This window comes from Mya arenaria, chromosome 12 (assembly GCF_026914265.1).
Source record: "Mya arenaria isolate MELC-2E11 chromosome 12, ASM2691426v1".
NCBI classification, from domain to species: Eukaryota; Metazoa; Mollusca; class Bivalvia; order Myida; family Myidae; genus Mya; species Mya arenaria.
This window is the reverse complement of record NC_069133.1, coordinates 53,269,714-53,330,661: the sequence shown is the minus strand read 5'-3', so window position 1 is coordinate 53,330,661 and position 60,948 is coordinate 53,269,714. Positions and strand designations below refer to the sequence as shown.

Sequence of the window (60,948 nt, the reverse complement as noted above, 5' to 3'; positions counted from 1 at the left end):
TAAATATTTCAAAGTTCTGAGCTTGTTTGGTTACAATGGGCCAATTTTCAGGAACTGTGTTTATGTTAACAAAAACACTATTGTTAACTTTAAATGTTAAATATTTGAATACGTGCTCATATATTTAAATATTTAAATAAAACAAGAACAGTTGTCACAATTCTTGTTAGAAATACATCAGATCAAAAGTGTATTGATGAAACTTCCAGAGTAGTTTAGATTTGAAAGTTAACAACGATGCTGTTACCAACATTGTTAACTTTAACAAAGATCTGAAGAATTGACCCAATGTAAGTCGTAGTAAAAGTAGTTTAACAACAATACTGATTTGATAACAGTAACACATAAATATACACATTGCACATTTTATTGGGTTAGTAAATATCAGATAATTAAATTCATATAAACACTTTACATACATATACTGCTTAATAATAAAGCAAATTATAGAAGCGAATGATTCTGCCTGAATTATCAAGAGGCACAATATAGGTAAATGCATTATTTTATATTTATTTTAATGAATTATTATTTTTAACTCATTGAACTTCTGGTAATGATAAAAAAAATGTAAGCCTTTAAAAAAAGAAATATATCTCATTAACAGCTACATAAATCCCCAGTGCAGGAAAACAACGCCAAATTATTGCTTATATTTTTTTATCTGTACACAATTAATTATTTATTTTTTTCGTTTTGATCATTAAAGACAAATGAGTTAAACGTAATAAATTTTAAAAATGCATTTTAAAAAAAAGCATAAACCTATACTGTGCGCCTTTTACAGTAAATACAATAACATAGATGGCCCTATCAGTCGGAGTGAAGGAATTGTTTTTCCATATTTAACCATGTAGTTTATTACATAAAAATGCATATAATCTCACAAAAATACATAATATAATACATATTATGATTATATATAAAAACAAACACCTCTGGCTGAGTTATACAGTACTGCCAAACACTTTTATTGAAGTAGTTAGGTTCATGTAAAGTATTCAATACTTTTTAGAAGTTTAGCAGAATAAGTTTTGCATCATTAATGTATTCATTAAAATACACAAATAAAATAAACTAATATATCAGAGTATTCATCAAAACTTTAAACATACTTTCCTGTAATAACAGTAGTGTTAGCATCTTTAAAAGTTTTCATTCTATTATAGGTCATTAACTATTACTTGACAACAAAAAATTGCATATGCTTAAAGTATCACAATCTATGAAAAATCCAACTTCCTCTGTGATAAATACCCCGGTAAAAAACGAATATTCACATTAGGATACACTTCAATTTAACCATGAATGTCCCATTTTACAACAACCAACAAATTTATCAAGTTATCCTAACAGAACTTTCAATATATAGTGAAAAAACCATTTCAATATAGACTGTCATAATTTCTTGGGAGACAGATAGTTTTGTTTGAATTTATGCAAACAAGTTTCATATCTCATTCATTGTTTATTGTTTATATTATAAAGTCACTACTAGTATTGAGTATATACCTTTGTGATATGGCCATATACAAGTAACTGCATTTTAAACCATTTGTAAACGGCCAAAGCCAAGATGCCGATATGCCAATAACATTCGATCAACAGTGAGTGAAGAACCATTTCAATACAGACCAAAGTCATAATTTCTTGAAGATTTACAGTCGAACCCTGAACTCGTTTGGCTCTATTCCTATTTGGCTCAAACTGGATGTTAAGGACCCATTTCTTTATACTGAAGGTAAGCATTCCCACTAGGCTGGAAGTTTCAGAGGCTCGAGGTATTTTCGCCGGTCCCTAGGAGTTCGAGCCAACGGGGTTCCCCTGTATGATAGTTGTGTTTGAATAAATGAAAATCTTTTGAAACAAGTATCGTAGTTTAACCTTTAACTTAATATTTCTGTAATTGTGTGTATGATGAGAGACTATGTAGTCTATGCCAGAATAAATGTATGTTCTGTTCTGTTCTGTGAAACAGTATAAAATCACCACTGATGAAGTAATATCCTAGCTAATAATAACACATGGAATGGACATGAAATGGTATTCCAATACACTTAGCAATGAACAACGTACAGGGGTATAATTACAAGGGAAAAAGAGAGCTGGAAAACTTCAGCATAACAAAGCATTTCCCAATATGGCATATGGCACATCTCAATAAAAGCTTTTGGCAAACGTTCTTACTTAACAACAATTAAACTATGATGTCTTGAATTGATTCTCAACTACCGTATCCAATCCAGAGTTGTTGTCCTGGCAGCGAATGTTTGCATTGTCCCTGGCAACATAAGTACTAAGTTTGTTCTAAATATCTTAAATGTGTTTTTAGGTATGGCCAAGGTTAGTGTTTGCATGACAATCATTAATACTTCAGATGGCAACTAGCCCAACATCACAAAAATACTAAGTCAAATCTCAATCTCAACTCAATTTACCACATAAAGGCATAGTAAGATTCAAAATCTTGCAGGTTTTTATACTTGCTGAAATAGTATTATCGCATAGAATGTGTTATTAAAAGAATTTGTCAATATTTTAAATAAAACTAATTCTAGAGCAAAAAATATACTTGAGTAATTGTTAAAAACAGTGAATTGTACTCAAATACATTTATGGCTGTAGAATATTTTTTCTTCTTGACCAAAGGCATTATTCAACATATTCTATGATAGAATGCGCTTTTAAAAGGTGTAAAGACATATTTGATCTTTGATAACTTTTGATGCTATGTGCTAAATTGAGTTAAGACTAAGATTGATATTTGACTTAAGTATTTTCGTGATCTACGGGCCAAGCCTATCTATCATCACATCATCCATGAGTTTTTCTTTCAAAAAAACTGTAAACCGAGGCCTTAGCAACATCACCAGTTGTCAAATTTAACATTTCACAAGCACCTTATCTTGTGTACAGGTGTTATTTTTTATTACTATTTGGTTTCAGCATATCAGTGTTCTCAATAAGAACCAGCTGCCGGCCAAAATGGATGGTTCAAATAGCAACTGGGTCGGTTCAAAATTTGGAAAATAAGTGAATATTAAGTAGAATAAGTAGGAGCTGGTCGGTAACTACTATTTGCATCAGTTCAACCAAAACTTATTGAGTACCCTGGCATATGCCCTTTATGCTAGTTCAATCAATTAATGTAAAAAAAGATATTTAAGGGCTTCCATTAAGATTTCAGTTCTGCAAGTATGAACTTCCTTGGTATATTTTTTTGGAAGTATTTTCAATGAACTATTAAAGTCATGCCTCCCTTATGCACCAGTCAAATGTAACCATGGCCCCACGAGGTCTTGGGGTATACCTGCAGAAGCCAGGGAAATGGGCCATGTTTTTACTTTCCAGGTGGCCCCCCAGTGCTGAGTGAATGCAGTTGTTTTGTCTTTGCGCCAAAAGTAGTGGTGGCTGTAATTATAATTGAATGATACATTATGCAACTAGTGTTGAAAATATTGTTTAACTATTCTATTAAAGATCAAATAAAATATTTCATCAAAAAGAAAGCTTAAACACTTTTGTACCTGATTAGATTTACTGAAAAAAAAGTTTATGAATGAAAAATTAACACATAGATTTTATAATGTGAACTTAAATAATCATAATTTTGGAAATTTCATCTTTAAACATAAAATATCGAGAGAGTATGGTAACATATTCTATTACTAGAACCCTTCATTTCCATTTTAATAAGCATAATTTTCCTACAAAATAAAAGCATTACAAAGGCTTTTAAAATAAATACCACAATAAATAAACAAGCTTTTATAATTGAATTCTACACAAGATTATACATATAGGTAAATAAAAGCCAAATAATCATGATGTCATAAAATTCAAGAGAGCAGAAACAAATATAACACAGGAATTTTATCACAAACACAATGTACAAAAGTTACAATTGCAATGTAACAGGTACAGAATAAATCATACCACATATTTTTGGTACCATACGGCTGATCTAAAAAAGATAGATCTAATTTTTTCTAAATCTGTCTCCAATTTGAAAGAAGCTTGCATATATAGGCAAAAAATGCATTAGCCATTAAATCAGTGTTAACACAACACTTTTTATATCCAACACTTTTCCGTCTGAATTCTGTTAATCTTGGTCGAAATCATAGTTAGCAACCGCAATACTTTATTTCGTTTATGCTACATACTCCTCATAGGTAGTGGAGCAGGTAGGACATGAAGCAGAGTGTAATAGTGTGTATCGGGATATCTCATGTTAAGCCACAATGTGCCATTATCCAAACACTGGGTCGGTATCTATGAAACATCTTATGCTGTTTCCTAATGTAAGTCATTTTCTTAAGTTACATATTACTGGTGATATGATAAAATACCAAATAATATCAAACTAAAGGTCCTTGTATTTCATTAATTTTAATAATGACTTAAGATGTTTTATGAATATCGGCACTGTTCAGGAATGGAAAGTATCGAAAGTAATATCAACAGGGCATGTGCAAATAGTTCACTCTTCTGTTGCCATCCAAGTGGTAATACAATTAAAAACAGACAATTTGACCACTTGTTTAAATATCCTACATGAGACAAGTTTCAATTATATTCTTAGTTTTCCTTTACCAAAGATTTACAATGCTCCCCCCCCCCCCAAAAAAAAAAAACACACAAAAAAAACAAACAAACTTGCTCTTTGCTATCATATGAGAGTCCTTTCAAGAAAGCGCTTGACAATCTTCAACTGTTCACACAACAATTTAAATAACAGAAATGTGTATTAATGTAATATTTTTCTATATCTATGCACCAAATCACATAATACTACTAAATTCCATCATTGGAATGCACCAGACCTTCAGCTTCAAATTGACGTAGATTGTTAGTTGGTACTATTTTTTCATACATAGATACTGTCTACTGTTAGTTATGACTAGCTAAAACTAAAAAATGTTCAAAAATGTGTATTTATCAGTTATTTTATGCCTTAACAAAAAATGTTTCTCTTATTAAGTAAATAGTTTCACCTTAAAGAGTTGTGGAAGGTACTTGTAATGTAAGAAAGAAAATCCCCATCCTTGTTAAAAAAAATACAACCAGAAATACAAACATTTTTAAGCCCTAATATTAATCATGCCATGAGGCAGTATAAATGTAGGATTCAACTTTGGGCAGGCAAGAACCCACAAATTGCTATATTTACATACAAAAACAAAGCTGCATTCAAAACAGACAAACATCAATTATGGACAGTTATATTTTTGACCAGAAATAAATGGAAAAAAGGGAAATGTCTTGACACTACCTTATAGGAAGCTCACATTCAAAATATGATCCGAAATGGTACACACAATTGACCATATATGCAGCCTAGAGGTGTCTGAATTACTGCCTAAAGAATTACATACTAGTGCACATTAAAGATGTATAAATTTCAGTCTATAACATAAATAAATTTATCAGATGGTGATCCAGCAAACATTATGGTCACTTACATTTACAAGATTCCATGAGAGGATATCTCCATTATTATCCGCAGTGTGTTCTGGCGTCTGGTAAAAATTAAATTTAAAATTCTATTGAAGCCAATAACTCAACTTTCAGATAGTAATTCAAACTCAGACTTTTGTATGAATAAGCATGGATTCTTACACTGGTTACAAGCCAAGCTTAGTTTATTCAAAACTTCGAACAAGTCCAATAGACTTCTTAACAGTGACAGGTTTCTTACACTGGTCTTTCGGTCTTTTGAAAATGTTACAAGCCAAGCTATGTATATTCCAAATTCTTAACCAATAGACATATTAACAGTGACAGGTTTGCGGACTAGTGGAATTGCAATTATTTCAACAACAACAGTTAACAATAGCAGCATGTGTCAAGTCACAAATCTCCCACACACCAATCAACTCTGCATGCCTGTGGCCATCTGCCCATTCATGAGCCCCCGTAGTTTCTTTAGAACATCCTCCTGTAATTTTTTCTTGTCTCGATCGTTCTTGCTAAGCGAACTAAACACCTTTCCCTTCTTCTTTTCGCTGTTGCTTAACCTGCAGGTGGAAATAACACAAAACAATTATTATAGAAGTGCCACGGAGAAAAATGCCAAACATTTGTGTATTTATTTTACAATCAAACTAGAGGAATGATTAAAACACTATTAAAATCAGATTGACAGACCTCGCTACACATGTGCACATTGTTTCTTACATCATAGATTCCAAGGCTTATACCAAAATCTTGAACGTTTTAAAAATTTGCATAACAAAGTCTGTGCCCATCACACAATATATTTACGTATTGTTTTTTTGTTTATAATTGTGATGTTAATACCAATACTGCTAAGGGTTGAACTTACTTTTCCATGATACTTGCTGCGACCTGTGGTTTTACACGGACGTACTTGGCCTGGGCGTTTCCAAAGTCTGCCAGGTATGAGGACCAGTCCTTGGTCAGGAACAGGTGGAGCAGTTGACGGAGATCAGCAAATGCAAGCTTCAAAATACCCTCCTCGATCCCAGGCACCGGGCTGGACTCCGCAAACTCTGTTGTAAAAAAATAATTATTATTTATTAAGCGCAGAATAGGCCTTCACATTTGCCGAAGTCTTACCACCAGAATATCTTCAATTTTAGGTACAGGACTTGCCTATGTAAATCTGTATGTGGGGAAACAGTTTTTTTGTAATTAATGACTTATGAGCATACAAAAAAAGTTTATCAGACTTATCAGACCCTCTTAATCCTAATTATCTAAATTGACTCTTTAAACCCTGTATGGGTGGGGAGATTTCTTTTTATTAACCAGCATACAAAGTTAATATAAACTGCCATAGTCAACCAGACCTATATTTTACTAGGGACTCCTCTCAATATCAATTACCAATCACATTTGCTGAAGTCAACCTTTATCAGCTTCAAGTTAACTTCTTTGATGCCAGTTTAATGCATTTTTATGAAGGAACTGGTTAAAGTGAAGCACACATTTACCTTCACACTGCTTGACATCGAGGCTGAACTGCTCCAGGGCCTGCATTGTCATCGCCGTTACGCTGTTGTCCTGCAGAAACCCCATCAGGCTCCCCGCTATGTGTTTACAAGCAGACATACACGCCGTCTTCGCTACCTTCTCCTGCAGTTTTAGAAGACAAAACAATGTTATAACAATTTCTGATACTTAACAAGAATCATGTAAGCAAAAGCTGACACTCATCTGTTTTTCCTTTCTGGATTGTATAATTTAGGGGCATAACTCAAACAAATCCACACATCAATGCAAGAGTTATGGGCCTTGATCAAGGTTTTAAAAAACAACAGCATGATGCAGACGCCATTGCAGTAACAATACTTTATATTTTTTTATCGAAAACAACAGAAGAGCTAAAAATGAAAGCACTGACATGAAATAACATAAAAATGTTGAAAAGAACTCATTTTAGTTGAGTCAAGTTCTAAATCAAAACACTGTTGAAAAAATTAATTACTTTGACTAAAGGCCTAAAGTTTTGGAGCTACTTAGAATCTTGATTGAAACAAGGCGGCTCATTTCTCAAGTGGGAGTGAAAGTAATGAATTATTGTTCAAAGTGTTATATGTACTAAACTTCTTAAAAAGAAAGGAAACTCTTTAAAAATATTTAAGGAACAAACAAGCATTGAAAAAAACACTAAAATTCATTGAATTGTCATTGCCATGCATACTACAGAACCGTTAAAGAACAAAACATTTCCACAATGGAGCACAGCATTTGCTCAACGATGCTGAGAAATCTACAAAACATTACTTGTTTCAAGAAATACTGGAAATAGTGTTATTGGATAATACTATTTCGTGAGACAATAAAATGATTACTTTAGGAAGCAACAGAACCTGAGAAGCCTTGTTATGGTAAAAATTAGTTTTGAAAGAGCTCACCAGAAGGATGCAACACTCCTTATTTTCCTGGTGACAAAGGGGCGTTTCTTAAGATATATGTAACCCAGAGCATTCGGCCGTGCTACTGATACAATCCTCACTGTCAACATATGAACCAAGTATCATGGAAATATCTTCAACAGATGCAGATTTATGGTCAACAGTAACGTTTTCACACATCAATACATTTACAGTACAATCTATAAATAAATATTTTTCGGTAAAAAAAAGTAAACCTGATAATAAATTACAAAAAGAATTTTGATTTTCACTTTATATATATTAAATAATATGGGACAAGAAAGGTATGCAATAAATGATGGTAGGGTCAGGATTTGGCACGCTTAGTTTTGATGCAAAGGATTGAGGCGAGATGTGTATTTCCTGATCAATATTATGATCAGTATATTCTTTTCCTGAAAACACCCTGAGGCTCAATAAAAGGGAATCAAAATGCACATGTAAGCATTCATGGTCATAGTAAAGGTCATTACGATATCTTGATGCATAACACAGCAATGTTCTACTACTTTTAAGGGGGTATATAAACAGAGTCCGTGCAATGATTATAATGCTGAATGAATTCATTCTATATCGAACTGATCACAAGAATGCATTTCATAATTCTGTATGCTTTATTTCATGTCAAATAAATACCATGCATTGCCTATCTTCCCCTCTGTTATAAACCTCCTCTATTTAAACTTATGTGAATACTGTCTTACTTAAAACTGATTGTAATATTACATTGTGATCTAAATCGACACCTGATCATTTTTCTTTCAATAAACAGACAACCAAATACACCAAATTGAAAAATAATCACAACTATCTTTGTAAACTTGTTGTAGAATCAAGTTAACTTGAGCATCAGGTAAACTGATTTTCTAAATAACAAGTAGTATCATCACACATATCTGATACATGTATATATATATATATATATCTCCAAGTAAATTGCTAAAATGATGCTCTTCAGTTGACTCAGTCAAAATAGGGACATAACAGAAAATTTACATTTCCAGACTTATGGGCCTTGCTATGTATGTAAGTTTTGACTCCAGCAACATGTGTACCAAGTTTCATTGAAATATAATCAATGTTTTTTTAAGTTATTGTCAGAGTCATGTTTTTTGCACCATGATGCAGACGATGACAATGACACCTAAGCTATGACGATAACTCACCATTTTTTTTTGAAAAACACTCGGACAAAAATGGAGCTTGAACATGAGAATCACAACAGGGGGAAAACATGGCAGTTGCTAAAGATTGGCCATATAGGTTTTCTAAGCTAAAAGCACAACTTATGTATCTCACCGGGACCAACGTAGCCATTGCCTGACACAGAGACAATAGTCAATGTACAACATGATTTCACAGGAAATATCATGCAAACAAAAGAAGAATGAATACTTAAGGGTGCCTATGCTTGTTGAAAGTTTCTCGGTTTAATTATACAGTAGGTCAAAATCGCTCAATTGAGCTATGTCTGTACTGTACAAGTTGGAGGGTAAAAATGGGTATAATTACTGTGCAAATATGGAAAATAGTGCAAAAAGCAAATCAAACACAAAAAGGATGTTTTGACACCCCAGTTTAAGACTATGAGTGCAACTGCTTTCTTAGAAATATGATTCTCAATTCAAATTACTATAGATATGTACATGTACTATATGAAATTGATTACAGTTAACATTTTTTCATATATATTATGGATATTTTCAAACAAATCAATAAATTCTATTGTCTTTTTGCTGCTGAGAAAGGCATTTAGACAAATCTTTAAATTTAAGATTAAACATTGAAAGCTTGTGTTTGTCTGATGAAATATAACCTTTCTACACAATCATATTGAAGAACTATCTATTAACAATACATTTCCAAAATAGTTTTCAAAAAATAATCATGGGGTAACTAACATATTGGGAATAAAGTGCAATAATGAACATGGTTGAAAGAATGAAACCTGTTTGTTGGAAGAACTCTGTAAAATAGTTCAACAATATAAACTGGGCGTAACTTCATGCTTCAAATTGGATTCCACATTACCCTTTCTGTGCAAAACAACCTCTGGTAAAAGTATTTATACATATGCACTTTCAATAGTCAACTTTGGGTCCATTGTTCAAAGCTTTGTTAAAGTAAATAATGTGATCAACGACATCTTTGTTAACTCCTAAATGTGACCTTTTTATGATGTGCTTATATATTTATATTTATAAACAAATCATGTACAGCTTAAATAGCTGTCTCAAACTGTGTTAGAAGTACTGCACTTCACAGGTGTCTTCATTAAACTTCGAGAGCAGTAAAGATTTCAAAGTAAACAACGATGACTTTAAAAACGTTGTAAACTTTAACAAATTTCTGAACAATCTGTCCATTGTGTTTTCCAACTAAAGCAGACATTACATGCATAACAATGTGTATGATAAGTTTATACTCAATTCTTTTAGCTCCATTGTGACAAAGGCCGAGACTTTATAGAAATATGCTCGTGTTGAAACCAGCATTGGTGTTCATTTTGAGAGGCCATGGGAAAGTTCCCCTGGTTGTTACCTTTACCACTAGAATACTCCCACCCTGGTTGATATCTAACCCACAACCTGTTGGTTGAGAGGCGGACACCTTTACCACTAGACTACTCCCACCCTGGTTGATATCTAACCCATAACCTGTTGGGTGAGAGGCGGACACCTTTACCACTAGACTACTCCCACCCTGGATGATATCTAACCCACAACCTGTTGGGTGAGAGGCGGACACCTTTACCACTAGACTACTCCCACCCTGGTTGATATCTAACCCACAACCTGTTGGGTGAGAGGCGGACACCTTTACCACTAGACTACTCCCACCCTGGTTGATATCTAACCCACAACCTGTTGGGTGAGAGGCGGACACCTTTACCACTAGACTACTCCCCCCCTGGTTGATATCTAACCCACAACCTGTTGGGTGAGAGGTGGACACCTTTACCACTAGACTACTCCAACCCTGGTTGATATCTAACTCACAACCTGTTGGTTGAGAGATGGACACCTTTACCACTAGACTACTCCCACCCTGGTTGATATCTAACCCACAACCTGTTGGGTGAGAGGTTGACACCTTTACCACTAGACTACTACCACCCTGGTTGATATCTAACTCACAACCTGTTGGTTGAGAGATGGACACCTTTACCACTAGACTACTCCCACCCTGGTTGATATCTAACCCACAACCTGTTGGGTGAGAGGCGGATACCTTTACCACTAGACTACTCCCACCCTGGTTGATATCTAACCCACAACCTGTTGGGTGAGAGGCGGACACCTTTACCACTAGACCACTCCCACCCTGGTTGATATCTAACCCACAACCTGTTGGGTGAGAGGCGGACACCTTTACCACTAGACCACTCCCACCCTGGTTGATATCTAACCCACAACCTGTTGGTTGAGAGGCGGACACCTTTACCACTAGACCACTACCACCCTGGTTGATATCTAACCCACAACCTGTTGGTTGAGAGGCGGACACCTTTACCACTAGACCACTACCACCCTGGTTGATATCTAACCCACAACCTGTTGGGTGAGAGGTGGACACCTTTACCACAAGGCCACTCCCACCCTGGTTGATATCTAACCCACAACCTGTTGGTTGAGAGGTGGACATCTTTACCACTAGACTACTCCCACCCTGGTTGATATCTAATCCACAACCTGTTGGTTGAGAGGCAGACACCTTTACCACTAGACTACTACCACCCTGGTTGATATCTAACCCACAACCTGTTGGTTGAGAAGTGGACACCTTTACCACTAGACTACTCCCACCCTGGTTGATATCTAACCCACAACCTGTTGGTTGAGAAGTGGACACCTTTACCACTAGACTACTCCCACCCTGGTTGATATCTAATCCACAACCTGTTGGTTGAGAGGCGGACACCTTTACCACTAGGCCACTACCACCCTGGTTAATATCGTAGGTAAATGTTGAAATCTTAGCTTTTGTGTTGTATAAAATAAGGTTCCTTGTTTTGTCTTCATATACGTAATGAACCCAAGAACATAAACACATACATTTACATGTATAACTAACTACACAGACAGGTACATAAAGCTACGGTACTGCTTATACTACAAAATAAATAAAAGTAGCCAAAATGAAGAAACATAATAAAAATCACACATAAGAGCAAAGGATAATATAAAATGAGCACAAATTAAAATATGTGATAATTAGTAATGCAAATGTGTGAAATTTATTAAACATACAACATGAGAAAGCTCAAACAAATTAATACATGTATTTCATTTACAAGTCTAAAATCAACTAAAAATATTCTGTCAAGTACAACATATCCTTGAGTTAAAGCATGACAACACTCAGGGTCGTGACATTGACCTACTGACCATAAAGCATTGGGGTCAATTACAGGTCAATGGCAACATACCAGCAAAGTTTCATGGTCCAAAGTCAGACTGAGAAAACTGTTCGATAAAATAAGAAATAGGGTGCCGATAGACGGACAATCTATCTGACAGTACGCCATAAATTTTAAAATAGAAATGAATGTAGAAACATACCGGAAGGTTTGTGAAGGACATGAATATACTCTGTAGAAAGGCGATCAGATCCATCAAGTAGCCGCTCGGGTGGCTGACCTTGTCCATCATAGTCCAGTTATAACTCGCTGAAATTAAAATGGATTAATAGTGCTTTTATGAATAAAATCCTTGTTTTCAAATCGGTTGTAACTGTCTCAGACAATGTCTTTTCATGACATGTTTAATGTTGAACATAGTCTTTATGGAGATTTGTTTTCCAAGAATAACAGACATTTTCTGTATTTGATGAAGGATATGATAAAAAGATATTACCATTTGTAACGTTCCCTAAGCACATTAATATAATCTCTTAAAATTAACAGAAAATATTCCAGAATTTTTCTGACTGTCAAAATCTATATATAGCATTACCTATATCCAAGAACTCATCAATCTTGTTGTTGAGTTTCTTGTAGATGTATTCCTCCGCCTCGCTTCTCGCATCCTGCAAAATAGTATTGTTCACTTTGTTGACATAAGACCAGATAAAAAAAAGTTCTAGATTCCCATCCCAACCCTTCCCTGTTTGAGAGCCAATACTCCAATGTTTTATATTCACCAAACTTTGGCCATCATGGCAAGTTGGAATAAAAAAGGAATATTGTGCTGAATTTTTACCACAAATATGGTGTTATCATTATTTTACCATTTTACAAAGAATAAGCCCACCCGCTCAATTATTACTCTTAACCTATTTTCTCAGGCCTTTCTGCAAGGGCATTCTCATAGAAAAGGTCATCATCACAATACTATAAGGAAGAGCAATGTAAACAAATGCCATCGGGCATCTGTCAATCAATTCAGTGTATATGGGACATAACTCTACAACTATTTAAGCCGGAGTACAAGTAAAGTACATGTGAGTATGTGCCAATTGTTTCTGACAACATGAGAACCAAGTTTTATTTGAATATCTTGCTTGGTTTTTAGCTATGGCCAAGTTTTTCATGCCAACAAGGCCAATACCTACAACAAGACCAATGCCTACAACAAGGCCAAAGCCTACATCAAGGCCAACGCCTACATCAAGGCCAACGCCTACAACAAGGCCAATGCCTACAACAAGGCCAACACCTACAACAAGACCAACGCCTACAACAAGGCCAACACCTATAACAAGACCAACGCCTACAACAAGGCCAATACCTACAACAAGACCAACGCCTACAACAAGGCCAAAGCCTACATCAAGGCCAACGCCTACATCAAGGCCAACGCCTACAACAAGGCCAATGCCTACAACAAGGCCAACACCTACAACAAGACCAACGCCTACAACAAGGCCAACGCCTACAACAAGACCAACGCCTACATCAAGGCCAACGCCTACAACAAGGCCAATGCCTACAACAAGACCAACGCCTACATCAAGGCCAACGCCTACAACAAGACCAACACCTACAACAAGGCCAATGCCAACAACAAGACCAACACCTACAACAAGACCAACGCCTACATCAAGGCCAACGCCTACATCAAGGCCAACGCTTACAACAAGACCAACGCCTACAACAAGGCCAACGCCTACAACAAGACCAACGCCTACATCAAGGCCAACGCCTACAACAAGGCCAATGCCTACAACAAGACCAACGCCTACATCAAGGCCAACGCCTACAACAAGACCAACACCTACAACAAGACCAACACCTACAACAAGACCAACGCCTACAACAAGGCCAAAGCCTACATCAAGGCCAACGCCTACATCAAGGCCAACGCTTACAACAAGACCAACGCCTACAACAAGACCAACGTCTACAACAACACCAACGCCTACAACAACACCAACGCCTACAACAAGGCCATCAAAGTACCTCTTAATATTCCTTTAAAAGAAAGATGCAAAATACAGACATGCAGAAATTGTACTCCCCGTTAAGCAGAAAAGGTTTATGCCATCCATTTGGAAATAACTTTTAAAAGCTTAGGACATTTGGGGGTAAATTGAGCACAATGTTTTCATATGATCGTAATTATAACATACTTTGTTTAACAGCAGCGATTATCATACTTGAAAGAGAAGTAACCACAACAAAGAATTTTCTGCCATTATTTCATGTCCAGTTACCATGTCAAGAGTTTTGCCCCTTCCTTATATTTTATTTTTTCTAACAAAATTTTAACATCTCTATATACTGTGATTATTTTTTTTTTATCCATTCCTGGGTGACCACAAGACTGAGTGCTCAGCATACATTAAAGTCCGAACAGCCAGAGTCTGATGTTCTTATCATTGAGTCAACTTACCAGTAATCTCCATTGATCAAACCCAGGACTCTCTTAATACACTATTAGTAGCCAACCCTAAAATAAAGGGACTTAGCACCTCTATGTATTAATTGATTTGACTCCAGGACCCAATTATCTCATGTCTGGGGTATATGCCATGAGTGTAAGAACTGACGATTCTGGTTTCAGTTTTAAGATTGTAATCCTTAGTCCCATATGCCATCCACTCAGTCATCTCCTCCTGAAGTGAGTCATACCTTAAACATGGAAATCCCTTGAAGTCTGGATGCATGTACGCTATCCTTCTCAGCCCTGTAACATAATGAGCTATTTTTTTAACAAAGCAAAAAACTCCTACGCAGGAATCAGTGAATTATTCAAACCGAGCTAAAAACTGTTCATACAATACAAGAGAATCTAAGGATGACAACATTGTGAAGGCAGTGCTAAATTGCTTTTTATCAATCTATCATTTAACATACTAATTATTAATATGTTTCAAATTATCTTAAACAGACTGTAATGATTCAAGGAAAAATAATTTCAATTGTTTCAACTCAATTCTGACATTAAATGTAGTTTATATCTCTATTACAAACATCACCAAATAAATAATCAAACTGACTCACACATTTACAAAGAAAAAATTGAAGAAAAACATTGCAAAAATTAACAGAATTTACCGGTAAGGTTTAACGATCTGACACTAAAAATCGATTCAATTCAGTGAGCGTTAAGTTTTGAATAGGTTTTGCCTGTGTTACCCTGTGATACTGGAGATGTAATCCTCCAGGTGTGTACAGGACTTCTCTAAGTAGTTCATGTTGATTGATATCTGGATTAACTGAAATTTAAATGATACATCCCACTATTATGTTGTGAGGTAGAGTGGAATACAGCCGTATTGCACTTGGTGGAAAGGGATAAGCATATTCTGCAATGTGTATTGCTGTCTTGTTTGTCTATAGTTGTTTGTAAGGTTGTTTGTCTAAGGTTTGTCTTGGGTTGTTTGTCTTAGTTATTTTTCTAAGGTTGCTTTTCTAGGGTTGTTTGCAATTTTGTTTGCCTAACGTTGTTCATATAAGGTTGTTGGTCTAATGTTATGTGTCTAAGGTAGGTTGTATTAGGTTATTTGTAATGTTGTGTGTTCTTCTAATGTTGTGTGTCTACTGTTGTTCATCTAATGTTGTTCATCTAATGTTGTTCGTAATGTTGTTCGTCTAATGTTGTTCGTCTAATGTTGTTGTATTACGTTATTTGTCAGGTTGTTTGTATAATTTTGTTTGTAATGTTGTTTGCAACTGTATGGATTGGATTATCCAACAATAAAATATGATATAATTTCTTTAAAAAAATGCTATTTTTAAGATTTCACTTTAACCATTAATTTAATCTGCCCACTCAGCTTTAGACATTTGATAAAAGCACTAAATATGTATGCCAATTCCCAACTGTTTTTGTATTTTGTAGGAAATAAAAGAGCATAACTAATGAGTTATCTACTATTGAACTCAGAGTAATGGGCATTAATACAAATGTATGAATGGCCACTGTTGACATTTTTAAAATTTTCATGCAAATACCTTGAACATTTTTTTTTATTATGGCTTCATTTTTGCACAACAACGATGCAAACACGTTTAGACTTTGCCAATATCAGGAAAAATTTCCTTCAAAAACAGACAAGCTTAAAGTGCAAAAATACCTTCTTATGCACATACATGTATAGCAAACTCAGATTTCGGGCAAACCGGGATGATAAATAAAATTTGTAATTCTCGGCTACTGTACCTGTAGCAAACTAAGGTTTGGCCTCTTGATGAGGGAAGTCAGACAGCCGCTTAGGGTCCGTGTAAGTAACAGGTTTGTAGACTTTCGGATCATGTCATCGATCTCTGTGTGACTGAAAAACAAATGCATCACCAGCATTTTAGCTCTATTAAAGTTTCATGTGCTAAATAGCACAAACATGTTTATAGTATAGGAATGCCAATGTCAAGGGATAGGTATGACTTTGTTAAATGGGGGTTCATGGGCTGTTTAGGCATAGAGTATGATTACCTTAGATGTAGATCAGCAGAGAACTTAAGGCAAGCATTGATGTATTCCTTCACCTGGTTGTAGATGTTTGGCACAAACTCGGAGAACGGAAACCTCTTAGGAAATGGGGCCTGTGAAGAATAAAAAGCTATATAAAGACAAATATTTAATTTTCATCCAAAAAAACTCTCTTTTGTTTCTGTCAAGTCGACACACCAGGTTTGTCAGTCAGTACTAAGCCAAACTTAAACATTCATATACAAATCAGCCAATATTTCAATTGATCAGCATATAAAAGAATGCCTAAAGTTAGTTTTTAAGTTTAAGTTCAAGTGTAATGATACTTCAATATTTACACTAGTTACACATGAGGAAAAGTTATGACTACCGGATAGTTAAAGCTTGAGAAGAGCATGCCAAGACAATGCTCTTCCGTTTTCTCAGTCAATTAGGGGGCATAACCAGCTTAATGAGACATGTTGATATTGTAATAATGAAGATACATGTACCGAGGTATGCACCAAGTTTCATGCAAATATCTTTATCATTACTCCAGTTATACCCAACATGACAACGATGACAGTGCCACCAAAGCTTTAACAAAACCTTTACTGTCTTTCTTTTAAAAACAAAAATACATTACACTTAAAACAATGGCCATTATAGAGTTAAAGCTGCACTCTCACAGATTAAACGTTTTGACAACTTTTTATCTTTTGTCTTGAAACGAGCCAATTTTTGCGAAAATCCATAGAAACCAGATATATAAGACTGCTGACAAATAATTAGATCGCAGATTTTTATATTTAAGTTCAAAAATTGATGTTTTATGCATTTTTCTTAAACCGTTAGTAGCAGTTTAACCAATAAAACATTAATTTTTTGAACAGAAATATGAAAATCTGCAATCTGATCTTTTGTCAGCAATCTTATATCATTGGTTTGCAGATATTTACGCAAAAATTTGCTCTTTTCAAGACAAAAAATAATAATGTTGTAAAAATGGTTAATCTGTGAGAGTGCAGCTTTAAAGTCTTAACACACTATTACCAACAATAACACCAAGAGAATGTCAAAACCTGGACTTTTATCACAATACACAGACAACTAAAGAAAATCAAGCTAAATAATAGATTTTGAAACTGCACCTGTTGAAGTTCTTCATCATGGAAGGGAAACTGAGTTGTCACAGCAATGAACTCAGCCTCACACTCGATATAGATTGGTGTGTAGTTGTCTTCCGCAAAGATCCCATTGAAGACTCCGACCCATTGACGCGTCAAGGTGTCACTATACTGGTCCCTGGACATGAAAATGTAAGTCTGGTTCCTATTTCTCAAACAATCTTAAGTTCCTTATGACAGGATAAAGATCAGCACATTAATTATTTCTACACATAATTTGTGTAATGTTCCCCTTTTCAAGAGTTTCAAGATTGTTTAAGGAAAGTAATTAAAAACAATCTCAAACCAATTTTGTTTTCTTATATCAATTTTAGGCAAATAATTTGGCTGCATGAAATAAGGTTAGTTCTTAAACATGCTACGCTTTAGATAATTTGAGAAACTAGGGCCATATAGTTGACAACCTGCTAGATGACAATCTTTGTAAGCTTTAGTCAATTAAACATTCTGGTATTAATAGGGTTTAAAATATATGTACAACTGCTGAACTAATATTGATAAAAAAACAAGATTTTACATTTCAAAGATTGATGTTGCTCTTTGTCACAGTAAAACATTGATTTTTCCCTTCAATAATTGTCAATGGAAATTTTAGAAATAGAAGAAGACTATAAGTATCTTTCATAGCCGAGAGTGTAAGATAGGTTCATCCCAACCTGAGCTTAGGGTGTTTTGCAGAAACAAGGTTTACCGAGTTTCCACAAAAACACCCTGCCCTAGGGTCGGGATTAACCTATCTTACAAGAGCAACTATGGTAGATGCTTTTTCTCCCACCTAAGTTAACCAAAATAAATTAAAAATTTATTTTTTCGCTGGAACTCTTTCGTGTGTAGTGAAAATAAATTTGTATAGATATATGTTAATTCCTGGTTGTCATGGACATGCAAGCAGTGATTCAGATTATGTTAATAGTCAAATAGTTCTGAGAAGAGTGCAGCATTATTTCTTGAACAGAGCGTGAAAACAAAATTATGGTGCCATTTAAAGCGAGAATTAATCAATTAGGATTCTAAATATTGCCACAAGACAAGGTTTCCATGATGATACAGACGACAGTTTTTAACAAGGGAGGTAATTGTGTGATGACAATAAAAAAGAAGTTCCATAAGAGTCCTTGTTTTATCTTTGCCCTTTGCCAAGATAAGAATTTCTAGCATGGTCAGTTTTTTGGATTTACTTATCTAAGGTGGGAGAAGTTGACCTCTTACACTAGGCACACTGGTGCAAGAAGTCACTAACTACAGATAGAAATGGAAGCAGATAGTGAGTTCTTGCACGAAGGTGATGATATGTGCACCCAAAATCAAAACTAAAACCTACCTTAATTCTAATAACAGTTCCAACAAATGACCCACACTAAACCCATAGCCCTGAAATAAATAACACATGTATTGATAAGGAAACATGTTTAAAGGTGCACTCTTACTCCCAAATAAGATGTACCACAATTAATAAAATTGTTTTAGTTTACTGAAAAGGATAAATAAATATCGAAAATAATGGTTCTTATGCAGGATACTATGTTTAATTTGAAAGAAAGGTGCAGAAAACACAGTACTTCTACCTTATGAGACTATAGTTGAACACTGTAAATCTTTTATCACTCACCAATCATTTAATATTTGTGCATTTTTAGCTTTTAAATACATGATCTTGTTATCAGTAATTAATATTTTCAAGAAAAGCATTATTAAGTAAATGATAATGGTTAATCACTCGAAACTTATGTGTGTTAGACATGTGTATGTATTGATTTTAAATAAGAGTGCCACTTTAAGCAACACTTAACAAGCAGTTTACAAAAAATATGTCAAGTGTTGCCGATACAAAACTTTATTTCCTCAGTCTGCTGAGATGCACAGGCCAAAAGGCCAAAGCTGGTAAACATTTTTCCATGCCAATATATAATTTAGTCCTAAAAGTTTCAATCTTAATGGGATAAGAACCGATCTCTTTGGGGCTACAGACATTCCATAAAGTGGCCAAAATTTGAGCCAATTCAGGGCACATTCTCATGGTATGTTAATACTGACACCAGTACTGGTTTCTACAAAGCATTACTGGTGATATATCAGCTTCAAGCTGTCTTCACATTCAAGCTGAATAAATCAGCATTAAACTATTTAATGTACAACAATGTAATTCTCTATGCAGATTACCTTGAGGCTATGGAAAAACAGGTAAAACAATGTAATTCTCTATGCAGATTACCTTGAGGGTATGGCAAAACAGGTACAACAATGTTATACTCTATGCAGATTACCTTGAGGGTATGGCAAAACAGGTACAACAATGTAATTCTCTATGCAGATTACCTTGAGGGTATGGCAAAACAGGTACAACAATGTAATTCTCTATGCAGATTACCTTGAGGGTATGGCAAAACAGGACTAGAAGCTTCTTAATCTCCAACATCATACTACTCTCCTTGCTCTGGGCCTGCAACACAATTACCAGTTCATTATGGTTGTCCAGTTAATGCACGGTTATTGCGAATGCAATCAGGGTTTGATTCCCGGCCTGGGCAATGTGAGTTTTGTTTGTGGTCACCAAGCTGGACAAGTGGGTTTTCTCTTAGTACTCCTGTTTCCCCCACAACACAAGACAACAATCTCGATTAACATCAAGCCAACGAGAGTGATAAATATAATGTTGTTTTAACTTGTTTCACAATTGTTGTAAAATAAACATCTTATATACCAGTGATCTATTAAAGGTATTTTTCTGACTACCAGACTCTTGTTTACTTCAGACACTTAAACAGACTGAAACCTCCATTATGAACAGTTTAAAAAATGCTTCAACCAAAGTAGGGAACAACCCTTGCTGATCAACCATTATAACTGGCATATCTTCAAATATTTCAGACGAAAATATCTTTTAGTAACTGTTATATACTATATTGACATTTTCAAGATCAACGTTTCATTAGAAGTGTTAAAATATTGAAATTTGGCTCCAGTTTAACTTGATGCTTATTATTTCAACGTTGTCTGAGAATTAATGCATAAACAAAAACAAATAAATTACTATTTTATATGGTAAAAGAGTGAAAGAAATACGCTTCTTACAGAGTTGGTTCGGAGAACGGACACAATCTTGCTAACAGACGTTTCCCAGAGCTCATCCATGTAAGCCCTGTTAACCAGACCTTGCGTTGTGCTTAAAATGTGATCCTCCACAACGAAGAACCTGCAAGGGAGAGGCATAGGTGTGAGTATGTATTTCCCAGGAATTTCCCGCCGTCTTCAAAAGTATGGTAACTTCCTTTTATACCAAACTTGGTTTGTACAGCCAGACACATAAAGCATTCCCAGCACATGAGGGAGTTCTATTCGTAGAGTAACCGCCTCTCACCCATGTATTCATTAGTTAGAGCTCAAGCAAAGGCATGTTCTCTTGGCCTCTCTTAAAAAACAAGTGTTAATTTCTTCCCAGAATAAAAAAAATTGAGTGCGATTTATAACAGCATTAAGCTGTCTTTACCAATTAAGCTTAAATACATTTGTTTAAACTAAAGATAAGAAGCCAACATGACAACGAAACATCAGCAATACTAATGAGCCGACAAAATTTATATCTGTTCTTTAAATTGTGAACAAACTTATATGGTTTTATTTCATGCAATATTTACAGAGATTAAACAGAAGAAATTGTTAATCAATTATAAACATTACTTACCCAACAATATCATGGAAGTATTTCTTATAATTCTCTATAGACTCATGCTGAAAACAAACACAAGAGCATTTTTCATGAAGTCATCGAGATGTGTGGAAAAAATTAAATTTATATGTTTCATAAATATTACTAACTTGACTATGAATATTTGATCCTGGAGTTAGACTTTTAATACAATTGACATATTGAATATACCACTGACTTATTTGTGCTAAGTTGAATGTGGTGCTACGATGGGGTACCAATACACAGCAAACCCCGTCTTATCTTCTCAAAAATGTCAAAATACTAATACTAAATATTTATAATGGTCTTAAATAGAATTTGCAGTGCCCATCAATTTACAAGCAAAGTTCAATATCACCGTAACTAACTTAAGTTCAACATCACTATGACCTACTGACTATGACCAACTTGCATACCAATTCTGAGAACTATACGAGAAGGCATTCAAATGGTATTACAAAGGTATGACAATGCCGATGGTTACAAGGTCAGACAAAGTAATCCCTAGGTGTCTGCCATGTGTGCAGACAACACAGTAAGACGTACCATGTTTGGTGGTGGTTGAAGGGAGAGTCGAGCCTGTTTTCTTCTCTGCTTACGGTAGTATGTCTCAAAATGTTCTCGATCACTCTGAAATAAAAGCATTTATACAAAGGTTTTGGTATGTTAAGGGTTACATCATTGAAGGTAACTTGGATAATAAACAATAGCAACATTCCACTGATGTTGTTGTTGTTGTTTTGGAGAGTTTGTGTAAAAAATAGGGGGGAATAACTCAACAATTATTAATGTCATTAATAGTTATTGCCCTAAGGCTTATTATGTGTGTATTGTTACTGTAAAAAGGTCCACCAATTTTACTGTAAAGTTATGGTCTATGTTTTAATTTTTGTGTTAACAATTTAAAGCATACCAACACCTTCAACATTGATCCCATAAATTTCACAAAGAGACCAGGGCTTTTTCTGCCCATTTTGGGAAAAAGACCCTAGACATTTAGGGAAAAATTGCGTTGCAAATATACCTAAATTGGGAATATTTACAGTTAAATAACAAGCTTTTTAGTCTCCTGCGCATGAGTAATTTATTAAATATAAGTTTCTTTTCCCTTTCAAAAGACCTAAAATGGCTGAAATATAAATCCTTGGGGTGTAAATATATCTATGCAATAAATCATGACAAATAATACTTCAAGCTGATCTCTGAATGGGATGAAAATCAATGTTCTCTGAATTCAATTATCCCCAAAATTTAAAAACAAAATTGAATAATATGAATGAACCAGTACAAGTATTACTTTGATTGGGATTTTTTTCTGAAGAAATATCATAAATTTTGCTTTGGGACCCATGGTACCTATAGAAAAAGCCCTGGAGACTTATTTTTGCTTGTTGCCATTTAAATTTGATGGGTAACATTTGTCTCAGGTAAGATATATAAACGAAATAGAATTGAACTGATAATGCCTGTTCATGTAAATAAAACATTGCCTGCTCACCAGCACTGTGTAGATGTGGAGACATCGGTACACAGGAGAAAAGTCTATCAGATCTTGGGCACTCAGCTCCTGTCAAAACAACCACATTTATACTACGCACATTAATTACACATGTAGCTTATACTTGATAAACAGATTGTACAATGATTTCAAATAAGTTCAAATATAATTCCATTACATAGGCATAGGTTCATTACAAGATGTTGTCAAACTAATTTGCCAAATTTTTTATTCAAAACCACACTAAAAAATTAGATTTGTTTCCAGAGTATTTCTTTAAATATGGATTTTGAGAGGGGTTTTATATTTATTTTTTTTCCAGATAAACAAATGTATAAAATTCAGCTCTAAGTTTACCAATTTCTACAACTTTTCACCAATGATCAGGGTTCCCGCTGGCGATCGCCATTGTCGCCATTTGCGACAAAATCGCAAAAGAGGCGATAACTTTTCAAATTTGGCGAATTTATGGCGACAACGATTTTTTTCTGAAATATTTTCTTAAAATGACGTAAGTGGTGACCATGCAGCCTGCATGATAATCGATTCTGTCACTGCCATAAATCAAGCGCATCTGCTGGTGCGACAACAAAAATTAATCCGATAATTAGGGCAAGCAGTCACGGCCCAGTCAACACCTCGCTAATTATTGCAGAATTTTATTGCTTTCACGGATAAACAATGACATCCTTTAACTGTTATGTCTCTTATTAGCAAACAATTTTAATATTTAGCTCAACAGCCTTGTTGTTGCGTAATTATCGTGTTAGTTTTAAATATGCAAATCGTAGAATTTTATGTTGTCGGAAAGTCGTGATATGCAAATTTCGTAATGACGTTTACGCGCTTAAAATAGACTTGCTTTCGGTTTTGTCGCAATTTGTAATTGCTATAAATGCAGCATTCTAAGAGTTCAAAAAGTGTCAAAAAGATTAACAGAAATCAAATAAATAGGATTAAACCCCATTTGATAAGGCTTCTAATATATTGGCTGGAGTAAAGAGTAGGTAGACAAATTTCTATTAGGAAAGTTATGGCCCTAGTTTGACAATGTATATTTCTTAGAGTTTTCATTTATTTTAAATTTATCTCATAATTTCACAAATGTATTCTTTTATTGTATGCAGGCATTAGACTGAAATCAACATATTGATGTTTATGTCACATTTTTTGCAATATTTTTTTTATTTATATACTAGTCCATATACAATGAATTTTGTCAACAGAATAACAATTTGCTATTAATATCTTGTGCTTCATGTACAACAAAATGTTATGATTTGCACGACAATGTGCTAATTAAATGCAATTTAAGGCTCTTAAAATGCTTAAACCCATGAGCTTCAGGGGGCTTCGCCCCCTTGGCCCCCACAAGGGCGCTGCCCTGGACCCGTAAGGGGGCCTATCGCGGCCCCCTTAACCCCCCGCGAAAAAGTGGCGACAACTTTTTAGAACCCAGGGGGAACCCTGATGATGATTCTTTTGTCCAACTAGAAATCTAGAGAATGGGTTTTACAACATTGGTGGGCTTGTTGAGAATCTAAAAACAAAATATTATTGAACTTTACTTACCTCTTCATCTACGCTGTGGTGCTCGGCCAGGGCTGGGGATTTATTCTCATCATCACTGTCATCTTCCCTCTCACCCGTGAAGGGGTTTGGAGGTGCTGGGGCACGCTTCTTTTTCTTTTCTCTTTTACGAGCTATTGATGGGTCCATGTTGTTTTGCTCAGCAGCCTGCAAATGTATAAGCTTGATGGTTTATTTGATAATAGAACTAACTCTATTTTACATTATTTTCATTAAACAAAACAAGAATATAACACAACAACATTCGTAAAGGAAGGCAATCATTGTTCATTTTTATTGAATACAAGATTTAAAAAACAAACATTTGCTGTTAAAAACTATCGTTAATGAATTAATGCTTTAATAATTGATAATTAATATTTCAAGATCAAACAGCAAACTCCCAGCAATATTAAGATATCCATTATAACAGATTATTGACGAAGCCATAGAGCAAAATTGAAGTTATAATTATATAACAATGATTTTTTCAAATATTTATACAAGTGTCTCTTACATGTCCCATAGCCACTTCCCCGATCTTAGCTGAGTGTTTCCGTATGTTCTCAAGAAAATCCTTCAGGTCGGACATGCTCGCTTCCTTGATACGGTTCCGGAGCTGGGGTATGGCTTCTGCCATGGTCTGTGAGAACCAGTGGCTGCTCACACGGGGCAGGTATGTGTGCTCTAGTTGCTCAAGAGTCTTCAGGGCCGGGTAGAACCTCTTCTCTTTCATCTGGTCTTGGAGTTTACCGTACATCTCCAAAACTAGGTGTGCAAAACAATAGAGGTCAGCTACTCATCATGGGAAACTTACCAGTACTGTTTGATTAGTAAAACCGTCCTGAAGTTATTGTGTTTTCATAAGACATTTGATTGTGACCATTACATATGACGTAGTGACCCCCCCCCCCCCCCCCAAAAAAAAGGTTATCTGCTGGTCAAGGGCAACCTACCAAGTGCTGGAATTTGATGGTCCTAGGTTAAACAGAATTTTTTGTTTTCATTTTGAGGCCTCAAAATTCATATTTAAATCATATAAAGCTCAACTTGTTTCATACCTATTTTTTAACAAATCTATAAACATAGGGGATTATTTCCCTGGGCGAAATTCCGAAAAAATATAAAAATAAAGTTTACTTAAGATAACAACTAAGGTATTCACCACAAAATATAAGAAATGAAAGTAGTTACAAGACATAGACAATATGAATTGAACATTGGCCCCTGCAAGCCTTAAGGCTCATTCAATGCATATTAAAAATGCCCTTTCTGACCTTGCACCAAGCCCTTTATAAACCCTGGCTGGAGCATTGAAGATGTTTACCAAGTTTACAAAGAAGCACAGCAGTTACATACCAGGTAGGCAAAGAGAGAGCTGTTCTATGGCCGAGGCAATATTTTTCTGCACATGTCGGCATCTGATAAGGTGGTCTCCGCGATGAAGCAGTGGTTCACATGATACTTGCAGAGCAGTGTTTGTGGCATCTATTTCTCCCTACAACAGATATGAAACTTAGTATTTCAATTGACTTTCATGACAAATCATCTCCCTTGTTTTGATATCATGACAAAAATTTAAAGTGACACCCTTATTCAAAATCAATACATACACATGTATTACAAACATAAATATTGACTGATAAACCTTTATCTACTTACTAAATAATACATTTACGGAAAATATTGATTACTGATAACAAGATTGTAACCGTGTATATATTGGCTGAAAACGCAAAAATATTAATAAATGATTGGTGAATGCAAATTTTTTTACTGTGATCTACTTTCTTCTCATAAGGTAGAAATTACGTGTTTTATGCACATTTCTTTCAAACTAAACTCTGTATCCTTCATAAGAACCATTGTTGTTTACCTTAATTCATCCTTTTTGTTACATTAAAACAATTGAATTAATTGTGGTAAATCTTTTAGAAGTAAGAGTACATCTTTCAATAAAAGAATTTAGAAGAACCTAGTTATTCTAAAAACAACCCTTACCCTAAGATGTGCAGCATCTGTGCTGACTTGTAGCAGTTCTCGCACTGAGTCAATGAAGCCCTGGTAGTGGTAGTTGCACATACGCTCAATCTCTTTATCATGGGACTTGATCTTGCCCACCAGCAGATCCATGAACTTTCCCAGCTCATCATCATCATAAACAGCTCTAAAGGGATTAAAAAGTAACTGAATTGGTACCAAGAGATGTCTGTCAAACAGTAGGAACCCTTTGTGCTGCAGTCATAAATAAGTCATAGATGAACAAGCCCGAACTTTTATATATAGTATTGCTAGACATAAATTTTTTGAATAAGCCCTGAGTTATGAAATTCAGAATTTGAGCAAGCCCAGAATACATTTTACCAGTGCAGGGCATGCAGGCTTTTTTTTTAACTTCAACCACTGGTGCTGTTTTGTCTGAAGCAAGTGGAACATTGAATACATTGCAATAAATCACAGTTTATATTGCATACTGATCTCTGAATGTGATGAAAGAAACAATGATTTCTCTATTCAATAATTGCCAAAACTTCACATCACACAATTCAGTAGGATGTTGCACCAACCATTTTTTTATTTTACTTTTCATTGTTTTGTTCTTCTTCAGAATGGGAAAAATATAAAATATTTTGCTAGTGGAATGGGTCAGATAGGCGAACCCATGGCTACTTAAGAAAAAGCCCTCGTACCAAAACTACTAGTTTCTTGGTCCTAGGTCAGTCTTTTTTGTCCGACTGTTGACCTTATCACCTACTGACCTTAAAAACAAAAGGACCATCTTCTGAAGGGCAACCTACCATTGAAGTTGAACTGCCAAGCGCCTCAAATTCGCAGGAGTATCATGGCTTCACGCACTTTTCCTCCCATGTTTACCAAATAGTGGCAGCGGTAAATGGCATGAGTACCTTTGTCAATCTATTCGGTTCAAGCCCCATGAAGGGTGCACTTTTCCTCCCAGGTTTACCACATTATTTCCATCATATAGTATAGAGTGAAATTAAGCGATTTTGATTATTAATTTGATATATAGTGCTTGCCATTTATTTTACTACTCTGACCTTTTTGTCAAGTTTCTGAATCAGACTTTCTGCAAATTAAGGACCAGGGACTTCTTGACATGCCAATGAGTGACCTAGCAGCTAACCCACATTTCAAAATGTGATACGCCCTCCAGCCGCGTGTGATCACCTTTGCATTATAAGCAAATAAAATGGAAAAGAAAACTCATTTTTTTTTACGAAATCCTGAAATGTCAAGTCCCGAGAGTGACTAACCTTAAAGTTGTGGCAAGCGGCCCATCAGATGTTTCAATTTCTGTGATTAAATGTTCATGCTTAGCATTGATCGATTCCTGACGCAAACTATCAGCATCTTGAACACTATCTAACCGTTTCCAGTGATTACTTCTTTTTCTGGGTGTTGCTTCCGCCATTGCCAATCATCATTATTGCGCAGGCGCTTGCACATTTCGTTTATGTCATAACGGTTCCAATTGAAACGGTTTGATTTTTGTAAAATTCCGACAGAAAAATATATTAGAGACAAGTTTTATAAGGTCATTCTCTTAGAATAATAATGTATAATAGAGTTTTCTTCATATATTTAACATGTTAGTAATCAGCAAGTAGTACCCTTTTAAATGATACCAAAACTTCATGGAATCACCAGGAACCAATATTTAACATTATGTTAAGTAGATTTACCAGAGTTCGCTTATTTCTTGGTTGAATCTCAAAAGATGTTTCAAAATAATACACTATGATTCACTAACGAATCAAGGGAATGGAGGATGGGGAGTTGCACCCAGTATTTTCTGCTTATGGGTGAGATAATAAATTATGTACACCTCTAAAGATGCATCCCCTCTTATGTCGGTTCCACCACTGACATGTAGAAAATTTGCATATGTTCATTCAAGTTAGATTTTATTAATCTTAAATACTCAAAATAAGAACAAATATGTAACCATTTATGATCAAGTTCATTTGACAAACCTTTATATATCATGCAATACTTCTTTCAAGAATTATTCGATAGACATGACACCGATGATGTAAACCCAATGATGCGACACATTGCAAGTTGAAAACTGAGGCAATTCCTGGAATTCTTTACAAAATCTCAACATGATCCTGACTTCAAATTATAATGTAAAATTAGCATTGTACATGCATTGTGACGTGAAATCCTAACCCCAAACCAACTAACTCATGTTTTAAGATTTAATATCACAATTTAATGTATATACACCAATTAACAAACAATACACATTATCACTGAGAGTTGATATTCTTACACTTACATGCAAACAAAAACAAATACCTTCAGTAGCTTTGTCAACAAGCATCAGAAAGATTAAATGAATTGCATGCATATTTTAAACTGAATTCAAAAGGATCTCTTTTGCGAAGAATATCAATTACACATTCAATGTTAGAATTCTGCATTAACGCATGTAGACATCAAGGATCCTGCATCCCCCTCACTATTATTTTAAAACATTTCATGAGGCCAACATCCAGCACATTTGTCTGTGTCTACATAATAACATGGGCACAAAGCCCCGCAATTAGTAACTGCATCCATGGATGGAACTGTACCAGCCCTCTAGAAAAACAGCCCTCTCATTCTTCTACCCATTGAGTGGCGATCATGGATCACATTAAACTTGTTCACAAACTGAAAAAGAATGAGTTCTCTCCAAAAATAAAAGCATGATAAGTCTGAAACTTTAAGAGTTCAAAATATTGAAAACAGGTTTATGCATAAATATATTTTTACTTCAGACAAAAGTCTATTTATTTATATCTTGTTATAAAGAAATACAAATGCCATAATCACCTTTAAGTAGGGGTTTTAGTGGCTATTTTCCTCAAAAAGATTATTCTAGAATGGATTTAGGATTATTTTTAACCTTATTTAAAACTAAACCCAACATTTGTTTGGAAAATACATGTACCGGTAATGTGTAATGACCAGCTTTGTCTGCGTTCAGTGCGAGTACAGTGTAAACATGGACCAACGAGCTCTATAGCATACCTGGTTGATAGTGTTACATCCCTTTGTTATGGTGCCCAGGTAAGCCATCAGACAGACATCGTTACATTGCTGAAACAGTTACATACATGTACATACATTTATGTGCACAGGTAAACTGATAAATCATACCTTACCTTAAAGACCATCCTCAAAGAATCGTTCGCTAGCTCATTTTAAATGCCCAGTCAGTATGTATTGTTTTATATATATAACCAGTGCTAAAATGCTCACAGAAACATCAAAAATGAAAAGCGTTGAAAATGTGTGCCCTAAATAATGACATTTTATGTATCTATATAGAATTTTAGATGAATATTTCATTTGTTGTAAGTAATAAAGAATGTATTTATCTTGTGTACTTATATTGATAAAACCTCATTAAGGCTTGTTTTAAACTATTTAAAAAAAAATGTTTTACAAATTCTGTATTGAATGAGCAATCATGTAATATCCTCGATATATAGGAATAGAAGCTTGGATACCAAAGTTCATCCAAAACCAATTACATTAAAGAAGTCCTCCTTGAACTTGTCTGAGTTGAGCACAGGGAGTCTGTAACACAGACTGTAGGCCTCGCGTAGAATGTCCTGGTTCTTTGGCAACGTACCTGGAATTGACAAGTTTATACATATGATCTGGTTTAGTATTCAAAAAGTCAAAAGTCATTTCCTAACCTAAGTCAGTTTCTTAAATTTTTCATAGTCAAATGAAAAGAAATGTTCAAGAATTTTTAACATCTAAGTATGTTTTTTTCTCAATAAGGTCAATAGAAATAATGTATTTTGGAATTTTTTTATTTTTATTTCATATGAATAAAGAGATAATAACATCAGGAAAGTGAATTAAGTTAGGAAATGACATTTCCTAACTAATAAGTTGATTTCCTAAAATGCCATATTCAAAGAAATGTTTTTTAAACAAAAATGGATATATTTAAATAGTAAATGAAAAGGAGACAGACTCTAGACTCTGGTTAATAAAATGCTAATAGGTACTCATTCACTTAATATTGTATTTCTAAATCTGTGTAATTGACAATGACAATATGTTAATAGTAATATTCAAAACAGTTTTCACCAAGAATGTTATGCCAGAAGGACATTTAGAATGAAATTATTTTTTTTAGTTATGATTGATGATTCTGATGATGATCTCAGAATTCTCGAAAGCATGGACCCAGGAAATGTTATCAAAACATGTATTGATGCTTTATGTAACAAATTTTGTTCATTTTACCTGAATAATTGTACCATAATAACATGTTCTTTGATTTTGGAAGGCTGCAAGCTTGATTTAAAAATCAATATCTACTGTAAGGCAAGTTCTTATTATTGTATTATCCAGTTTTTTATATTGATATCGTTTAGACAGATGTCACTGGTTTTTATTGCAGAATCTCTGAATTGATAATCAATCCCTGCCTGTAGTCTCTTACAGAAATGTACAGTAAAATATTATAGTTGATTACTAGGCTTATAGCTGGCAATTACCTGGATACACATATTGAAAGTTGTTGTTTTCTAAATGATTGTTAAGACACCATAAGGATTCATCTCATATCTATGCATTGCAAATTAAAGCATTTTCATGCAAATATAGTTTGTAATTCTTTCTTAAAACTTCAGTTTAAACATTATTTCAACTTTTTTAAATTTGATTACATAATCAATATTAATCATTGATATTAATCAAATGGGTACTTCTATTTATTTGATGATCAATCTTTATGGTTGACCAATTTTCAATCCCTGTGAATTTTGTGTGGCATTTCAAAGTACATACTCAAATTAAATGAAATACCAAAATCAATCTTTGAATCAGAATAAATGAAAAGTGGTTTTCCATACCAAATACTGGTATGAAAGTTAAAGTTATGTTTACTTCATCAACAATTATGTCATATGTATTTCTAAATAGGCCCACCATAGTAATGGCCAAGTCATAAACTTTAAAACATTATTTTTTTGTGAACCTTCGAAGCACCAATAAATATTTATATATATATATGATGTTATGACTAAACAAATGTTATTTTACAAGCACAATTCTATGGTTTTACAATGTGGTGCCCCCATTGCCAATTATTTGATTATGCTTAATCATCGCGCCATCCCTACTGTAAGTTCAATACTATCTACCCGCCTCAACAGCCTTTATATATTCCAGCAAGACTACCTACCCGCCTCAACAGCCTTTATATATTCCAGCAACACTACCTACCCACCTCAACAGCCTTTATATATTCCAGCAACACTACCTACCCGCCTCAACAGCCTTTATATATTCCAGCAACACTACCTACCCGCCTCAACAGCCTTTATATATTCCAGCAACACTACCTACCCGCCTCAACAGCCTTTATATATTCCAGCAACACTACCTACCCGCCTCAACAGCCTTTATATATTCCAGCAACACTACCTACCCGCCTCAACAGCCTTTATATATTCCAGCAAGACTACCTACCCGCCTCAACAGCCTTTATATATTCCAGCAACACTACCTACCCACCTCAACAGCCTTTATATATTCCAGCAACACTACCTACCCGCCTCAACAGCCTTTATATATTCCAGCAACACTACCTACCCGCCTCAACAGCCTTTATATAATCCAGCAACACTACCTACCCGCCTCAACAGCCTTTATATATTCCAGCAACACTACCTACCCGCCTCAACAGCCTTTATATATTCCAGCAACACTACCTACCCGCCTCAACAGCCTTTATATATTCCAGCAACACTACCTACCCGCCTCAACAGCCTTTATATATTCCAGCAACACTACCTACCCGCCTCAACAGCCTTTATATATTCCAGCAACACTACCTACCCGCCTCAACAGCCTTTATATATTCCAGCAACACTACCTACCCGCCTCAACAGCCTTTATATATTCCAGCAATACTACCTACCCGCCTCAACAGCCTTTACATATTCCAGCAACACTACCTACCCGCCTCAACAGCCTTTACATATTCCAGCAACACTACCTACCCGCCTCAACAGCCTTTACATATTCCAGCAACACTACCTACCCGCCTCAACAGCCTTTATATATTCCAGCAACACTACCTACCCGCCTCAACAGCCTTTATATATTCCAGCAACACTACCTACCCGCCTCAACAGCCTTTATATATTCCAGCAACACTACCTACCTGCCTCAACAGCCTTTATATATTCCAGCAACACTACCTACCCGCCTCAACAGCCTTTATATATTCCAGCAACACTACCTACCCGCCTCAACAGCCTTTATATATTCCAGCAACACTACCTACCCGCCTCAACAGCCTTTATATATTCCAGCAACACTACCTACCCGCCTCAACAGCCTTTATATATTCCAGCAACACTACCTACCCGCCTCAACAGCCTTTATATATTCCAGCAACACTACCTACCCGCCTCAACAGCCTTTACATATTCCAGCAACACTACCTACCCGCCTCAACAGCCTTTATATATTCCAGCAACACTACCTACCTGCCTCAACAGCCTTTATATATTCCAGCAACACTACCTACCCGCCTCAACAGCCTTTATATATTCCAGCAACACTACCTACCCGCCTCAACAGCCTTTATATATTCCAGCAACACTACCTACCCGCCTCAACAGCCTTTATATAATCCAGCAACACTACCTACCCGCCTCAACAGCCTTTATATATTCCAGCAACACTACCTACCCGCCTCAACAGCCTTTATATATTCCAGCAACACTACCTACCTGCCTCAACAGCCTTTATATATTCCAGCAATACTACCTACCCGCCTCAACAGCCTTTATATATTCCAGCAACACTACCTACCCGCCTCAACAGCCTTTATATATTCCAGCAACACTACCTACCCGCCTCAACAGCCTTTATATATTCCAGCAACACTACCTACCTGCCTCAACAGCCTTTATATATTCCAGCAATACTACCTACCCGCCTCAACAGCCTTTACATATTCCAGCAACACTACCTACCCGCCTCAACAGCCTTTATGTATTCCAGGATCAATTTCACTCTGCTAAACAACATCTTGATGGCATTGTGTTGTGCTATCAACTGCTCAGCAACTGTAAAATTATATGTTACACATTTCAACCCTTCAATATTAGGTCATAATAATACTTTGATTGACATTTTATGAGCGATTCACAATTGTTTCCATCCTTCAGAACAGGATTAGGAAGTAAAACAAGTAGTTAATGCGGAAACTGCATTCTGACCACTGCAATTTTGCAGATGGCCGTGTTATTAAAGAGGAAAAAATAAATGTTGTTGAACCAAAATATCCTGACCAAGTTCCATGAAGATTGGATTACCAATGTTAAATTTATAAATAAAATATTTTTTTCTTCATTTTACCGTATGACCTAGTTTTTGGCCAAAGATGACCGACACTCAGACCGATTCTAAACATCCTGGACTGAGTTTCCTGATTACTGGATTAACACTGATGAATTGATGAAGGAAATACAAAAAAATGATACACAAAATTATGTCTTATTATTTGAATTAGTGACCTAGTTTTTATCCAGAGATGACCCATATTTACCTTGGTCTTGAAAAACATGCTGGCAAATATTGTGACCATTTTTAATATTGTGATCATGTTTCATGAAGATTGGATAAAAAATGTTTTGTTTATGACACAAAAAAATACTTGAAAGCATTATTGTTAAAAGTTCAGTTTTTGCCAATCTATAAACTATAAACTGGAATTTATCAATGAAAAATCCAGCTAAAAATAGCATGACCTTAAATAGTGGGTAGGAAAACCCCAAACAATCATTATATTAATTGTTTCCTTTAAATGCTCATTTAATTAAAGCAATATAATCAGCACAAAAGATAACACACAAAGGTAACTATGTTATTTTACAATTTGCATTGTAATGTTTTATAATTAATAATGATGACATCCATTTTTGCACAGCTCTATTGCCATCACCACCTCCATGGATGACATATACCAGAAAAATCTCAGAAATGCAGATTCAACAAATCAGAATTTCATATCATATTAATCAAGCCTTGATGAAGAGAAGCCTAAATCTTACTGACAGTGCATTTTTTTTTACTTTTACAGAATGCCCACTTACCGCTGGATGCTTCACTTGAGTCTGCAGTGGAGACACGGGCAACATGATCCACCCCAATCCTCTCCGCCTCCTCTGTGGCCAGCGTGTACTGTAGCTCCACAAAAAGCATAGTTGCCTGAAACAGTCACCAAAATTAACATGGCACTGGAGCCGGGCTGTCATTCAACCACTCTATTGACCAATAAAGGAAATTATATTACTTAATAAATAATAGCAAAAGATTGTATAATCCAGGCGCTGACTGTACGCTAATACGCAGTTGCGTAGTAAACATTTGACAGGTCAAAGTTTTTGTCATACCAAAAAACCTGAATTTGATATTAAAACCAAAGGGGGGGGGGGTGAAGGGGTTAATATGCTGTCCAGTATCGATCTGCGTAATCCCAAATTGGCCCTAGCTACACGCCTGTAATCCAATAGATTACTTTGACCACATTTTACAAACACAATTGTTGCCTGTTTAAACATGCTAATGAGGAAGAGCTTGGGTGACAGTGACATGCAATGATTTATGCCAAATGACCACATGGTCAAAAGAAAAGTTAAATCTGTTACCACTATACAAAATCACTTTCATAAATTTCAAATTTGTTTTCATAAAAGTATTGCACATATGTATATCTTATTGTCTAAAATACTGCTTGCCACAATAAAGAACTGCACCATAGATCTTTGAGTTCTAAAAAAAGCTGAAGGGTCAGTCATGATACGGTATACTAAATGTTAACATTAACTGAAGTGAAACTAGAGTTCACTTTTGAATTTCTTGTAAGGGCCTGTGAGCTTCAGTTAATTTATTTGATGTAATCAAATGTAACATAAAGATGAAAATTTTGAAGAAGTTATAACATGAAATCAATTATATTAAACTACCAGGTAATGATAAATATATAAAATTGTGCTGGCAGCAGAAATCAGTCCTGGGTCCTCTCAGTCAATTATCTAAGTCCATGTCCATTGCACCACAAAACATACATAATATCAGATGATTTTATGAAACATATTTACACAATTTATAATTGTGGCAAAAACGTCAACATTTAAGTGACGGTTGTTTCAATTCAAATGTTTATATTTACGTTTGTCGATTAGGTGTCAGAACATACATACATACATACTTTTGAACAAAGTTATGTTTTTGTCGACAGGTTGCAGAAGGCTAATAAGAAGAGTTCAAGAGAACTGATGCTATAAGTAATTTGTTTCTTTATTTGTAAATAAAACCAAATACACAGGGCAAAACTGAGATTTGAACTCCAAACAAACATTATGTTTACATCTAGGAACTACTTACTTCCCCACTAATCAGATCTATCACAGATTCATACACTGCTACCGGCAGCTGAAAGTACAAAATTATACAAGCATTTTTACCATTATATACTTCTTTATGAGTTTGATTTTCAAAGTATATGGAGGACAAGAGCGATGGGGAGCGAACGCCAATGCTCATCTGTGTTATTCTCAGTTGTGGGCCATGCTATACATGTGTAGCATCTCTGGCAACATGTGTACCAAGTTTCATTTGAACATTTTGAATATTTTTTCTAATTAAATCCAAAGTTGACTTTTCCTTTAATAAAAACATACAAGCTTATACCTATTATACCAACTTAACCAAAAGTACTAGGAAAAAGCCAGGGGCCAATATCAATAAAAATCATTGTTGTAAGCTGAAATTATTTTAGGTTTATATTTTCATTATTTCGATACATATATGGGTGAAATGAGCTTAATTGCTGCTATGTGTGGTATTCCTTCAGATTTAAATAGGTCCTTTATTGAATTAGCCCTGGCCATCATGAAAAGCTTACATCTTGGTGTATTGCTACAGGGTTCATCTTCAGCAACACGGGGCTTTCATTGATGGTGCAAATCTGAGAACAAACCAAAAATATATATACACCAATACAACCACTGGTACCATACTGACACCACGGACTGCTACAAAACAAGGTTGGAATTACCACAGACCTGCAAGCCTTGTCTGGTAAAAGATTTCTCTGGCTTACTAAACATTTTAATTTTACATACAAAAAGGTTGATCTAATTGCCACTTCTAAAACCAAAATCAGTTGGCAGACACTTATAAAGCAAATTTTCATCAATGGATGCCAACCAAATAAAATTTACAGAGCTGATTTACTCAACAAACAAGAGCTATCATAGAAATGATGACTACTCCTGCATGCCTCACAAATAAACAAATTATTTCACACAGTTTGGCCAAATGACATGACATGTTACAGTAAGTTTATATTAATGTGTCAGATAATGCGTAATCATACCAATTCAATGAAACAGGCAAGTAAACACAGGATTATCATGTTACTATTGTATTAAAAAGGTATAAAGGGTGCCCTACACTACTATTTACTTTTTTAGGCCTAATTGGTGCAGTGTATGTAGACAAAAACTGTACATCATATTTACTTACTAGTTTTGTTATAAATTTAGACTATGTTATTAATAGTTATCAGTTATTGATTCACAGAACTAATTATTCATTGTAAAGATGTGTTCCAAATTTCATATGAAATATTTACATGTTAAAGTACATTAAATTTGTTATATAATCTTCAGTTTCCACACCATTGTACAATGGAGGAAATAAATGAGTAATACCACATGCCATAAACTTTGTTTTCATTTCTTCACGTTTACCTGTTTGTGAACATGTATATCAGCATCTGTGGGAGGGCCCCCAGTAGTGTACCATCCCAGAAACTCCATGTCACTGAACACCTGCTTGACTGAATATAGAAACATGGAAATATATGTGTATGTTCACTGCTTGATTGAATAGGAACACACAGAAATATGTGACAATGTTTACTGCCTGACAGAATATGAAAATACAGAAATATGTGAGTAATGAATAGGAAATCACAGACATACTGGTATGTGTGTATGTTCAAACTATGAAAAACAAACTAGTACATCATTATTTAGGTAACTTTAAATTCAACAAATAACAGAAAACACTGCTTATAAGGATCAAGTAAAAAAATGTTTATAACTATAAGCTAATTTTGCATAATATAATTCTCACAAAATTATTGCAGAATGAGATGACATGCACGTTTAAGATATATGTTTTTTACCAACTGTCAAAATCAGTATCTTAATCTCGTCATGCACAGGAATTCAATAATCAGACAATTATAAAAAAGCACAGATTATATGTAACCTGATTAAATGTCATTAATGGGTGTAAAAATATCTTGCATTTTATGATGAAAAAATATATTACTTTATGACAGTCATGCCAAATATTTAGATCTCTACAATATCTTGGTTTAAAAGAACTTGTATCAACTGATATGACATTTACATGATCTAATTTTCTTAATGAAGGATCATATTTATAGGCCCCATGTTCCTATTCTTATGAAAGAAATGGGTGATCATACATTGTTCTTCCTTTGTCTGATAGTAGACCATGTCAATGACCACATCCTTGTCCACAATGTCAAACAGCAACTCAAAGCTGTTCATCACTTCAATAGCTCTCCCTGTCTGCTTTCCTATCAATGCTCCAAGGACTGGAAATAAAAACACACATGTATATATAGAAACTCATTGATAGAGATGTTTATTTATCTAGACAGTAAGAAGGCCTTTTTAAGCAAAAATAGTGACAAAGCCTTTCAATTTAGAGCAATTTTAGAGACTTTACTCTTGAAATTGGCAAAAATTTCCAACAAAACAGAAAATGATATAAGGGAAAAAGATTTGTTTCTAGTGTTGGGTCAAAAATGGCTCAATACCAGAAAGGCCCATCCAGAAAGGCCCACTCTCAAATAAAAAAAACCATGTGAGTTTCATAGGTCATTTCATTGCTAATCTTCATGTATTTCTTTTGTGGTTTTGTAACTTTGAACAAAGTGTAGATATTCCGACAAATGAACAGATATTTTTGCAATATCAAATACGTAATTTAACTTAATTAAGATTGTTAGATAAAATCATAAGACGTTTTCTTTATCTTGGCAGAGATCAAGTGAGTATCTTTTTCTTAACAGCATTTAAATCTTTCACATTGAAACCATTTATCAAACTTAAGGAGAGATTTCTGGCTTGTCAAAACAGAACACAGTGAAAGATTAAATTTCACTCTACTGTAACAATACTAGCACCTTGATTATAATGCACCAGTCAATTGTAACCATGGTCCCCCCAAGTCCAGGAAATAGCGGGGACTGTGACTTTCGGTCCAGCCAAGCCCAGGAAAGATCCCCGTCTTTCGGGGACAAACTGCTGGTAAAATCCTCGCCAAATGGCCCGGCACCCTAGGGACTCTAAATAAAGCCCATTCTCGGCCATTTGGGACACAAAGACAAAACCACAGCATTCACCTGGCCCTGTGGGGCCACCAGAAAGGTAAAAATACGGCCCATTTCCCCGGCTATTCCCAGTATACCCCTGGACCTGAAGGGGGAGGGGGGGGAGGGTTACAAAAGACTTCATAATGCTTGAAAAAGATATTGCATAACTTCAGTTGAATTTAAGCGAAATAATTGAAAAACTGGCCGTTAACTAGACAAACAAACCTTGTACAGCCTTCCCTTCCTGTGCTCGAACTCTGGTCCAGTGCTCGGAAATGTTCATGATTACCAATGGGTGAAGAGCCACTGACACACTTCCCGTGCTGGCCACGGCCATAACACTGGACCGCGCTGTGTCCACTTCCATATTTGTTGCCATTGTTTATTGTAGTCAATTTACGAAATTATTATTTATTTCAAGAAAAATTGCATCAACGTTGATAAACGCTTGCAACAGATATGTGTAAAATCCGGTTACCGGTTCATATAATTATCCACATTGTCATAATTTAAATAGCACCAGGAACAAACCACAGCAATCGAAATCGATCACAATTTCACTTTTGTATCAGTTGTTGCTAATGTTAGTTTATTTATATTTTATCAATTCATTGCTACGGTTTAGAAAGACCAGCATGGGCAGTGTCACAGATTGGCACCCGATTACCCATAACTCAAAATACCGTTCAATATATGCTTTTGAAACTAAATGCCAGGGACAATATGCATATATACAATGAATAACAATGCCCACCACAAATAAGGCCCAACAATGGTTTGGTTAGGGGTACATATCCGTTTCAGGGTAGGTAGGCTTTTTTATTAAGATTTTTGTAAGATTGTTATTATCAGCATCGGAGCGTTAAAGTAATCTTCTTTACAGTATACAGCTTTAAAGGTTTTAAAACACATATTAAAATACACACTTAAGATATATTTCTTTTTTAACAATTGTAAAGCTATGGTAACTTGGGTAAAGCTATGGTAACTTGGGTATTCTATGAAACGAGATGTTCCTGTTTTCAAAAAAATCATTAAAGTTGTCAACCATTTAACAACCATACTGTTTATAAAAAAAAAACCTCAGGCTTAATCAAATCAAGGGTGGGGTACGATTTGTTATTGGTCCAAAACTCTAGCTACACAAATGCTCAAGTTAGTGAGAACATCTTCATCTATAGTGTACTGAAAGAAAGACAATCATACCTTCCCACCCTAATTCGGTAAAGAAGATAGTCGGCTTGTAATGAAACTCGATGATGATGATGATGATGATGATGATGATGATGATGATGATGATGATGATGATGATGATGGTGATGATGATGATGATCCACATGACCAACCGATTGCTCAGGACGACCGGAAAGAGACGACCAATGTGACAAAAAAAATTCGGTAATTAAAATTTATAGCAAGAACTTATTCGGATCTCCTCGGCCAATTATTGTTGTAAACAACCCGATTTGACAGAAATTCAATAAAACAAAACAAAACAAAAAAACAAAGTTTCAATTACACATATAAAAAAAATCTGTGCTAAAAGGGTCATTATCTTAATTGAAAACGAATGTTATGTTCTGTAGCTGCAGTAGAGATAATTTTTATTGACTTTTCGTCCGTTTTTAATGTTTAAACGAAATACCCGTGCATTCATGGTATTTTTTACTGATATTTGTAGCGTTATATGGGTAAAAAGGGGATGTCCAATTGATTGTTTACGTCTGAGTTTTGGAGGAAAAAATTAAATGGATTACACCAGAAAGCACAACGTCAGATTTTATTTAGCCAACAATTTCTTTGGTGAGGACCCAATTTTCCTCCAAACCTAATTTGAACCATTTTAAGCTCGACTATTCGAAGAATAAGGAGGGCTATACTACTCGCCCCAGCGTCAGCGTCGGCATCCGATAAAGTTTTAGGGCAAGTTGGGATTTTCACTTAAAAGTCTAATACCATTCATTCAATTGACTTAATACTTCACACAGTTGTTCAGAGCCATCACATAATGAGGTTAGATAACTCCATATTATCTTTTGTACACATTATTGCCCCTGATTGACTATGGAACTTAGGTTAAAGTTTTAGGGCAGGTTGGGATATTTATTAATAACTTCTATACCCTTCATTCAATTGACTTAATACTTCACATAATTGTTCAGGACCATCACCCAATGGATTACATAACTCCATATTATCCTTAATACAAGTTATGGCCCCTGATTGACTTAGGTTAAAGTTTTAGGGCAAGTTAAAGTTAAGGGCAAGTTGGGATTTTAATAAAAAAACTTCTATACCTTTCATTCAATGCACTTAATAATATATTCAAAATTATTTACGACCATCTTACAAAAGAAACATTACTCCATTTTAACCCTTTTTTTATATTTTAATTTCTTTTGAAAGGCATATTTGTATATTCTTAACCACATTTTCATAATGGTAATTAAAGTTATTTGAATGACTTGCCTCATTGTTCGGGCAGGCTGGTGGGAGGGCAGCATCAAAGTCACCTTATGTATCGAATAATTTTAGTTAGGTTTGACATAAATAGACCAAACTTGGTAATATTAAATCGTTATTGTATTCACTTCTAAGTCAAAGCGGCGTAGTCGAGCGCGCTGTCTTACGACAGCTCTTCTTATTTCAGTTCTTTAAGGTATGCATCACATGTACAAAGTTGCAACCCTCTGTAACTCCAAATCCTGGATCTGCCCATGTGTCTAAACAGGAGGACTCAACCTAACCATGAACTTGTCAGTGTGAATCGAAGAAAGCAACAGTTCAACATGAACACTTTACATGATCGGGTCAACCTAAACCAAGGGACACAACTGCAAACTCTTAGTAGGTAAGTAAGTACCAGTCAATTGTTTGAAAAAGTATTACTAAGGATTATCAATGTGTACACTTAAGGAAGATGATAATATCGAGTAAAAATGTGTGACAATTTCACTGAAGGATACACATCCAAAAAAGGGAATAGTCATTTAGAACATCTGTATTTTATAAAATGATTTACGGGATCAGCAAACAAAAATAAAAAAATGAATAAAAAGTAAGTGGTTATAGATATGTGAGCCTTACAGTATGGGCATGTGGAACGGCATGCACCAAGATGAGTCTGTGTCTGTTGAGAAATTATAATCATGGTCTTTTCAAGTATTTCGATCACCATATGAGCTTTTGTTGCTCAACTATTCAAAGAATAAGGAAGCTATTCTACCACTATCGAAACTCAAATGCACCCAGGCCAAGAATTGAAACTGGGTCGCCTTGGTGAAAAACGAGTGCCCTAACTACTGCGCTAACCCTACAACCATAGAATTCACTTAATATTTCACACAGTTGTTTAGCACCATCACACAATGAGTCATAACTCCAAATATATTGTCCTTCAGACAAATTATGGCCCCTGATCGACTTATGAAATAAGGTTAAAGTTTTAGGGCATATTGTGTCAGCTAGGTTAAAACTTTAGGGCAAGTTGGGAATTTAACTATTAGCTTTTATACCCTTTACTCAATTGACTTAATACTTTACACAATTATTGACGACCATCTTAAAATAATATATATAATTCCATATTATCCAAAATATGCGGGTGCACACACTTCTAAGTATGCTAGTGATTATGGCCGTAATTTGGCCCTTTTTTACATTTTCTTTTTTTAATTGCTTTTGCCAGGCACATTTTATTTATATTATTCAAACCCAACTATGGTATCAAAAATTTTAGTAAGGTTTGCATATATTGACCAAACTTGGTATACATGAATTTGGGGCCCCTATGGTCAAGTTTAATTTCACCGTTAGTAAAAACTAGTAAAATGGTTGGTACTGAATTAAATAAGGGTTGATATATTGCGACCTAGTTACAAACAAACTTGGTATACAGGAATAGTCAATAGAGCCCTTTCATGGGTTTGTGTTTGGGGCCCCAAGAGTCATGTTCGGTCGGTTATGTGGGGAAGTTTCATCTATAGTTATAGAACAGTGTAAGAGGGAGTTGTTGGCTTCTACCCCTGCAAGACGCGGCCACCCATCACTCTTTTCCTCCTGTTCAATGATATAAATGCAAATGTTTACAATTTAAAGTCACATATATATATAAAAATTAAGTCGGAAATATTTAAGCGCACAGGTCTTCAGTACCTATAATAATGTTTATTGATATTAATATTGCATAAGTGGCATTTTCATCTTTAAATCTTGCAAGAATGTAGCATGTAATATATGTTTATTAAAATGCTATCAGGAATAAACTAGATGGCAATTTTGGGGCATTTGGCACTTTCTGTGACAACTCTTGTTTCATTTATTATTAAATTGCAGTCTTCTGGAAGTACTGTTAGTACCAGCCATGGTGACGCATAACATCAATAAGATCTGGTCAACATGAACATGGGAACAACATGGGAACAGTATGAACCAACCCACAGCACAGAACCCTTGTCAACATAATTGGTTTGCCTGACTAAGGAAACAGTAGTAAGTAAATAGTTAACCAATACCCTACTTGTTAAAAATGATTACTCCATAGTTATGACCCTTTAATTTGCAAAAAACACCTGTATTTTCAGTGTCCACTCTCTTAATTTGGTTAAACATACAACCACATGTCACCAAACTTTGTGTCCTTAAATTAAGATGGGCATATTTTGTGACAGTTACTGCTCTGGTTAAAATGGTCACGTTATGCCCCTTGGTTTAAAAAAACATTTCTGCGATAAAAGACATGACCATGCCTACTCGAGGCACCTAATGCAAGTTAACACCAATTTGCAAAAATACCAGCTGTATTATCAGATATGGCCACAGGGACCATTGTATGCCAACAAGGATTCACCCTGTCTTTACAGATATGTAATAACTTGGCTTCTGATGCATGTTATCACCAACTTGTTCTTTTTTATCAGAACCCCCCCCCCCCCCATACCATGCCAACAACAGTTCACTTTGTCTGTAGAGGTATAACCACAGGCTCCTGATTCTTTCCAGTATACTGTTACCCTCTTCTCCCTAATGAAACCACCATAAATATATGTCTACCAACTGCATTATTCCCAGTCCTTTAAGATACAATGTCTAATCATATAAACCTGATGCACCAAATGACAATTCTCTCAGTCCTTCAAAACATAACCATAGAAATTTGTTCACCCCTGAAACAATATACTCTGTGTCCTTAAAAATATAACCAAATGAACCTTAAGCCCCCCCCCCCCACCCCACCCCCAGCAACAATTTACTCAGCCCTTTAAGATATAAAAATAGGAACCTAAAGCCCCTAACAACACTTTACTCAGTCCCTTAAGATATATAACCATAGAAACCTGATTCCTGCCAACAGCAATTTACTCAGTCCATTAAGATATTACCATAGGGATCTGAACCTCCCCCCATAACTATTTAATCAGTCCTTAAATATATAATCATACTACCTGAAGCCCCACAACAAATTACTTAGTCCCTTAAGATATAACCATAGTAACCTGAAGCTTGACAACAACAATTTACTCAGCCCATTAAGATGTAACCATAGGAACCTGAAGCCCCCCAACAGCAATTTACTCAGTCATTTAAGATGTAACCATAGGGACCTGAAGCCACCCAACAACAATTTACTCAGGCCTTTAAGATGTAACCATAGGGACCTGAAGCCACCCAACAACAATTTACTCAGTCCTTTAACATGTAACCATAGGAACCTGAAGCCCCCCAACAACAATTTACTCAGTCCTTTAAGATGTTACCATAGGGACCTGAAGCCACCCAACAACAATTTACTCAGTTTTTTAAGATGTAACCATAGGGACCTGAAGCCCCCCAACAACAATTTACTCAGTCCCTTAAGATATAACCATAAGAACTTGAGGCCCCCAACAACAATTTACTCAGTCCTTTAAGATATAACCATAGGGACCTGAAGACACCCAACAACAATTTACTCAGTCCTTTAAGATGTAACCATAGGGACCTGAAGCCACCCAACAACAATTTACTCAGTCCTTTAAGATATAACTATAGGGACCTGAAACTTCCCAATCAACAATTTACTCAGTCCTTTAAGAAATAACCATAGTAACCTGAAGCCTGACAACGACAATTTACTCAGCCCATAAAGATGTAAACATAGGGACCTGAAGCCACCCAACAACAATTTACTCAGTCCTTAAAGATATAACCATAGGAACCTGAAGCCCCCAACAACAATTAACTCAGCCCTTTAAGATATACCCATAGGGACCTCTAGCCCAGCAACAACAATTTACTCAGTCCTTTCAGATATATAACCATAGAAACCTGATTCCTGCCAACAGTTTACTCAGTCCTTTAAGATATAACCATAGGGACCTAAAGTTTCCCAATCAACAATTTACTTAGTCCCTTAACATAAAACCATAGGAACCTGAAGTTTCCAAATCAACAATTTAATCAGTCCTTTAAGATATAACCATAGGAACCTGAAGCCCCTACCCAACAACAAATTACTCAGACCTTTAAGATATAACCATAGGGGCCTGAAGCCCAATAACAGCAATTTGCTCAGTTTGTTAAGATATAACCATAGGAACCTGAAGCCCCCAACAAAACTTTTCTCAGTCGTTTAAGATATAACCATAGGGACCTGAAGCCACCAAATCAACAATTTACTCAATCCTTTAAGATATAACCATAGGAACCTGAAGCCCCCCCCCCACAACAATTTACTCAGTCCTTTAAGATATAACCATATGGACCTAAAAAAGCCCCCCCCCCCCACCCAACAAAAATTTAATTAGTGCTTTGAGATATTACCATAGTGACATAAAGCCTGACAACAACAATTTACTCAGTCCTTTAAGATAAAACCATAGGGACCTGAACCTCCCACAACAACAGTTTACTCAGTCACTTAAGATATAACCAAAGGAACGTGATCCCCCCCCCCCAACACACACACACAGCAACAGTCCTTTGAGATATAACCGTAGTGACATGAAGCCTGACAACAACAATTAACTCAGTCCTTTAAGATACAACCATAGGGACCTGAACCTCCCACCACAACAGTTTACTCAGTCGCTTAAGATATAACCAAAGGAACGTGACCCCACACACACACACACACAGCAACAGTCCTTTGAGATATAACCGTAGTGACATGAAGCCTGACAACAACAATTAACTCAGTCCTTTAAGATACAACCATAGGGATCTGAACCTCCTACCAAAAGAATGTACTCACTCAGTCCTAAAAGAACCTGAAGCCCTCAACAATAATGTACTCAGTCACTTAAGATATAACCATAGGAAACTTAAACCCAATAACAACAATTTACTCAGTCCCTTAAGATATAACCATAAGAACTTGAGGCCCCCAACAACAATTTACTCAGTCCTTAAGGATATAACCATAGGGACCTGAAGCCTGACAACAACAATTTACTCAGTCATTTACGATATAACCATAGGAACCTAAATACCAACAACAACAATTTACTCAGTCCTTTAATATATAGCCATAGGAACTGAAGCCCCCAACAACAACTTACTCAGTGTTTTAAGATACAACCATAGGAACCTAAAGCCCAACAACAACAATTTACTCAGTCCTTTACGATATAACCATAGGATCAGAAGCCCCCCAACAACAATTTACTCAGTCCTTTAATATATAACCCTAGGAACTGAAGCCCCAAACAACAATTTACTCAGTCCTTTATGATATAACCATAGGAACAGAAGCCCCCCAACAACAATTTACTCAGTCTCAGGTTTAAGATATAACCATAGGAACTGAAGCCCCAAACAACAATTTACTCAGTCCTTTATGATATAACCATAGGAACAGAAGCCCCCCAACAACAATTTACTCAGTCTCAGGTTTAATATATAACCATAGGAACTGAAGCCTCCCAACAACAATTTACTCAGTCTCAGGTTTAATATATAACCATAGGAACTGAAGCCCCCCAACAACAATTTATTCAGTCTCATGTTTAATATATAACCATAGGAACTGAAGCCCCAAGCAACAATTTACTTAGTCTCATGTTTAATATATAACCATAGGAACTGAAGCCCCAAACAACAATTTACTTAGTCTCAGGTTTAATATATAACCATAGGAACTGAAGCCTGACAACAACACTTTACTCAGCCCTTAAGATAAAACCCTAGGAACCTGAAGCCCCCCCCCCCCCCCACCCAAACAACCAGTCCTTTAAGATATAACCATAGAGACATTAAAAACTGTATAAGTTCCATGTACATCAATAATATGTCACACAATGGTCACCACCATTTTACTTCAAGTCACAGAAAACAATTACATGTCCTATTTACTGATGATGTCAAAATTGTATGACCTATTTATTTTTGTCACGGTTCATGTCAATTTATACTGACAATCAAGCAGTCACTGACTTTATTCAAGAAAAGTTGTCATTATTTTCATTAAAAAAATGTAGTATTATCATAGCCTTGTTGTCGACATTGAATTCGTAGTGCAAAACCATTAACCTATGGGAACTCTCAAAAATTATTTAAGATATTCAATGAGACTTTGGACACATGTTGCCTGATAAAATGGACACATGTACTGCAAGTCGCAAAACATGTCCTTTAATTATTATCTAGTAATGTCCCTTGAAAATATCTTGGTCATGCACAAACTTTAAATTGGCCATAACTTTATAACCAATAATATATTAACATGAAACTTTGTGCACATGTAACTTCATACAAAATGCACATTTGTAGCAAGGCCCATAACTTTGAATGTTATACTCAAGTTATGCCCCTTGATAATGTGGAAAAAATGCAAAAATATACATAAAGAATAACTTAAAATGCCCCTTATTGGCTTAAAAGAACAGACAAGTGCTGGTGTTGGCACTGCCATACTCTTGTTACTAATTTGGGTATTGATTGCTTTGCTGGCAGCCACTGTCTATATATATATATTAGTTAAATTGTTCTTTGAAACCATTTATGCTGTCTTTGTTAGTAGTCTTGGTTCATGTGTCAAGTTATTTTTCAACCATTTTGTTGCAAGGAATGTCTGATTTGGGCTCTTAATTACAGCTTTTTTGGTAGCCTTGGTCTGTTGTTTGTTATTTTTGTGTTACCTTAATTTGTTTTTGGCTCATTTTGATGACCTTTATTAAGAGTTTTTGAACAATTTTCTTGTTACCATAGTGTTTTATGCTTATAACAGCTCCAACTCTAATCACTGTATATCAATGTCATGAAAATGTTTCCTCAAAATTGAACAGCATATTGTAATCCAGTCTGAAATGTTAGCTGTCTAGTTTTGTGTAGGACTGAAATTAGCACAAGAAGAGGTCTGACATGTATATAGACCTGGCTTCTTTTACATCAGGACAACTGACTGTGCACAAGGCAAGCTCCACCCTGCTTGGATTCGAGCTACAAGATCACTCACCTATTTCAAGAGTCAAAAGCTAGTCCCAATGGTTGTTTCCAGAGATGGAGAAATGGTTATACAAAAATGATGTCACATTATAGATGGCCAAAAATTTACAGAAAGCATCTCATAACTTTACTTATTTGACAGACCATGAAATAAAGAAATGTATCTGACGTGGATGAAAAGGCACTGTATGTGTGTTACAAGAAGCTGTGTTCACATCGAGAGGATGCACGTGCTGCTACAGGATGACAATGGATGGATTTTTGTTTTTGTTTGTTTCTTTATCTGTATTTTTTGTTCTCCATGCAATTTCTCAATCATCTCATGCAATTTCTCAATCATCTCAGGCAATTTCTCAATCATCTCTTGTGTATTATTAAATTAATTTTAAACATGCCACTGTGACAGTTAGTTTTAAGCTCTTTTCTATGTATAAGGTGACTTAACCAGTATTATGTTAACCGGATTTGTTTTTAAATATATTCTGGCAGCCATGATCTTTGTAGAAAGTGACTTTTAACAAGTATAATGTTAACTTAGTTTGTTTAAATGTGTTTGCTTGCAGCCATGGCCTTATTATTAAGTGAATTTCAACCATTCTTATGTAACATTAGTTTGTTTGTCATTTTTTTTGTGGCAGCCATGATCTATTTATTAAGTTATTTTAACAAGTGTCATGTTTCCATAGTTTGTTTTTGGCTCTTTTTGCAAAGGCTGTGATCTATGTATTAAGTGACTTTTAACCAGTGTCATGTTATCTTTGTATTTTGTATTTGACTCTTTTTATAGCAGCAATAATCTATGTATGAAGTTTTTATTAAACGGCTATGTTGTTACCTTAGTTTGTATTTGGCTCTTTTTGTAGCAGCCATAATTTATGTATTAAGTTATCATTAAATTGCAATATTGTTACCTCAGGTTGTGTTTGGCTCCTTTTGTAGCAGCCATAATATATGTATTAAGTTATAATGGAACAGCTATATTGTGACCTCAGTTTATGTTAAGTTTTGTATTTTTCTCTTTTTGTAGCAGCAATGATCTATATATTTAGTTATTATTTAAAGGCTATAATGTTACCTTAGTTTGTATTTGACTTTTTTGCAGCAACCATGATTTTTGTGTTAAGTTTTATTGAACAGCTATTTTGTAACTTTAGTTTGTTTTGTTATTTTTGCGACAGCCATGCTCTATGTATTTAGTTACCATTTACCAGTGTCATATTACTTACTTTTAAATGTTAATGGCTCTTCTTTTTGGGTAGCCTTGATCAATGTATTAAGATATTATTACAACAGTTTGTGTTTGGCTATTTTTGTAGCAGGCATGATATATGTATTAGTTATTATTGAATAGCCATGGTGTTACATTACTTTGTATTTGGCTCTTTTTGCAGCAGCCATAATCTATGTATTGAGTTATTATTAAATGGCTACATTGCTACCTTAGTTTGTAATTGGCTCTTTTTGTAGCAGCCATAATTTATGTATTAAGTTACTAATGAAAGGGTATGTAGTAACCTTAGTTTGTAATTGGCTCTTTTTGTAGCAGCCATAATCTATGTATTGAGTTATTATTAAATGGCTACGTTGCTACCTTAGTTTGTAATTGGCTCTTTTTGTAGCAGCCATAATTTATGTATTAAGTTACTAATGAAAGGGTATGTAGTAACCTTAGTTTGTAATTGGCTTTTTTTCAAGAAGCTGTGATCTCATCTTTGTATTAAGTTATTATTGAAAAGCTATATTGTAACCTTAGTTTGCATTTGGCTCTTTTTGCAGCAGCCATGATTTTTGTGTTAAGTTTTATTAAACAGCTATTTTGAGACCTAAGTTTATGTTTTATTATTTTTGCAACAGCCATGATCTATGTATTTGTTGATCAGTAACCAGTGTCATGTTACCTTTAAATGTTAATGGTTCTTTTTTGGCAGCCTTGATCTTTGTATCAAGTCATTATTGAAGGGCTTTAAATGTTGTTACCTGTACCTAACCATGTATTTGACTCTTTTTGTATCAGCCATAATCCATTAATTAAGTTATAATTAATTGGCTATGTTGATACCTTAGTTTGTGGGTGTTTTTTAGCATTCATGATTTATGTATTAGGGTAACTTTAAACAGCTATGTTGTTACTATAATTTTTTGTATTATTTTTTGGAGCCATAATCTTTGTATTAAATTATTATTGAATGGCTATGTTGTTATCCTAGTTTGTATTTGGCTCTTTTTGCATCAGCAATAATATATGCATTAAGTTATTATTAAATGCCTATGTTGTTACCTTAGTTTGTATTTAGCTTTTTTTGCAGCAGCCATAATTTTTTATTTAGTTTTATTGAAGAGCTGTTTTGTAACCTTTATTTATTTTTTTATCATTCTTTCAGCGGCCATGATCTATGTATTAAGGGACTATTATCCTGTGTCATGTTACCTTATGTTGTTAATGCATTTTTGGCAGAAATGATATATGTATTTAGTTATAATTGAATGGCTATTTTCTTATCTTAGTTTGTATTTGGCTCTTTTTGTAGCAGCCATGATCTATGTATTAATGTTATGATTGAATGGCTTTTTTGTTACCTTAGTTTGTAGTTGGCTCTTTTTTAAGCAGCCATTATCTTTGTATTAAAGTTCTTATTGAAGAGCATTTTTGTTAACTTATTTTAATTTGTTTTTCTTTTAAAGCAGCCATGATCTATGTATTAAAGTTATTACCGAAGAGTGTTGTTATTATCTTAGTTTGTATGTGGCTCTTATTGTTGGAGTCATGATCTATGTATTAAGTTATAATTGAATTGCTTTATTGATCCCTTTATAGTTTGTATTTGGTTCTTTTTGTAGCAGCCATGATCTATGTATTAGTGTTATAATCGAATGGCTCTTTTGTTACCTTAGTTTGTATTTGCCTCTTTTTTAAGCAGCCATATTCTTTGTACTTAAGTTCTTATTGAAGAGCATTTTTGTTATCTTAGTTTGTTTTTGGCTTTTTTGTAGCAGCCATGATCTACGTATTAAGTTATTATTGAAAGGCTATATTGTAACTTTAGTTTGTATTAACTCTTTTTGTAGCAGCCATGATCTATGTATAAAAGTTATTATTGAAGAGCTTTATTGTTATCTTATTTTGTATTTAGCTCTTTTTGCACCAGCCGTCATCTATGTATTAAAGTTATAAATGAACGGCTATATTGTTCTCTTAGTTTGTATTAGGCTCTTTTTGTAGCAGCCATAATCTTTGTATTAATCTTATGATTGAATGGCTATTTTGTTACCTTAGTTTGTATTTGGCTCTTTTTTAAGCAGCCATGATCTTTGTATTAAAGCTTCTATTGGAGATCATTTTTGTTAACTTATTTTTTTATTTATTTTTTATAGCAGCCATGATCTATGTATTAAAGTTATTACTGAAGAGCTTTGTTTCTATGTTTGATTGTATCTGGCTCTTTTTGTTGCCGCCATGATCTATGTATTAATGTTATTATTGAATGGCTGTTTTGTTACCTGAGTTTTGTATTTGCCTCTTTTTTGTAGCAGCCATGATCTATGTATTAGTGTTATAATTGAAAGGCTATAATGTTACATAAGTTTGTATTTAGCTCTTTTTATAGCAGCCATGATCTATATATTAAAGATATAATTGAATGGCTATATTCTTACCTGAATTTGTATTTGGCTCTTTTTGTAGCAACCATAATCTATGTATTAAGTTATAAATGAATGGCTCTTTTGTTCTCTTAGTTTGTATTATGCTCTTTTTGTAGCAGCCATGATCTATGTATACATGTTATGATTGAATGGCTATATTGATCCCTTAGTTTGTATTTGGCTCTTTTTGTAGCAGCCATGATCTATGTATTAAAGTTATTATTGAATAGCATTATTGTTATCTTAGTTTGTATTTGGCTCTATTTGCACCAGCTTTGATCTATGTATTAAAGTTATAATTGAATGGCTATATTCTTACCTGAGTTTGTATTTGGCTCTTTTTGTAACAACCATAATTTATGTATTAAGTTATAAATGAATGGCTCTTTTGTTCTTTTAGTTTGTATTATGCTCTTTTTGTAGCAGCCACGATCTATGTATTAAGTTCTTATTGAAGACCATTTTTGTTATCTTAGTTTGTTTTTGGCTTTTTTGTAGCAGCCATTATCTATGTATTAAGTTATTATTGAATGGCTATATTGTTACTTTAGTTTGTATTTAGCTCTTTTTATAGCAGCCATAATCTATGCATTAAAGTTATTATTAAAGAACTTTTGTGTTATCTTAGTTTGTATTTAGCTGTATTTGCACCAGCCATGATCTATGTATTAAAGTTAGAATTGAATGGCTAAATTGTTACCAGAGTTTGTAGTTGTCTCTTTTTGTAGCAGCCATATAATCTTTGTATTAAAGTTATTATCAAAGAGTGTTGTTGTTATTTTAGTTTGTATCTGGCTCTTTTTGTAGCAGCGATACTGTATGTGTTAAAAGTTATTATTGAAGAGCTTTGTTTTTATGTAAGTTTGTAACTGGCTCTTTTTGTTGCAGCCATTTATTAAGATATAGTTGAATGGCTATATTGTTCTCTTAATTTGTGTTTGGCTCTTTTTGTTGCAGCCATTTATTAAGATATAGTTGAATGGCTATATTGTTCTCTTAGATTGTATTTGGCTCTTTTTGTTTCAGCCATGAGCCATTTATTAAGTTATAGTTGAATGGCTATATTGTTCTCTTTGTTTGTATTTGGCTCTTTTTGTTGCAGCCATTTATTAAGATATAGTTGAATGGCTATATTGTTCTCTTAGTTTGTATTTGGCTCTTTTTGTTGCAGGCATGATATATGTATTAGTTATTATTGAATAGCCATGGTGTTACCTTACTTTGTATTTGGCTCTCTTTGCAGCAGCCATAATCTATGTATTGAGTTATTATTAAATGGCTACGTTGCTACCTTAGTTTGTAATTGGCTCTTTTTGTAGCAGCCATAATTTATGTATTAAGTTACTAATGAAAGGGTATGTAGTAACCTTAGTTTGTATTTGGCTTTTTTTTCAAGAAGCTGTGATCTCATCTTTGTATTAAGTTATTATTGAAAAGCTATATTGTAACCTTAGTTTGCATTTGGCTCTTTTTGCAGCAGCCATGATTTTTGTGTTAAGTTTTATTAAACAGCTATTTTGAGACCTAAGTTTATGTTTTGTTATTTTTGCAACAGCCATGATCTATGTATTTGTTGATCAGTAACCAGTGTCATGTTACCTTTAAATGTTAATGGTTCTTTTTTTGGCAGCCTTGATCTTTGTATCAAGTCATTATTGAAGGGCTTTAAATGTTGTTATCTGTACCTAAGTATGTATTTGGCTCTTTTTGTATCAGCCTTAATCCATTAATTAAGTTATAATTAATTGGCTATGTTGATACCTTAGTTTGTGGGTGTTTTTTTAGCATTCATGATTTATGTATTAGGGTAACTTTAAACAGCTATGTTGTAACTATATTTTTTTGTATTATTTTTTGTTAGATTTTTAGAGCCATAATCTTTGTATTAAATTATTATTGAATGGCTATGTTGTTATCCTAGTTTGTATTTGGCTCTTTTTGCATCAGCAATAATCTATGCATTAAGTTATTATTAAATGCCATGATCTATGTATAAAAGTTATTATTGAAGAGCTTTATTGTTATCTTATTTTGTATTTAGCTCTTTTTGCACCAGCCATCATATATGTATTAAAGTTATAAATGAACGGCTATATTGTTCTCTTAGTTTGTATTTGGCTCTTTTTGTAGCAGCCATGATCTTTGTATTAATCTTATGATTGAATGGCTATTTTGTTACCTTAGTTTGTATTTGGCTCTTTTTTTAAGCAGCCATGATCTTTGTATTAAAGCTTTTATTGGATATCATTTTTGTTAACTTATTTTTTTTTTTTTTTTTTTGTAGCACCCATGATCTATGTATTGAAGTTATTACTGAAGAGTTTTGTTTCTATGTTAGATTGTATCTGGCTCTTTTTGTTGCCGCCATGATCTATGTATTAATGTTATTATTGAATGGCTCTTTTGTTACCTGAGTTTGTATTTGCCTCTTTTTTGTAGCAGCCATGATCTATGTATTAGTGTTATAATTGAAAGGCTATAATGTTACATAAGTTTGTATTTAGCTCTTTTTATAGCAGCCATGATCTATGTATTAAAGATATAGTTGAATGGCTATATTCTTACCTGAATTTGTATTTGGCTCTTTTTGTAGCAACCATAATCTATGTATTAAGTTATAAATGAATGGCTCTTTTGTTCTCTTAGTTTGTATTATGCTCTTTTTGTAGCAGCCACGATCTATGTCTTAATGTTATGAATGAATGGCTATATTGATCCCTTAGTTTGTATTTGGCTCTTTTTGTAGCAGCCATGATCTATGTATTAATGTAACTATTTAATGGCTTTTTTGTTATCCTAGTTTGTATTTGCCTCTTTTTTAAGCAGCCATGATCTTTGCATTAAAGTTATTATTGAATAGCATTATTGTTATCTTAGTTTGTTTTTGGCTCTATTTGCACCAGCTTTGATCTATGTATTAAAGTTATAATTGAATGGCTATATTCTTACCTGAGTTTGTATTTGGCTCTTTTTGTAACAACCATAATTTATGTATTAAGTTATAAATGAATGGCTCTTTTGTTCTTTTAGTTTGTATTATGCTCTTTTTGTAGCAGCCACGATCTATGTATTAAGTTCTTATTGAAGACCATTTTTGTTATCTTAGTTTGTTTTTGGCTTTTTTGTAGCAGCCATTATCTATGTATTAAGTTATTATTGAATGGCTATATTGTTACTTTAGTTTGTATTTAGCTCTTTTTATAGCAGCCATAATCTATGCATTAAAGTTATTATTGAAGAACTTTTGTGTTATCTTAGTTTGTATTTAGCTGTATTTGCACCAGCCATGATCTATGTATTAAAGTTAGAATTGAATGGCTAAATTGTTACCAGAGTTTGTAGTTGTCTCTTTTTGTAGCAGCCATATAATCTTTGTATTAAAGTTATTATCAAAGAGTGTTGTTGTTATTTTAGTTTGTATCTGGCTCTTTTTGTAGCAGCGATACTGTATGTGTTAAAAGTTATTATTGAAGAGCTTTGTTTTTATGTAAGTTTGTAACTGGCTCTTTTTGTTGCAGCCATTTATTAAGATATAGTTGAATGGCTATATTGTTCTCTTAATTTGTGTTTGGCTCTTTTTGTTGCAGCCATTTATTAAGATATAGTTGAATGGCTATATTGTTCTCTTAGATTGTATTTGGCTCTTTTTGTTTCAGCCATGAGCCATTTATTAAGTTATAGTTGAATGGCTATATTGTTCTCTTTGTTTGTATTTGGCTCTTTTTGTTGCAGCCATTTATTAAGATATAGTTGAATGGCTATATTGTTCTCTTAGTTTGTATTTGGCTCTTTTTGTTGCAGGCATGATATATGTATTAGTTATTATTGAATAGCCATGGTGTTACCTTACTTTGTATTTGGCTCTTTTTGCAGCAGCCATAATCTATGTATTGAGTTATTATTAAATGGCTACGTTGCTACCTTAGTTTGTAATTGGCTCTTTTTGTAGCAGCCATAATTTATGTATTAAGTTACTAATGAAAGGGTATGTAGTAACCTTAGTTTGTATTTGGCTTTTTTCAAGAAGCTGTGATCTCATCTTTGTATTAAGTTATTATTGAAAAGCTATATTGTAACCTTAGTTTGCATTTGGCTCTTTTTGCAGCAGCCATGATTTTTGTGTTAAGTTTTATTGAACAGCTATTTTGTAACCTAAGTTTATGTTTTGTTATTTTTGCAACAGCCATGATATATGTATTTGTCGATCAGTAACCAGTGTCATGTTACCTTTAAATGTTAATGGTTCTTTTTTTGGCAGCCTTGTTCTTTGTATCAAGTCATTATTGAAGGGCTTTAAATGTTGTTACCTGTACCTAAGTATGTTTTTGACTCTTTTTGTATCAGCCATAATCCATTAATTAAGTTATAATTAATTGGCTATGTTGATACCTTAGTTTGTGGGTGTTTTTTAAGCATTCATGATTTATGTATTAGGGTAACTTTAAACACCTATGTTGTTACTATAGTTTTTTGTATTATTTTTTGTTAGATTTTTTAGAGCCATAATCTTTGTATTAAATTATTATTGAATGGCTATGTTGTTTTTGCATCAGCAATAATCTATGCATGAAGTTATTATTAAATGCCTATGTTGTTACCTTAGTTTGTATTTGGCTTTTTTTGCAGCAGCCATAATTTTTTATTTAGTTTTATTGAAGAGCTGTTTTGTAACCTTTATTTATTTTTTTATCATTCTTGCAGCGGCCATGATCTATGTATTAAGTGACTATTATCCTGTGTCATGTTACCTTATGTTGTTAATGCATTTTTGGCAGAAATGATATATGTATTTAGTTATAATTGAATGGCTATTTTCTTATCTTAGTTGTTATTTGGCTCTTTTTGAAGCAGCCATGATCTATGTATTTAGTTATAATTGAATGGTTTTATTGTTCTCTTAGTTTGTGTTTGGCTCTTTTTGTAGCAGCAATGATCTATGTATTAATGTTGTAATTGAATGGCTCTTTTGTTACCTTCGTTGGTTTTTCCTCTTTTTTAAGCAGCTATGATCTATGTATTAAATTTATAATTGAATGGCTATATTGTTACTTTAGTTTGTATTTGGCTCTTTTTGTAGCAACCATAATCTATGTATTAAAATTATTATCAAAGAGCGTTGTTGTTATCTTAGTTTGTATCTAGCTCTTTTTGTAGCAGCGATACTGTATGTGTTAAAGTTATTATTAAAGAGCTTTGTTTTTATGTTAGTTTGTATTTGGCTCTTTTTGTTGCAGCCATGATCTATGTATTAAGTTATAAATGAATGGCTGTATTGTTCTTTTACTTTGTATATGGCTCTTTTTGTAGCAGCCATGATCTATGTATTAATGTTATGATTGAATGGCTTTTTTGTTACCTTAGTTTGTAGTTGGCTCTTTTTTAAGCAGCCATTATCTTTGTATTAAAGTTCTTATTGAAGAGCATTTTTGTTAACTTATTTTAATTTGTTTTTATTTTAAAACAGCCATGATCTATGTATTAAAGTTATTATCGAAGAGTGTTGTTATTATCTTAGTTTTATGTGGCTCTTATTGTTGGAGTCATGATCTATGTATTAAGTTATAATTGAATTGCTTTATTGATCCCTTAGTTTGTATTTGGTTCTTTTTGTAGCAGCCATGATCTATGTATTAGTACTATAATCGAATGGCTCTTTTGTTACCTTAGTTTGTATTTGCCTCTTTTTTAAGCAGCCATATTCTTTGTACTAAAGTTCTTATTGAAGAGCATTTTTGTTATCTTAGTTTGTTTTTGGCTTTTTTTGTAGCAGCCATTATCTACGTATTAAGTTATTATTGAAAGGCTATATTGTAACTTTAGTTTGTATTAACTCTTTTTGTAGCAGCCATGATCTATGTATAAAAGTTATTATTGAAGAGCTTCATTGTTATCTTATTTTGTATTTAGCTCTTTTTGCACCAGCCATCATCTATGTATTAAAGTTATAAATGAACGGCTATATTGTTCTCTTAGTTTGTATTAGGCTCTTTTTGTAGGAGCCATAATCTTTGTATTAATCTTATGATTGAATGGCTATTTTGTTACCTTAGTTTGTATTTGGCTCTTTTTTAAGCAGCCATGATCTTTGTATTAAAGCTTCTATTGGAGATCATTTTTGTTAACTTATTTTTTTATTTATTTTTTATAGCAGCCATGATCTATGTATTAAAGTTATTACTGAAGAGTTTTGTTTCTATGTTAGATTGTATCTGGCTCTTTTTGTTGCCGCCATGATCTATGTATTAATGTTATTATTGAATGGCTCTTTTGTTACCTGAGTTTGTATTTGCCTCTTTTTTGTAGCAGCCATGATCTATGTATTAGTGTTATAATTGAAAGGCTATAATGTTACATAAGTTTGTATTTGCCTCTTTTTTGTAGCAGCCATGATCTATGTATTAGTGTTATAATTGAAAGGCTATAATGTTACATAAGTTTGTATTTAGCTCTTTTTATAGCAGCCATGATCTATGTATTAAAGATATAGTTGAATGGCTATATTCTTACCTGAATTTGTATTTGGCTCTTTTTGTAGCAACCATAATCTATGTATTAAGTTATAAATGAATGGCTCTTTTGTTCTCTTAGTTTGTATTATGCTCTTTTTGTAGCAGCCACGATCTATGTATTAAAGTTCTTATTGAAGACCAATTTTTGTTATCTTAGTTTGTTTTTGGCTATTTTTGTAGCAGCCATTATCTATGTATTAAGTTATTATTGAATGGCTATATTGTTACTTTAGTTTGTATTTAGCTCTTTTTATAGCAGCCATAATCTATGCATTAAAGTTATTATTGAAGAACTTTTGTGTTATCTTAGTTTGTATTTAGCTGTATTTGCACCAGCCATGATCTATGTATTAAAGTTGGAATTGAATGGCTAAATTTTTACCAGAGTTTGTAGTTGTCTCTTTTTGTAGCAGCCATATAATCTATGTATTAAAGTTATTATCAAAGAGTGTTGTTGTTATTTTAGTTTGTATCTGGCAGCCATACTCTATGTGTTGAAAGTATTTTTAGATAGCTTTGTTTTTATGTTAGTTTGTATTTCGCTCTTATTGTTGCAGCCACGATCTGTGTATTAAGTTATAAATGATTGGCTATATTGGTTGCTTAGTTTGTATTTAGCTCTTTTTGTAGCAGCCATGATCTATGTATTAATGTTATGATTGAATGGCTTTTTCTTACCTTAGTTTGTATTTGACTCTTTGACTTTGACTTGTATTAACGTTCTTATTGAAGAGCATTTTGTTTTGTAGCAGCCATAAATTATGTATTAAAGTTATAACTGAAGAGCGTTGTTTTTATCTTAGTTTGTATCTGTCTCTTTTTGTTGGAGCCATACTCTATGTGTTAAAATTATTATTGAAGAGCTTTGTTTTTATGTAAGTTTGTTACTGGCTCTTTTTGTTGCAGCCATTTATTAAGATATAGTTGAATGGCTATATTGTTCTCTTAGTTTGTATTTGGCTCTTTTTGTTGCAGCCATGAGCTATTTATTAAGTTATAGTTGAATGGCTATATTGTTCTCTTTGTTTGTATTTGGCTCTTTTTGTAGCAGCCATGATCTATGTATTAGTGTTATACATAATTGAATGGCTTTTTTGTTACCTTAGTTTGTATTTGCTTCTTTTTTTAAGCAGCCATAATCTTTGTATTATAGTTCTTATTAAGGAACTTTGTTTTTGTCTTAGTTTGTATTTTGTTTTTGGCTATTTTTGAAGCAGCCATGAGCTATTTATTTATTTATTATTAAATGGCTATATTGTTTTCTTAGTTATTGTTTTGCTCTTTTTGCAGCAGTTTTAATGTATGTATTAAGTTATTATTAATTACTATGTTTTTTCCTTATTTTGTTATTGCGCTTTTTTGTAGCAGCCATAATCTATGTATTAAAGTTATTATTGAATGGCTATATCCCTATCTTAGTTTGTAATTGGCTCTTTTTGTATTAGCCATAATCTATGTATTTAAGTTATTATTGAAGAGCTTCTTTGTAACCTTAGTTCGTATTTGGCTCTTTTTGTAACAGTCATGATCTACGTACTTAGATTTTATTGAACTGCTATTAATTGTTACCTTAGTTTGTATATGGCACATTTTATAGCAGCCATGAACTATGTATTAAGTTTTATTGAATGGCTATATTGTAACCTTACTTTGTTTTTGGCTCTTTTTGCAACAGCTAGAATCTATGTATCAAATTTTTATTGAATTGCTTTATATTTACCTTAGTTCGTGTATGGCTCTTTTCATATTGGCCATTATCTATGTATGAGGTTATCATTAAAAGCCTTTATTGTGGCCTTAGTTTGGATTTTGCTCTTTTTGCAGCGGCCATGATTTTCTTTGAAACTTTTATTGAACTTTTTATTTGTCACTTATTTTCATGTTTTGTTATATTTGCGTCAGCCATGATCTATGTATTAATTCACCCTAAACCAGTGTCATGTTACCTTAAATGTTAACAGATATGCTGTTAGTCTATTCTGTATTTGGCTGTTTTTGTATATCAGTGATATATTAGTATTTATTCATTATCATAGTGCTATGTTTTTACTTTAGTTTGTAGTTCTTCTTATCTGCATTTGCTATAATCTATGTAGTAATTTGTAATTGAATGGCTGTATTGTTTCCTTAGTTTATATGTGACTCCTTTCGTAGCAGCCATACTCTATGTGTTAAAGTTATTATTGAAGAGCTTTGTTTTTAT

The 60,948-nt window shown here is 34.2% G+C and overlaps 2 protein-coding genes across 4 annotated transcripts; both read right to left on the bottom strand.

The window, feature by feature from the left end:
- Positions 1 to 351: 351 nt before the first annotated feature.
- Positions 352 to 28,137, bottom strand: LOC128211354 (exocyst complex component 6B-like). 3 transcript variants are annotated; one of them, XM_052916046.1, is made up of 22 exons: positions 27,974 to 28,137; positions 26,700 to 26,865; positions 26,058 to 26,196; positions 25,216 to 25,466; positions 24,702 to 24,866; positions 23,130 to 23,198; positions 22,178 to 22,261; positions 21,626 to 21,672; positions 21,016 to 21,136; positions 20,312 to 20,383; positions 19,265 to 19,314; positions 17,908 to 18,061; positions 16,781 to 16,890; positions 16,511 to 16,622; positions 15,484 to 15,563; positions 14,977 to 15,031; positions 12,860 to 12,932; positions 12,467 to 12,573; positions 9,204 to 9,224; positions 6,960 to 7,101; positions 6,329 to 6,515; positions 352 to 6,020 (listed from the first exon to the last, which is right to left on the bottom strand). In XM_052916046.1, exons 1-22 carry the CDS (start codon positions 28,129 to 28,131, stop codon positions 5,876 to 5,878), a joined length of 2,508 nt encoding a protein of 835 aa, XP_052772006.1. In that variant the 5' UTR covers positions 28,132 to 28,137; the 3' UTR covers positions 352 to 5,875. The 3 variants fall into 3 exon arrangements, with proteins under 3 accessions (XP_052772006.1, XP_052772007.1, XP_052772008.1); XM_052916047.1 differs by lacking the exon at positions 9,204 to 9,224; XM_052916048.1 differs by lacking the exons at positions 352 to 6,020; positions 9,204 to 9,224 and having other exon boundaries at positions 6,325 to 6,515.
- A 770-nt stretch (positions 28,138 to 28,907) lies between these two features.
- Positions 28,908 to 39,613, bottom strand: LOC128211779 (COP9 signalosome complex subunit 6-like). The gene is made up of 10 exons (XM_052916831.1): positions 39,397 to 39,613; positions 38,257 to 38,388; positions 37,508 to 37,596; positions 36,658 to 36,720; positions 36,138 to 36,185; positions 34,844 to 34,958; positions 33,722 to 33,814; positions 30,245 to 30,345; positions 29,739 to 29,807; positions 28,908 to 29,378 (listed from the first exon to the last, which is right to left on the bottom strand). The coding sequence occupies exons 1-10, from the start codon at positions 39,548 to 39,550 to the stop codon at positions 29,307 to 29,309; spliced, it is 936 nt and encodes a 311-aa protein (XP_052772791.1). The 5' UTR covers positions 39,551 to 39,613; the 3' UTR covers positions 28,908 to 29,306.
- Positions 39,614 to 60,948: the final 21,335 nt, after the last annotated feature.

Excerpts from the sequence above, each read along its gene's own strand:
- LOC128211354 (XM_052916046.1), bottom strand. The coding sequence starts at position 28,131 with ATGGCGGAAGCAACACCCAGAAAAAGAAGTAATCACTGGAAACGGTTA. Across the intron at positions 22,262-23,129 it reads TCCACATCTACACAGTGCTG|AGTGATCGAGAACATTTTGA; the intron begins GTGAGCAGGCAA and ends CTTTTATTTCAG. Across the intron at positions 20,384-21,015 it reads CCGTTCTCCGAACCAACTCT|GCCCAGAGCAAGGAGAGTAG; the intron begins GTAAGAAGCGTA and ends ATTGTGTTGCAG.
- LOC128211779 (XM_052916831.1), bottom strand. The coding sequence starts at position 39,550 with ATGGCAACAAATATGGAAGTGGACACAGCGCGGTCCAGTGTTATGGCC. Across the intron at positions 33,815-34,843 it reads CTCAAGTGAAGCATCCAGCG|TTGCTGAGCAGTTGATAGCA; the intron begins GTAAGTGGGCAT and ends ATAATTTTACAG. Across the intron at positions 29,808-30,244 it reads TCAAGGAGGACTTCTTTAAT|CAATGTAACGATGTCTGTCT; the intron begins GTAATTGGTTTT and ends TAACTGTTTCAG.